This window comes from Panicum virgatum, chromosome 3K (genome assembly GCF_016808335.1).
Source record: "Panicum virgatum strain AP13 chromosome 3K, P.virgatum_v5, whole genome shotgun sequence".
Classification (NCBI taxonomy): domain Eukaryota; kingdom Viridiplantae; phylum Streptophyta; class Magnoliopsida; order Poales; family Poaceae; genus Panicum; species Panicum virgatum.
Window position 1 is genome coordinate 18214363 of NC_053138.1, and position 68248 is coordinate 18282610.

At 49.5% G+C, this 68248-nt stretch overlaps 7 protein-coding genes and 1 long non-coding RNA gene across 15 annotated transcripts; 5 read left to right on the forward strand and 3 right to left on the reverse strand.

Moving 5' to 3' along the window:
* Nucleotides 1-3843: 3843 nt before the first annotated feature.
* On the forward strand, nucleotides 3844-7749 carry LOC120698072 (phosphatidylglycerophosphate phosphatase PTPMT1-like). Of its 3 annotated transcripts, none has more exons than XM_039981548.1 (7): nucleotides 3844-4345; nucleotides 5050-5172; nucleotides 5597-5690; nucleotides 6564-6646; nucleotides 6728-6817; nucleotides 6929-6972; nucleotides 7076-7170. In XM_039981548.1, exons 1-7 carry the CDS (start codon nucleotides 4127-4129, stop codon nucleotides 7095-7097), a joined length of 675 nt encoding a protein of 224 aa, XP_039837482.1. In that variant the 5' UTR covers nucleotides 3844-4126; the 3' UTR covers nucleotides 7098-7170. The 3 variants fall into 3 exon arrangements, with proteins under 3 accessions (XP_039837482.1, XP_039837481.1, XP_039837479.1); XM_039981547.1 differs by having other exon boundaries at nucleotides 3846-4345; nucleotides 7060-7749; XM_039981545.1 differs by having other exon boundaries at nucleotides 3853-4345; nucleotides 6929-7749.
* A 288-nt stretch (nucleotides 7750-8037) lies between these two features.
* LOC120698073 lies at nucleotides 8038-9115 on the reverse strand. Its single transcript, XM_039981549.1, has 2 exons — nucleotides 8693-9115; nucleotides 8038-8604 (listed from the first exon to the last, which is right to left on the reverse strand). Exons 1-2 carry the CDS (start codon nucleotides 8917-8919, stop codon nucleotides 8361-8363), a joined length of 471 nt encoding a protein of 156 aa, XP_039837483.1. The 5' UTR covers nucleotides 8920-9115; the 3' UTR covers nucleotides 8038-8360.
* Nucleotides 9116-24560: 15445 nt separating this feature from the next.
* Nucleotides 24561-26864, forward strand: LOC120701282 (profilin-9-like). Its single transcript, XM_039985396.1, has 3 exons — nucleotides 24561-24996; nucleotides 25113-25250; nucleotides 26443-26864. The coding sequence occupies exons 1-3, from the start codon at nucleotides 24742-24744 to the stop codon at nucleotides 26575-26577; spliced, it is 528 nt and encodes a 175-aa protein (XP_039841330.1). The 5' UTR covers nucleotides 24561-24741; the 3' UTR covers nucleotides 26578-26864.
* Nucleotides 26865-27818: 954 nt separating this feature from the next.
* Nucleotides 27819-28710, reverse strand: LOC120700675 (60S ribosomal protein L8-2-like). The gene is made up of 2 exons (XM_039984921.1): nucleotides 28268-28710; nucleotides 27819-28161 (listed from the first exon to the last, which is right to left on the reverse strand). The coding sequence occupies exons 1-2, from the start codon at nucleotides 28708-28710 to the stop codon at nucleotides 27819-27821; spliced, it is 786 nt and encodes a 261-aa protein (XP_039840855.1).
* A 4148-nt stretch (nucleotides 28711-32858) lies between these two features.
* Nucleotides 32859-36011, forward strand: LOC120698074 (auxin-responsive protein IAA18-like). 3 transcript variants are annotated; one of them, XM_039981552.1, is made up of 8 exons: nucleotides 32860-33054; nucleotides 33120-33151; nucleotides 33721-34088; nucleotides 34190-34352; nucleotides 34688-34950; nucleotides 35083-35230; nucleotides 35473-35536; nucleotides 35687-36011. In XM_039981552.1, exons 3-8 carry the CDS (start codon nucleotides 33731-33733, stop codon nucleotides 35720-35722), a joined length of 1032 nt encoding a protein of 343 aa, XP_039837486.1. In that variant the 5' UTR covers nucleotides 32860-33054; nucleotides 33120-33151; nucleotides 33721-33730; the 3' UTR covers nucleotides 35723-36011. The 3 variants fall into 3 exon arrangements, with proteins under 3 accessions (XP_039837487.1, XP_039837484.1, XP_039837486.1); XM_039981553.1 differs by lacking the exon at nucleotides 33120-33151 and having other exon boundaries at nucleotides 32859-33049; XM_039981550.1 differs by having other exon boundaries at nucleotides 32859-34088.
* A 4068-nt stretch (nucleotides 36012-40079) lies between these two features.
* LOC120701283 lies at nucleotides 40080-40795 on the reverse strand. The gene is made up of 3 exons (XM_039985397.1): nucleotides 40608-40795; nucleotides 40477-40524; nucleotides 40080-40400 (listed from the first exon to the last, which is right to left on the reverse strand). Exons 1-3 carry the CDS (start codon nucleotides 40687-40689, stop codon nucleotides 40123-40125), a joined length of 408 nt encoding a protein of 135 aa, XP_039841331.1. The 5' UTR covers nucleotides 40690-40795; the 3' UTR covers nucleotides 40080-40122.
* Nucleotides 40796-50616: 9821 nt separating this feature from the next.
* LOC120698075 lies at nucleotides 50617-53343 on the forward strand. Of its 4 annotated transcripts, none has more exons than XR_005684710.1 (7): nucleotides 50617-51206; nucleotides 51323-51839; nucleotides 52112-52344; nucleotides 52410-52503; nucleotides 52643-52700; nucleotides 52786-52845; nucleotides 52956-53343. It is a non-coding gene; the product is annotated as an uncharacterized LOC120698075 (long non-coding RNA). The 4 variants fall into 4 exon arrangements; XR_005684709.1 differs by having other exon boundaries at nucleotides 50618-51206; nucleotides 51323-51798; nucleotides 52188-52344; nucleotides 52970-53343; XR_005684707.1 differs by having other exon boundaries at nucleotides 50620-51206; nucleotides 52970-53343.
* Nucleotides 53344-55739: 2396 nt separating this feature from the next.
* On the forward strand, nucleotides 55740-57330 carry LOC120700676 (LRR receptor-like serine/threonine-protein kinase GSO2). Its single transcript, XM_039984922.1, has 2 exons — nucleotides 55740-56648; nucleotides 56734-57330. Exons 1-2 carry the CDS (start codon nucleotides 55740-55742, stop codon nucleotides 57328-57330), a joined length of 1506 nt encoding a protein of 501 aa, XP_039840856.1.
* Nucleotides 57331-68248: the final 10918 nt, after the last annotated feature.

Genomic DNA, 68248 nt, shown 5'->3' on the forward strand with positions numbered 1-68248 from the left:
GTTTCCCCCTGGCGCAGGAAGGCGAGAGGCGTGTGGCGCGGATGACGCCACACCCTCCGTCATCTCCACGTCGTCGTCGTGGTGGGAGTGCTCAACCACCCGAGCCATGGAGATGGGCAAGAGATGAGCTAAAACTAGCTAAAGCTTCCCCTACCTGGCGCGCCAAATGTCGTGGTGCTGCAACCACAGCCGGGTGGCGGAAGGCACCCGCCCTAGCCCAGAGGGTGTGTACTCGAGGGTTAGCTAGTCCTAGTTCGATCTCTCTCAAGAACACGATGAACACAGCGGGATTAGAGTGGTTCGGGCCGCCGGAGCGTAATACCCTACGTCCACTGTGTGCTGTATTACTTGAGTCTGGGTGAGCTTGTGTGTATCCTCAGCTGAGTCTCGAGAGAGTCTCAGGATCTGTGTCCGTGTTCTAGCGGGCGTGCTCTCCCTTTTATATGTCCAAGAGGGGCACGTACACTGAGCGGGGCCCCGACATGTGGACCCGGCGATGTATTATAAACTACACTTTGGCCTTCAATGCCTCAGATCCGGAGATCTTGTCGTCGGCTTCCGTGCGTAGCTTCTGACCAGGGATGGTCTTGAGCTATCCTGTCAGAGTAGAGTCTAGCCTCTGCAGCCGCGCGTCGAGGTCATGATGAAGTGCCGAACTACTGACTCAGTCCACTGTAGTAGTGTGCACTGTTGCTCCAGTCAGTAGCTGGTCATCATGACTTGTCGCCCATGCGCACGGCGCTGAGTCTTTAATGCTTGTCTTGGTAACTGATGAGCCGCCTCGGTAACTGGCGATCCACAGTGTGGACTGACAAAAGCTGCCCCGTGCCCAGAGGCAGCAGATCCCGCCTCAACCACTCGCACTTAATGCGGGTGAGTGAGGGAGCTTCCAGCGGAAGTCTTGCGCCCGCGCCCGCGTCTGCGTGACACGTGGCGGCTCCAGACCCCTCCCGAGCAGCTAGCTGAGCCGAGAGCTCACGGGGGTCCGGATAGGCACGTGGTCCCGGACCCATCTGCGGAAGTCCGGATGGCACGTGTAGGTCCCGGGCCCACCTGCGGGGGTCCGGGTCCGCGGTCACCGGTGCTGAGCATTTCCACCTCTTGGACACGTGGTGACACCGGACCCGCTTCTCGAGCGGAAAGCGGGTCCGGGACCGTTGGTCCGGTGAGATGGAGTCGGACCCTAGGGGTCCGGTTGCTCAGCTCCTTAGGGCATAGTTACGGATAACTACGCGAGTCTTGGCACAGTAGGAGTGGGTACCCCAGTTGCAGGGTACCGACAATATGAGATGAATCTTTTAATTTTAATTAGTCCATGATTGAACATTAATTATCAAATAACAATGAAATGTGCTACAATAGCAAAACTAAATTTTTTCGCGAAATAAACACAGCCTTAGTGTGGTTATGTGGTAACCGGCATGCCATCAATGGGAACTGCCATATGGTCACATGTTCATGTGGTTTTACGTTTCCCGCGAGCCAGCCGCAGGTCCACGTCGTTGTTCTCGGTACTGAATGATCAAATGCCTTCATTGCACAAGCAAAGTAGCCAATATGTATACATAACTACATATATTGAGTCCTTGTTGTATTCTATCTATCAACAATTGTCAATGCTCCCACAGATTTCTTTTTTTTAGCGGAAATGCTCCCACAGATTTCAGTTGTCAAAGATAAAAAAAGGATTTTACAAACCAATACCGATTCCTCGTAAGTGGTCCATACCGCTTCAATGGCCCTCGTTGGCTAACTCTTGATGATGGAACCAGCATGAGGTCAGTAGGAATCTGATAGTACTATAGATTAGCTTGATTGGTTTTTCAAAAAAAAAAAGATTAGCTTGATTGGATGGCACATTGGCAGTGGGCCTACACCGCTACACGCATAGTTGATTTCTAACTTCTTCTCCGCTCTGGAAATTGCAGGCCAGACATTTCTTTTTTGGGGAAAAATAATCCACCATCATATTTAAGTGTGCATTGACCAGGGTTGCTAAATAACATGTATATTAGATTTTTTTTTCTCTACGCGTCATCGGATTAAGATATTTTTGGTTTAAGGAGTCTTAACACAAGTGGAAATGAAATGAAGTCATAGGGAATCAGATCTTATTTTTTATGTATTTCATGGAGCATGAGGGCTAATGATTATAGGAAAAAACAAAAGAGTACAGAACAAAAAGGAGGATTCTATTTAATACAATGGGAAAAAGTTCTCTTCGATCCTTGGATAACCAAGCTAACTCAAACTTGAAAGCTATCACTGCAGATATTAGAGGTGCAAATTGATGACCCCCTATGTGCACCTCCAACTCTTTTTATTTCAAATATTTACACTACTTATTGAAAATAGAATCATTTTAGAGAAGTAACACAAATATTTAAACTAAATAGGGTTGGAGGTGCACCTAAGGACCGTCCATTTGCATTCCTAGCAGATATCAAGTTTTTTTAGAGGTTCCTTGTAGATATCAAGTGACACTGATCTTTGCTTGAAAATTGCTCTATTTTCAGTTTTCTCAAGACAGTAGAATGATAACGGGCCGGTCTCTGCTTCACAAAGTTGCAGACCACGCCTCATGAAAGCAAGAAGGACTGCTACAGGGCCTATGCTTCTGAGTTCTGACAAAGTTGCAGACCACGCCCGGCGCATCTTGGGCCGACGCCTAGGTATCCAGAGGTTTGGCCCAGCTCAGCTCACAGCACGCGCCGAACGGACACGGACACGGACACGGGACACGAACTGGCGGGGAGCGGGGGCCGGCCGTGGCCCCGGCGGTGACACGAGGCCACGCCGCCGCGGCCCGCGGGTACGCGCGGTCACGACGGCGCGGTTTTTGAACGCCACAAGCGGTCTGGAGGGAGTCTCGGACGCGGCGGCGGTCCCTGCGGAGAGGTCCGCTCTTCGCTAAGAGTAAGTATTATAATCCTCTCCCAGCCGGCGGGAAGGAGCCATGTTATCGAAAAAACAACAACGTTAGGAGAGAGAAATGGCAGCGGACGGTAAACTCTTCGCCCGGCGTAGAGCAGCAAATCCAGGAATCTATCTCACCGTGAAAAGCGGATTGCATTCATGCAAATAGCCAGCGACCGGCTTTTTTTACTATACAAGCATTGATTGCAGTGGGCGTTGAGTGACCTGGCAATGCTCATGCGCCGGCAGCCGGCGTTCTTATAATCCTTGCTCTAACCGGAATATGCGGCGGGGGCTGGCATCTGGAGGTGTGATGATGACATGATGGTCTGTGGAAGCTGCGCCGCGGCGAAAGCGACCCGCACTCGCTGATTGATCCGGCCCGGCCGCCATCGGGGTGAGGTGACGCCCGCCTGAATTGAAAGGGAAAGAAAATCGTGGGTCCGTGCTCGGCTGGCTTGGCTCGGTCCTGCGTCGGTTTTGCGTTTGCACCCTCATCCATGAACGTTTTAATGTCGTTCTCTGTGAGCTCAACTTTTCCGGCCGTCTTGTTGAGGAATCACGCTGTAGCTGTCAACAATTTAGGCACAGGACCACAATGAATAGTATGAACACATGTGGTTGTGCGTTGTCCACTTGTAGGCGAGAAGAGATCACCTCCTATATCTCCATCTAAATTTGCTTAGCACTTCACGCGATTAAGCATTTCGTTTCTTCATGTGCCACGGGCACAGACCCATAATCCAATTTAAAACAGGTGCTCTTGAGTTTCAGTTGAGTGGAGGAAGTGCATTTTAGAGTAGATGCAAAAAAAAAAGTGCACTTATCTGCAAAAATACGAACCACTACAATTACCCAACCATCCGAGGACCAATCCGCAAAACACACCTCAGCCTGTCAGCCATGACTCATCCGCTTGATCAGCGCTAAACCTAGGGGAAAGCAGATTTGCCGCGACTTAATACGCCACCTGTGCCCGTCGCCGTCCTGGGTTTAGTTGAGCCGCCCCCGTTTCATTCCCATTCCGCCCTGGCGTCTCGAAGCCAGCAGAATAATCACCTCGCTCGATCCACAAATCCCTCCCTCCCTCTCCATTCCGCTCCCTGGAATCGAGGGGCGCGGGAGGACACCGCGAAGCGCGTCGGCTCCTAGGGTTTGCCGGCCGGGTGGGGTGGGGGGGGGGGGGGGGCTCCGATCCGGGCGGGCGGGCATGAGGATTCGGGAGCTCCGGGATGGGCTGGAGGTGGAGGAGGACGAGCGGGCGGAGGAGGCGACCGGCGGCGGCGAGGTGGTCGCGGTTGTGCGGTTGAAGGCGAAGCGCGCGCTCGTCGGCGCCGGCGCGAGGTTCCTGTTCTACCCGACCCTGCTCTACAACGTCGTCCGCAACCGGTTCGAGGCCGAGTTCCGCTGGTGGGATCGCGTCGACCAGGTAGGCGCTCATCTTCTGCCCGTCTCCACCCCCATCTTCTGGAAATTGCGCTAGTGTTCTCGTGTTCTGGAAATCGCGCTAGTGTTTTGTGGACGCGATTAGGAGCTAGATAAAAATTGGGGAGGGCTATATTGCTGTGATGTTAGTTCACTTGCTGCTGCTCCAGGGCGGGCTTCCAGGCCTTGATTTATCAAACATATGCAGAATCTGATTATTTATGAACACTTATATTCTAATAAGGATTGATACTGGAATCACACGAACATATATCTGAATTGTGCCAATATTCTCTCGCTGGGCAAGCCTCTCTGGTTTGTTCTGTTTCAGTGTTCGATCTGTGCAGTATGCCTTTGTTTTGTTGGTATTGCTTGGGACTATGTATGTGTTGCTGTTTCCGTAGAATGTGTGTAGGGATTGTCAGCTTAAATTCAAGTAGTCTGAACTCGAGTATTCCACCAATTGTAAATCAAGTTTCTTCTGAAACGAGTAATTTGAGGAGAACTACTAGCTATGGTACAATGATATTTCTCTGTTTTCTATCGCACATTAATGTTATGCTTTGTTGGGAAGTAATGATTAAATGAATCATATAGGTCTGGTCATTGGATCTGATCAGTTGAATTGCTGATGGAATAACAGTAGTCATTCCTTTTAAATTTGCAATAGATAGTGCAACCTGATTTTCTTACCACCTCTATCTTCAGTATGTTCTGCTAGGTGCTGTTCCGTTCCCTAGCGATGTTCCGCGCCTGAAGCAACTTGGAGTTAGAGGAGTTGTCACATTGAATGAACCCTATGAAACTCTGGTTCCAACATCCCTATACCAGGTAAATTTTCCTTTACCTCATTGTCTAGCTGCAGAAATAAATAAATTCTATCTGAATTTATAATTGTCGTCACTTGACTGTTAGGATATACTCTAACCTATCTGAACTTATAAATTTTATATCTTGAGTTTAATACCACTTTTAAGTTGGAAACATGTATCTCAAGCTTAACTCACTGTGGAAATGGCAGAAATCTCATTACTGTCTGTGTCTGTTAAATATAAAGTACCAAACTATCTGATCATGTCATTTTATTGCCTTGTTATGCATTCTGCAACCAGCAAATCACTTGGTCACATTGACACTGGTAGACATAAATTAGGGAGGTAGCAAGAATGCAATATATTGTTTTGTATTATCAGCTTATGTTTCAAGTTTGTTAAAAAATTCTTTTGTCTAAATAATTATATATTCTGTTTTTCAGTCTCATGGTATCAATCATCTTGAAATTCCCACAAGGGACTACCTGTTTGCCCCCTCCCTTGAGCATATTTGTCGGGCAGTGGATTTTATCCATTGTAAGTATTATGCCTTTTTCTGAACCATCATGTCAAACATGATTTCAATTTCTATTGGCCTTGTAGGTTTTTTAATTTCTAGACCTTTTATGTGAGGCATCGACAAGTACCTTGCCTTGCTAGATGTAAACTCAACTTTGGGATGCTAATTTAGTGGTGCCCAATTCAGACCAGGAAGTAGGTGGTAGGGGATCCCAGGCGGTAATTGTTAGCTTGGGTTTAGGGGATTCATACTTTGATATTCTTTGTCTGGTAATTTTACATTTTTTGTCATCTTGAAAGTATAGTGGTATATCTGTTAGCTTAAGATTATATTACCTCCGTTATTATATGTTTGATGTTGGTTAGATCAATTTTGAACTAACCAACGTCAAGCATTCAAGAATGTAGGGAGTATCCGCTGTCATGTATCATCATGTATGTCAGAGACATGGTGCAGTTAGAAAGCTTTAGTTCTTTAATGAGTCAAGGGGTAGGACGGATAGCTTATTAAATTGTGCTGACCGTTGTTATCATTGGTTTGGTTTTAAATATTTGTATTAATACATTCCTATCTGACTTATTTGTTATCAAGGAATTGTGTCTGGTGATAATCCTCAGAAGCAAATTCATTTGAATGGATCAAATAACAAGAAGTCAAAAAAACATTGATGATTCACAGTAGGAAATAGTAATGGACCTTTCAGATTCTGCCATTGAGCATGGCAGGGTCCAATATGAGTAGATACTTAGAAACATTACCGCAATGCTACTGCTCCATGGCCTTGTCAACAATTTAGTAGTAAATCTGTGTTACTGTGTCATGCTTCTTCTATGAAGGTTTGTGTGGAAATCAGGCAGCCAGGACTAATGTCTTGTACTCTCTTTTTCCAGGGAATGAAATGCAAGGTGGTGGCACCTATGTCCACTGTAAGGCGGGAAGGGGACGAAGCACCACTATAGTTTTGTGCTTTTTGGTAGGACAAGCTGATCTGCATAGGCTTTAGATGTCTTGTTTATGTTCTTTAATATGAACTTACTATATGTGTTACATGCAGATCAAGTACAGGAATATGACTCCTGGAGCAGCTTTGGATCATGCACGGTCAGTGAGGCCCAGAGTGCTTTTAGCGCCAGCACAGTGGGAGGCATGCAATCTGACCTTGGCTATTTTCTACTGCATCTATGCTAGTGTTACTCACTCTCCAGATTTTCCACCCCTTGATTGCTGAAATATCATACTTCTTTCTTTCATGCAGGCTGTTAAAACATTCAGCACACTCAATGCCACGCACAACGCCAGATACCTTTCAATTCAGAGCTCAAACCCAACCTGCTCAGCACTATCTTATGAAGAATCTAGTGAATACTCTAGTACGCTGACCAGCAGATGCCATTCCCTCAAGAGCTCAGATGAAGACTCGGTAACATCTGATGAAGAATCCAGTGAAGCATCTGTTGCAGACCCTGAAGTTGATGGCTATGCCACCACCGAGTTCGACAGTGAGCATTTTGTTTTACCTCGCTGCGGGAGTATGCTGTCCGGGCCGACAAGCCCCACTGGGTGCAGTGACTTAGTCTTCATAACTGAAGCAGACCTAGAGGGCTACGAGTCATTCACTGATGTTGGGGAGGATGATGTTGAAGACGAAGTGGGAGTAGTGGTCCGCCACAAGCCCATCATGAGGAAGCTCTCCTGCTTCCTAGGGTCCTTGAAGCTTACAAGCAACTGCGAACCACCACCGAGTCGTTTGACTGAGGTTCGAGCCTGCTAGGTAGATCTGCGATGGTTTCTGCGATCCTTTTTGTACGTTGTACATCGGCAGAGTGTAGTTAGCGGCACGAGTTCGCAAAGCCTGCGGAATTCCCTAGGGAGAGAACTGTATGTTGTTGAGAGAGCTTTGGGCTTCGGGAGATGAGTGTTTGTTCTGTAGGGAGCCAAAGATTTGGCCATCGGGAGAGAATTGTTTGTTATGTGGAGAGTCAGCAAGGAATACTGTGATACTTGCCTTCCTGCCTGATTGTAGGTTGTACCTAGTGTTTTCCTGGAATAAAATGGTGTGCATGTTTTGATCGAATATCTGGCGCCTGTTCGCCACTAAACTGCAAATCGAATTCAATTTGTTTCATGTTTTGCCGTTTTGTTCGATGAATCTAGCCGCAAGCTGCAAATCGAATTCAGTTTGATGTTTTGCCGTTTTGTTCGATGGATCCAGCCGCAGGGACTTTTGCTGCGGTACAGCCGAAAAGCCCGGCACAACCTCATCAAGAGGGCCTCCAAATGATTTTTTTTGAATAATTAGCAGGAGCACTGCCATATCAGGGCCTCCAAAAGATGCTAGATTGAAAGATCACCACACTACACACATGAACAAAGTAAATGGTCGATGATTTTCTGACTGGAACTGTTGTGCTCCGTATTTACAGTACACATAGAAGAGTTTTCCCCGCTTGCCGAATAGCAAACGTGTGAAATGGCCTAGGTTCCTCTAGTGATAGCGGAGCAAGAAACAGTTAAACACCTCTTAAAATTCTCACGGACTAATGCGCCCGTGAAGAAATTTCCCGCAGAAGAAGTGGGAAGAGAAGCGAAAAAGAAATGGAAAAAAAACAAAGTTCAGAGACCCTCCTCACTCAAGAACAAAAACATTCCTGCAGCGCCCTCCAGGTCCAAGCCAGCCGCCGGCCGGCCTACTGATGGTACCCGTTCTGAATCGGCGGCGTCCTGAAGCCGCTGGCGGCCTCGAGGCTCAGGTTCGCGCAGGAGCCCGAGGAGGGCTTCTTGGTCATCCCTCCCAGCGCGGCGTAGCTCTTGCACGACTTGACCTTCTGCTTGTAGGGGTTGTCCTTCTTGCGCAGGTCCTCCAGGCAGCGCACCTCCGACATGCACGCGAACGACTGGGACTTGCCCTCGTAGTACCGCGACAGGCCCTTCCTGCACCACGCACCAAGGCTCTCGCCCGGTCAGCCCAAAAAAAAAAATCCTTTCGCCGGCGAGGGGAGGGAAAGCTAGCGCTACTTACTTGGGCGGGAGCTGCGACATCATGGACGTCATGTCGTAGATGCTGTCCGAGTTCATCCTCCGCAGCGGCTGCGGCACGAACGCGCGCTGGCCGCGCCCGCCCGCGCCGCCGTCCGGGAAGTGGTCCTGGTCCCCCTCGTCGGCGTCGGAGTCGCCGCCGCCGGAGACGGCCGACGCCGTATCGAACAGCTCCTCGTCCCCCTCCTCGGCCCCGAGCCTGAAGCTCATGTCGGCTCGCTAGCTCGGCACCCCGCCCCTGCCCCTGACCCCGCTCTCGCTGGTCGCTAGCTAGCTGCCCACCCGGACACCCCGAGGGGGAAACGGCCCGGCAGGGGACGCCGCCTCCGTCTCTGCCGTAGTGCGTTTCGCTTACCTCTCCCACTCTGCTGTGCTGATCTCTGGCTGGGCTCGGGCTCGGGCATCCGCCTGCGAACCGCCGCTGCGGCGGCCCGTATATATACAGGCCCGGCACGGCCACGCGCCCGACGGCGTGACGCGCGCCCTGCCCGCTCCCCGCTCGCTGTCAACTGTCATCGAAGAATTCAATGCGGGCGGGGGTACGGGCGTTCTTTGACCAAGCGGCCACCATTTGCTGAGAGAGCGAGGGAACGGAAACGAAAAAGGGGGAAAAAAAACGCCCTGTTCGCAGCTGCACTGTTCGTTCGTGCGCCCTCGGGTGATCGCGGCCGGGCCGCCGCCGGCGGCTAGGCTACGCGGCACGAATCGGGTCGTCGTCCAACCTGCGACGGCGATGCGACGGACGACGCTGACCACGGGCCCGGTCCGGACGGGGGCCCCAAGATGGGGTGGTGGCCGGCCAGTCCATGGGTGTTTGCGCTATCCGGTTTGGCTGGCCACTCCGGCGCTGCCACACATGGCTTTTCGGCCCCGGAATCTGTTCCGCGCCCCGCCCTGTCGATCTTATCCTCATCTCCGTTCGAGGGGTCCGGGCCCCCGGGGCATGGGTCCCCGTCTGGTTCGAACGCCTGCTGCCTGCCTGGGGGTTGTGGGGTCAGAGAGGTGGCATCTGGGAGCTGGCGCGTGGGGCCGGCACGGTGACGGCGTGGTGGCCACGTCCCCGTCCAGAGAGCTCGCAGGGAATGTAACTTTGCACGCGGGCACTACCACGTGGCGTCCGAACTTGGGGTTGTTGTTGCGGCTGCGATTAATGATGGCGTGATGCCTAGATCCGGTAAGATACGGGTTTCCGTTGCGAGGAAAGATGTGCTCCTGCGGTATGGCCCGCTCACATGTCACCGTAAAGCAGCTGGGACTGGAAGAGAGAGCGGCCGCACCGCCAAGAAAATAGCCTGAACGCCTGACGTCAATTCGATCCGGGATGGAGCTGTGCATTTCCGGTGAGGGTCAAAGCAGGTGGGAACTCATGAGACGAGACCTCTCGATCCAGTGTTTAGGCGCGGCGTCATTTTCGTGTGATCCATCTCGTCCAGTGACCTTTTTATTTCGACCAAGGGAGCCGGGAACGCGCAAGAGTTTAGCATCCCAGGCAAGGCAACAGCACACCCCAAAGAAAAGAAAAAAACATGCTTGACGTCATAGCCTCATCAGAGCAAGTACAATAATGAGTTTAAACCATCTAGTTAGCAGTTTTGCTAATATAGAGGGGGAAGAGAGGAGAGAGATAAGAGAGTCTGACTCTTGTTGTAGCATTAAATTTGGCACGGAAGCATAAGCATTTACAATAATGTGCTAAAACGTCTAAACGTCTCAATTCGTGGGCGCAGGAGGTGTCCAGCCTAGAGCCCTAGAGCGTTGATTTTTGGTTATCTTGCGAAGACATGTATCGGTCCCACTCGCGGACCATACAGCAGTATCCTCGCGTGTTGTACACCTTTGACCTTTCCATGGCCCTGTTTGATTTTCTACATTTGGAAATATTTGAAAACTTTGACCGCTAATTACGGTATCAAACAAAGCCAATTTACAAAACCAACTCCAGAACCTCTGCAATAGGAACCCTGAAGAATCTAACGATGCTTTTAACCGCGTGATTAGAGAATAGTTACTGTAGCATCACTGTAGCCAATCATTGATTAATTATTATCATTAGATTCGTCGCGAAAAGTTATACTCATCCCTAAAAATATTTTACAAATAGATTTTATTTAATATACATGTGAGATTTTTTTTCAATTTGTGTGCGCTAACAACCAGCCGTGGGAACCAAACAAACAAGCAAGGCCCATTTCAATAACCGACGGAGGACCGAGGAGACACGTTGCCAAATACAAAAGCCCGACACGCGTCGCGGAGGGCGCTACGGGGCCAAGTGCGTGTCCCGGTGGGGAGCCCGGCGCGCCCGCCACGCCGCGGCGTGGCCGGACCGCCGGACACGTAGGGCAGCGCCGTTCCCGGGGACGCGGCCACGCGGGTCCGGCCAGCGAAGTCCCCGGACAGGCTTTCCCGTGCCTGGCCCCGCGGTGCGCGGTGGGCCGTCGCCAACGCCGAGAAAAGGTCATGTTTGGTTAAAACCACGAAAACTTTTGCACAAAAAGACGAATGCATGCATGAAGTATTAAACGAAGTTTATTTGCAATACCTTTTTAGGAATGAGTGTAATTTTTCGAGACGAATCTAATGAGCCAAGTTTCATCATGATTGGCTACAGTGATGCTACAGTAACCGCGCTCAATCATCCTCTAATCGTAGGGTCAAATGCCTCATTAGCTAGAGCAACTGCTACAGTACCGCAGTTGTGGAGGTAATTTTGTAATTAGATTTTATTTAATACCACTAATTAGTGGTCAAAGCTTCATTTCTCTCTCATCAAAACTTTTCTCCACTCTAACCAAACATGGCCAAAACGATGTCACGCTGTCCGAACGCGCCTGCTGTCGTCGACATACACTGACGGACGGTGGTGGTCGCTCGTCAGCCTTGTTCACGTCTTTTTTCCCCGCTCGTCCAGGCGACCGAAGTGCCCTAATCCTCTGCATTAATCGCCGCGCTTTTGCGCGTCCAATCCGGGTTATGGCAGGCATCATCAGGGACCTGTTTGTCCACGTCTTGGGTGCTCCAAGCCAAGCGTTGATTATCAGCACGAAAGCCATGTACGGTGCGCTTGCCGGCGTGCGTGATGGATGCGTTAGGATTTGGACCTGTGCTCGCCCGGTCCGGCCGGCCGGTTCCTAACTGTTTTGGGTCCCGTTGTTTCCACTAGAAGTTCAGGTTCAGCCGATGCGGTAAACGCCGCCATGCAAGCTGGGGCACCGGACGGCGTCGGCCAATCGGCTCGCCATGGAGGTCACGACGGATCGGCCGCCGCACGGCCGGTCGGCGGCGACGCATACCGTACGCAGTTAAAGACCGGAGGCCACCACACGGGCTCCACCCTGCTGACCGACGACGTCAGGTTCCATGAAACCGTCCAGGGGAAACGGATCTCGCGCCGCGGAGCGCGGACACCGCGGCCGCGTTTGCCGGCCTGGCCGGCATCGGGGAGTCGGGGTTCCGAGCTGCGGCGGCCGAGCCCATGAGAGAGCCAGCGGCGGCCGTCGAGCGACGCGGGATGGGGCTGGGTGGGAACGGCGGCCGAACGGGGATGCGGCAGCAGGCACCATGTGGGGGTGTCTCGCGCGTGCGTAAGTGGATCGCACCTGCCTAGTAGTTGCGGGGTGTAAAATTTTTAAATATAAACTAAATACGAAATTAATTATAAAACTCGTTTGCAAACTACAAGTTGAATTTAATGAGCCTAATTAATCAATTATTAGTGTATGGTTATGTATCAATTTAGTATCTAATTATAACCTAATTTTTAGTGTATGGATATGTAGCATAGCAGGCGCCGCTGCCGTGCGCCACCGCAACGAGGGCATTGCTGCCTCGGTATCAGGGCATGCGGCGTAGGTGACGCCGCGCTACCCTTCGTCTTCTCGTCGTCGTTGCAGAGGATAAGCTCAACCTCAGAAGCAGGAGATGAGCGAAGATCCGGCCAACGCTTGCGCGTTCCCCACGGACAGCGCCAAATGTCGTGGCTCTAGAAGGAGGGCACAACCGGGTGGCGTAGTGCACTCGCCTAACCCCGAAGGGTGGTTACCCGGGGAAGTGCAAGCTATTCCTCGGATTTACTCATGGAGCAAGAACACAAGAACACTCGAGAATTTAGAGTGGTTCGGGCCGCCGGAGCGTAATACCCTACGTCCACTTAGAGTTGTATTGCTCTTGGATCTGTGGATAAATCTATCCTCCCTCCCCGAGTCTCTCCTTGAACTTGAGTTCTTCTCTAACGGGCGTCTCCCTTTTATAGAGCAAGGAGGACGCGTACACAGGCGTTGGCCCCTGACAGGTGGGCCCAACAAGGATGTATACTATACTAAATAGACACTAATGGTGCTACAGTGATGGAAAATCTCTTGCCGGATACGCTTCACCGTCCTGTAGACTCTCTTACCGAGGGGGTCTTCTCCTTTCCCATCGGTGAGGCGGCCGTTGAGGCAGTGTAGGTTGCGGCGTAGACTGTTGGGTCTACCGCATAGCCGTTATGATACTCCGTCGCCGAGTTGTCGTGTCTAACTGGCGTAGCAGACTGACGCGCGTGGCGTAAGTGGCGCCGGCGGCTGTACTGTGCACCTTGGTAACGCACGACCAACAGTACAGCCTGGCAAAAGTCTCCTCGGGCTCTACTGCGGCAGAGCGCACTAAACGTCTCCCGCATTGAATGCGGTAGGTGGGCAAGTCTTCCAGAGGAAGCTTGGCAGCCGCGCGCATACCTGCGCCTACGGACACATGGCGGCTCCGGACCCCCCTAGGCGGGGTGTCTGTTCCCTCCCTGCTGAGGGGTTCGGATAGCATATGGGGTCCGGAGCCGGCAGGGGTCCGGGACTCCCTGGGAGGTCCGGGGGCCCCAGCTGTTTTGGCTGAGGGCTACCTCCTTCGGGATACGTGGCGTCACCGGACCCTCCCTAAGCGGGGAGTGGGTCCGGGGCCGTCCTGCTAGGAGAGCAGGGCTCAAGACCACAGGGGTCCGGCTGCTCGGCCGTCAGGGCGTAGTTTAGGATAACTACGAGGCTCTTGCCTAGACACAGCAAGAGGGGGTACCCCAGTCCTGGGGTACCGACAGTGGCCCCCGGGCCCACCTCGGGAGAGGTACGAACTCGTGGGTGGGGCCACCACCATGATGTGTTTCCACGCAACTTGGTTGTGTCGGTATGCTCATGTCGAGAGCGGGTGCTCCGAACCCCTTTAAGGCCGTAGCGCTTGTTGCCAGGTTCAGGTACTAGAGTGCACTCTCCGTAGAGCGGCGAAGGTGCAGGCTTAGGGTACGGAACCGGGCTAAGCGGCTGCACGGACCTTGAACTGCCCAGGGAGCAAGCACTACTTTCCCGGACCTGGCTCTAGTCGACCATGGCGAGCGGTCTCCGCCAGAGCGGGCCACCGGAGTGGACTTGGAGCGACTGTGGCGAGCGGTCTCCGCCGGAGCGGGCCACCGGAGTGGACTTGGAGCGACCGTGGCGAGTGGTCTCCGCCGGAGGGGGCTACCGGAGTGGACTTGGAGCGACCGTGGCGAACGGTCTCCGCCGGAGCGGGCCACCGGAGTGGACTTGGAGCGACCGTGGCGAGCGGTCTCCGCCGGAGCGGGCCACCGGAGTGGACTTGGAGCGTTGTTGACGATCCCATGAATTACGCCACCGGAGCTTGCAACAAGGTGTAGGAAACCAGGCCTTATACTAGAAGGGAGCCCGGGATCTCTTGGGACAGCAGTCTCGGATACTAGGGGACTCGTAACAGGGCAGTGAAGTACGTAGGCTTAGGGTACATTACCAGGCTAAGCTACACAGAGCTTCTCTACCCCAGGATACGGGCACCATTTCTCCTGAGCAGGTCCCTAGAGGTCTGAACTGCACTCCAGCTAGAAGGGGTGTCCCTACCTGACCACAAGCCAACAACTCAATTTGGATTGTTAGCGAGAAAAGAAAAGACTCCGTACGGAAGGAAGAAAAGCATGCACGCTGAACGGCAAGTGCTATCAGGTTAATGTAAAGATAGGACTGTGAAAGCAAATCTCCTTCATTGCTAAATTCGTGGTGTACATCAGAGGTCGGGATTACGAGGGAGGACCCCTACCGCTCTGGACCAATTGCTGGTTTCGCCTGTTTGTTCGATGAAGCCAGAGGTCGGGTTTACAAGGGCGGACCTTTACCGCTCTGGACCACACGTAGGCACCGAATCATTACAAAGGAGAAACACACTCAATCCTATCTAGCGATAACCTACAGTCGCTGCCATTCGTAAGGCATGCACTTCCCGGCCGAAGTGGAACAGCCACCTTGGGGGTTCTTCATGATCGTCGGAGGCGAAGGCGTCCTGGGTGTGCTTGTACAGCATCATCCAGCATCACCTCGGGAGCTTGCAGGGCTCTTCCCAGCACAAGAACTGTCCCATGTTCAGATAGCATAAGGACAAACTCTTTGGCTTTGAATGGGAGTGGCCCAGCCGTCCCCGTCTGTCGCCGGAAGCCAGCCCGATGACCGCTCGTCATGAGCTGGGTGCTTGTTTGGATGAGCACGAAGCGTGGAGAAGGGCGGCCGTTCGCCGGCTCGACCTTGGTGCTGGTTCAGGGCCCCCGTGCCTTGCGGTGGGGGCTGACGCCTGTCTGCAGCAGCTCCAAGGGGGGCTTGCGCCAGGCGAGTGAGAAGGCGACAGACATCCTTCCGGCTCCATCTTGAGAGGAAACCTCGAGCTGATGCCGTGCCACCTCAGGAGACCCCGGGTGGTTGCTTGAGAGAAAACCTTGAGCCGACGCTACGGTGTCGCAGGGTGACGTGAAGCAGGCGTCCCCCCCGCGCGCCACCGCGCCGGCTCTGAGGTGTCGCAGTGGTGACGCATAGCAGGCGCCGCTGCCGTGCGCCACCGCACCGAGGGCATCGCTGCCTCGGTGTCAGGGCATGTGGCGTATGTGACGCCGCGCTCCCCTTCATCTTCTCGTCGTCGTTGCGGAGGATAAGCTCAACTTCAGAAGCAGGAGATGAGCGAAGATCCGGCCAACACTTGCGCGTTCCCCACGGACGACGCCAAATGTCGTGGCTCTAGAAGGAGGGCCACAGCCGGGTGGCGTAGTGCACCCGCCTAACCCCGAAGGGTGGTTACCCGGGGAAGTGCAAGCTATTCCTCGGATCTACTCATGGAGCAAGAACACAAGAACACTCGAGAATTTAGAGTGGTTCGGGACGCCGGAGCGTAATACCCTACGTCCACTTAGAGTTGTATTGGTCTTGGATCTGTGGATGAATCTATCCTCCCTCCCTGAGTCTCTCCTTAGACTTGAGTTCTTCTCTAACGGGCGTCTCCCTTTTATAGAGCAAGGAGGACGCGTACACCGGCATTGGCCCCCGACAGGTGGGCCCAACAAGGATGTATACTATACTAAATAGACACTAATAGTGCTACAGTGATGGAGAATCTCTTGCCAGATACGCTTCACCGTCCTGTAGACTCTCCGACCGAGGGGGTCTTCTCCTTTCCCATCGGTGAGGCGCCCGTTGAGGCAGTGTAGGTTGCGGCGTAGACTGTTGGGTCTACCGCGTAGCCGTTATGATACTCCGTCGACGAGTTGTCGTGTCTAACTGGCGTAGCAGACTGATGCGCATGGCGTAAGTGGCGCCAGCGGCTGTACTGTGCACCTTGGTAACGCACGACCAACAGTACAGCCTGGCAAAAGTCTCCTCGGGCTCTGCTGCGGCAGAGCGCACTAAACGTCTCCCGCATGGAATGCGGTAGGTGGGCAAGTGTTCCAGAGGAAGCTTGGCAGCCGCGCGTGTACCTGCGCCTGCGGACACGTGGCGGCTCCGGACCCCCCCTAGGCGGGGTGTCTGTTCCCTCCCTGCTGAGGGGTCCGGATAGCATATGGGGTCCGGAGCCGGCAAGGGTCCGGGACTCCCTGGGAGGTCTGGGGGCCCAGCTATTTTGGCTGAGGGCTACCTCCTCCGGGATACGTGGAGTCACCGGACCCTCCCTAAGCGGGGAGCGGGTCCGGGGCCGCCCTGCCGGGAGAGCAGGGCTCAGGACCACAGGGGTCCGGCTGCTCGGCCGTCAGTGCGTAGTTAAGGATAACTACGAGGCTCTTGCCTAGACACAGCAAGAGGGGGTACCCCAGTCCTGGGGTACCGACAGATAGATTTGAAATTTTAAATTTTGCATCTAAACAAGCCACTAATCATAGCGGCGTGCGGATCTGGATGTCTGCTCGGTGAATCCAGTTAGTTATCCAGCTATCCCGAAATGGGGTGCGCGAGTATCATCACGCCCGGAGCAATGACAGATTCGGTAAGATTTGCTACGTGACGCACTCCGCGTCGTGCGGCAGCATGTTACTACTACTAGCAAAGACCAGATCGATAGTGAGCGGCACGTGGGCGGATCGGGCGATGGACCATCTGATCTCATCCGATCCGATCAGCGACGAGGCTGGTCCGCCGGGCAAGGTGCCACATTTCGGCGTGCCGGCCGCCGGGCGAGCGGAACGGGAAAGCACGGCCGAGCCCGAGCCCGACAGGGCCTTTTACCAGCCACAAAGTGCATGTACAGCTGGTGCAATGTGACAGGTTCCCCTCCAGCACCTGCACTCTGCTGGTCGGCTGCTACTTGTGCCGTAGCCATCAAGAGAAGGTTCCAAAGCCCCGGCGGCACAGCCTATCCTATCTACCCACATTTTTTTATAATTTAATCATTCTCGTAAAAGAATTTCACATATAACTCATTTTTGTAACTTTTTGTAAAAATGGACCCAGAGGTCGAAGCCGTGCTCCATGGCGCCGAGATAACACGTCTCGTCGCTGTGGTCCTCGGCGCCGAGGTGCCACGCACACACAAAGAACCGGATGAGATGTCGTCCAACGTGGCAAGGATCTTGGCGCTGTAGATCTTAGCGCCAAGCGCGTGAAGCTCCCCGACCCGAAGATCAAGGCTAAACCATGTATTAATTACCGAATAAGGTCTCCGGCATAATACATGTTACATCAAGTGGAGTCCAGAGTCATACAGAGCTTTATTCAACACGTACACGAGGGGTGAAGTGACAACACAACGCTACACCAAACAACCATAGGATAACGACTAGCATGACGGCATGGAGGACTAGCTCTTCATCCATCCCGGCTCCACTTGATCAGCTTGGGTGCGGACATGATCTACTCGTAGTCTCCTGGCACAAAGTCAGGATCCTCTGGAGAAAAATCAACAGGGGTGAGTACAAAAGTACTCAGTAAGCTCCACCTCGCCCTACGGGAGGGGAAATGACATGCACGACGCACATTGAGCACAATGCATTAGCAATGCAACTAATGGTATGCAACTCTCCCCGACACAATCCACAGTAGGTAGCTCACTAGTTGTCAGGACCACACCGTAGCCTGTCCATACCATGGACACGGACCATTCGAATGGATTATACACTATGCAGAGGTCGTACACTGTACCCACACGCTCGGCTGCACAAACGGACAACCACATAGCCGACACCCAGCCGTGGTCACGCCCTAGCCCGGCCACACAAACCCTCGGGCCCTGACCCCAATGGTCTATACTCGTAAACCATCCCCGCGACCGTTAGGCTAACCAGTGGGATTAGGCTAAGTCCGGCCCATACCAGAATGTGTGGTCGTACTAAAGTAAGCTAGGTGAGATGTCAAAACAACTCGGTCCTTATGGTTCACCACGGCAGCAACCATCCCTCAACATGTCTACTCGAGCCTACCACCACGGTAGCACTCACCTGCCAGTCTACCACCACGGTAGCGCCGGCTCCAGCATACCCAGCTGCCCTGGTCTCAGCCAGATCCCTTCGTATCCTATTATCAGCTCTGGATATGCATGACTACTCAGATGCATGCATGAACACACTCAAGTACTGGTATATGTAATCGATCCTAGACCCAGGCTATAGCTAAACGTCCTCACATGGATGCAACCACTCACATAGGGGTCGATGAAACTTGCCTTCGCTTGCGTACGCGTCGGCGGCGGCGGCTTCCTGCTCGTGGTACGGGTCTTCAGGCTCCTCCTCGGTCACTCCGTGATCTACGGGCGAAAATGGCACAACCGGCAAACAAACACAAGCAAGCAATAAAATAAGCTCAAATGAAGATGAAAATAGGAGGAATAGATAGTATATGATTTGAGGAGAGTTAAGGAAAAAGAGTTACGTGAAAAGGAGTTGATATGAAGGAGATATTGAGTTTACAGTATTGATTGGTAGAATGATTTGGATTAAGTGCTCACGGCCTGGTGGGTGTTTTGGGCCTTTATTAGTTTTGTGGAGTTAATGGTCAAGGGAGCTGCCTGCCATCTCACCTTGGCACGGAACAGCTCGAGGAAGAGGGCCAACTGTTGGAGCTTCGTCTCGTGAGTGAGCTGGCCTCGGGAGAAGTGGTTCAGCTAGCGGAGCGAAGCGGCTCGGAGTGCTTGGGCTGGTGACTAGACTCGTCACGGCCTCGCTCCTTTTATAGGCGAGGAGAGCAGCGGCGGCGGCGCGCAGGGACGGCGACGGCGTGGGCTGCGGTAGCTCGTCGTCAACGCGAATAGTGGCAGCACTGAAGGCGCGAGCGCCGAGGCAGCAAAGCCGGCGAGGATGCTGCAGCGGCGCGGTCGAGGTGGGGACGCGGAGGTGGGCGGCACGGCGTGGTGCCGGCGACAGTGCGCGGTCCCGTCGTGGGGCCGGCGTGTCGCGCGTACGCAAGCGAGAGCGAGCGGGTGAGGCGGTTCAGCGGAAAAAATCTCGGCCGGCACTGTGCGTGACGACCCCGATTTATAGCGAGGTGGGTGCTGCCTTGACGGGTCATTTCAAGGTCAATGGTGTTTGTACTCTGTGGCTTCCCGGGAATGATGAAGTTATGGCAAAGGAGGTAGGCACTGTCATGATTGTCTGGGAATTATGGTATAGTACGGTGACTCGAGAGGCTTTTATGGAAAGAGACGAGATGATTTTTGTCGTAGGTGCAAGCATGCGTATGCTGGTTACTGGAGGGAACGAATGTACTAACGCAAGGCAAGAGTATAAAATAGTTTGCCTAGTAATTATGTAATACCTCATATGACGTTAGTATTATTTTACGTTACTAGTTTAATTGCAACATAAGTTTTATTTTAGTGATTGTTGGAAATTGAGGTGGCCCTACTAAGTTGAGGATCTACACCAACTCACTTCAAAGTCGGTCAGCTTCTAGTTACTTAGTGTACCGGGTCCTTTTGACGGCAGAGCCGCCTTTTGCTTCCGGGAGGCAGAGCCTACCAACAGATGAAGCTGGCTTCCGGGTGGCAGAGCCAACCTTCGATGAAGCCCAGACCCTTTTGTGATCTTGGGTGACAGAGCCAACATTCGATGGCTCACAACTTATACACTAAGTGCTAAGCTTAACCGGGAGACTAACACTTATAAAGACGCTTACCTTATTGGAGCAACAAAGGAACACACACCTTGTGGTGGCTAACCTAGCACACTCTACTTATGCTCACTTCTACCATGCCCTTGGATGTGTGTGGGATGGAGTGGAGTAGTAAGGCATGACAAGGGATGGCACCCTCCTTATATAGGCACACATACCCTCTTGGATGAGTGACACATGTCACACTCTAGGAAGTTCCCTACAAATATCTATTTCTAGAAAATTCTAAATTTTACCATGACAAGAAAATATCCAAGCTTCATGTCTTCTTATGATTCTTGTGGAACATTCTAGAACCTTGTCATGCTGAACAAAATTATGCCATGGTTTATTCTTATTTTTATAGAACCATCTAGGAGTTTGCATTATATATTTCAACACTCCCCCTTAATCGTGATGGAAACTGGGATGTTACAGCGCGGCGGCTTGGATCTCAGCGCCGAGCTCGGTGTCAGGATCTGCGGCGCCGAGCCCTTTTTACCGTTTGGAGAAGGGATTGAATTTTTCTTTACCTTTACTTTATCCGGCCATTCTTTTACGGCGCTGCCGCCCAACCTCCTGTCGCCCTCCCCGTCGCTGCGGCGCCGCCGCCACTTCCACCGCCGACCGCGCCTGCCCGGTCCTTCCTCCGACACCCCTTGCCTCGTCCTCGTCTCCATCGCCCCCTAGGTCGCCTTGCCTCCCCTCCCTGGTACAGGCGGCACCTAGATCCCGACACGGTCACGCGGCCCGCGCGGGCGGCGGCTATTCGCGGGCCGAGCCGCAAAGGCTCCTCTAGGAGCCGACGCAGGAGAGGGAGAGGCGAGTTGCCGGCTGCTGCGGCCTCCTCTGAGGTACCGAGCGCTCCCATTTTTTTTCAAAATAGTTCGACTAAAATTTAATGTAATTAGTTTAGTTGATATAGTTATTTACTGCAATTAGTTTAGTTGATATTTAGTTAGAATCTTTTTGTAGAAATATACTTAGATATGTACTTCTGTAGTTTAGTTATCAATTTTATTCAGAAAATTAAGGTAGGAATGGAGGATATTTATTTTTCTTAGGAAATTAATATAGTTAGCTATCAAGTTTAGTAGATAATTTATTTACATATGTTTAGGGAGACAATTCCATTATTTTTAGTAGTTTAGGCAGACAATTCCATCATTGGTGGAAGTACTATAGCTAGCAATTTAATTTAGTGTCAAATTTATTTAGTTAAGAAATGTGTCAATCTAATTACAAGTTTTGTGTCGTGCACATCAACTAGATGGATAATATAGTGACCGTTTATCATGGAGGAATTGTGGAGACAGATCAGTTTTCGAATGTCACATTTGTTGGAATGGACAATGTTTCTTTGATGTTTGATACTCGACCGTTGTTCAGTGAGCTGATTGCTAGGGCTCGTGAGGAGTTAGAATGGAATTCAACAGATGATGATATTTCAGTTGTAGGGGTATTGCATTATGGTAAATCAGGGCGAGTTTTTAGCCGGCAAGTTCAAATTGCATTAGAGGTTGGATGGGATAGGTATGTCAATATTGTCATGAAGAATGAGATACAATGTCTTGATTTGGTTATGCGGAAGATTTCAAAAGATCCCACCCCCCTAGTGTGTCCACCTCGTAATGATCATCCAACGCCTCATGTGCTATCACCAGAAGGGGGTAATTCGGCACCCACAAATCTGTTTTTACCAAACATTCAGATCGATGATGATGGTGGGGTTCAGGGTCCCTGATGTTCAATCCGGTCCGAATCAACTGGGATTCTTCTTAATGTTGGTATATCTCCTCAAGAGTTACCTACTAGTTAGGATCCTCCAAGTAAGTCGCTTTGTTAAATATTTTCATTTTCAGTTCGATTTGACCCTTAATTTCATTTGTGGGTATCAATATATTTTTTCTATTTGTGGACGGAATGCAGGAGATGTCCCTAATAATATTGGTATTACTCCCGAGATAGCACCAGTCCATACAGTGCGGGGCTCTAATAATGTGGAATGGCCCATTCATGATCAAGAGGAGCCTTATGAGAATGAAAGAGCTGTAGATTCAGATGACGACCGTCCTATTCCCCCATTGAACGCAGAAGATAGAGAGCTCATCAGACACGTTTGTCCTGATATTGATCCAGAGGTGCCAGAATTCAGCGATGTCTGGAATCTTGAAAAGACATATGCAGAAGGAAGAGAAGCTGATCTCTTAGAGTGTCGTGAGCATGGTGATGATGAAGTACTTGAAATTAAGAAGGGTATTGTTTTTAGAAATTTGCCTACACTACGGAGGTGGTTGCAGGAGTACTCAGTGAAACGGAAAAGATCTTTCAGGGTGAAGCATTCTTATGTGCAGAGATATTACACAGTTGTGTGCGACCAGACAAATTGCAATTGGCGGGTATGTGCTCGGAAACAGAAGGTCACGGAAAAGTTCAAGATCACAAAGGTCGTAGGACCACACACTTGTGCTGAGGAAAAGCTAGAACAGAGACACCGACAGCTGACATCTACACTCATTGCAGCAAGATTGTGCTCCATATTGAAGGTACAACCCAATATAAAGGTTAACTCAATTATTGAAATAACAGAGAAACTATTCCATTAAACTCATTGCCGGGATTACATAATTCTACTCTACTGAGTGCACCGAGAATATTTGCCCTTGCTAATTGCTTCGGGCCCGGCTTCCTCCGCACAACGTGCCCTCCCTCGCTTTCTCTCCGTCAGCTTCACGTTCTGCCGCCGTCTTACGATCCACCTCCTCTATCCTCTTGCGGATTTCTTCTTGATCTTTCTTGCACTTCTCCTCTTTTTGTTCCTCTTGCTTCATTCAGTGCCAACGTTCTGCAGCCCACCTTGCTTCTTGTTCCACATAGTCCTTAGCCTGCTGCGACTGCTCGGTGTCGAACCACTGCACAAAATCACAAAGAGGTGGAGGAGACTTTGTCCAACTAAAATTAGAATCATAACACAATCTAAGAGTGACAAAGACAAATAGCGTATGTTCTTGTGCTACCTTAGCCCAGTCTTTGCCGTATCGCTTGGTGGATCATATTCGTAGTTCTCACACATAAAGAACATCATCCCGTAGTCATCGCCTAAAACATCTGATTTTATTAACTTGCACAACGAACCGCAGAAACATATTGGCACATCAATTCCTTCGGATATGGTTGTTTTATGCTTGCTCCGTGGAATGTAGGTTGATCCCGAGAAAGACATTGGCACTTTGATGTAGTGCGCCTAATGACGAATAATTATTTCAACAATGCACCTATTGCAAACAAAATCCATATGTGAAAAATTAAGAGGGCATAGAGGATACTTTTCTCTTGTATATCTGTGGTTTCAATCGGTCTTCCCAAGGTCAAATTTGTCATTTGGGCGAGTGGAGGTTCTGATAAAACCGAGAAGGGGTGGAACAAATGATACAAGCTAGAAAGAAGGGAAGAAGGAGGAGATATAGGCCAGTAGGCTCGGCGCCACAAATTAAGGCGCCGACTTGGTCACGTCGATTGCAATGGCCTGCGCGGCTCGGCGCCGTAGTCCGTGGCGCCGAGATGTGTTATCTCGGAGCCGTGAATTGCGGCGCCGACCAAGGGTTCATTTTTATAAAAAATTACAAAAAATCGTATATGTGAAATTTTTTCACGAAAAGAATTAAATTGCAAAAAGTACGGTCCTATCCACTGTGCGGCGCACGTACCCATCGCGGGATAGCGCCTTGCTTGTGCCTCCACAACTTTTGGCCTTCAGGTTTGGGGATGGGAACGGAAGCGGAAACGGAGGCGTCACGAAAAGGAGGAAGAGGCGGTGGTTTCACGGAATCACGGTTGAGATCAGATGTGCTTGAGCTCAGGATGGAATCGGATCGGGTTCGGAAATTTCGAAATTCATCTTCCTAGCCGTTTCCATTCCAATCCTCGTTTTTTTTTTGGCTGAGGGCAGAGGTGGAGCTACTCCATTTTGCTGAGGAATTGTTCGAGGTCCGATCGGATGGGGTGGAGATCAGGGCGACCCCATATCCGTATGTTTAGGTTGGACGCAGTCAGGTTGGTCCTCGGACCTTGGGTCCTTGGTGATGCGAGATGCTGAACGCTTTGCTCTTCGTGGGCTCGTGGCGTGGTGGGGGCTGCGCTTTGAGGCTAGACTTCACAAAGCTCAACTTCCGTGCCAAGGAACACGATTGTGCAGAGTATATAGTGGTCCAAAAAGGAGTAGCTTCTGTAATTTTTTTCTTCTTCCGTCCTTTTTCCTTTCAAAAAACAAGCTACCGTTCATATCAAAAAGAAAAAAAAGAGCTTAACACAGTTGTTGATCAGGCTGATGGGCTTAAATTGTCGGCCCTTTCAGCACAGAGATCTCGTTGGGCTTGTATCATACTAAAAGCAGGCCCACAGTGGTTCTTAAGAGGGCCGGGTTGTTCTTGCTCGTGTGCGTCGACCAAACCCAAGCCCCATTATGCTCGTTCTTTGCAGTGGCATGCAGGGCTCCGACACTTCAGCGCATCCATGGCTCGCCGAGGGCGCTTGGATATCCGAATCCTTCCTGCGGCGGAGTGAGCAAGCAGCCCCCTGAAAGACGGCGAGGTCGACGGGCGCGAGGAGACGAACGTGTGGCCGGAGCGAGCGCGGGGATCCGGTCCTCCTCCCACTCCCCGATCTATTTATGCCACCCGCGCCACACGCATCGCCACTAGAACTCGGCGGCCGGGGATCGGAGCACGCACGCAAACCCTCAGCAGATCGATCGATCTCCCCCTCCGATCGGGATCGTCAGGGAGCAAGGAGGAGGGCGAAGATGTCTTGGCAGACGTACGTGGACGAGCACCTTATGTGCGAGATCGAGGGCCACCACCTCACCTCGGCGGCGATCCTCGGCCACGACGGCGCCGTCTGGGCTCAGAGCGCCGCGTTCCCGCAGGTCATTGCAATTCTTCTTGATTTTTGCATGGTCGCGCTGACATTTCTTTTTCTTTTTTGAAGACTAATCGCGCTGACATTTCTGGGGTGATTTTGTTTGTGCGTGTGTGGTGGCAGTTCAAGACCGAGGAGACGGCCAACATCATGAAGGATTTCGATGAGCCGGGGCACCTCGCCCCGACCGGCCTGTTCCTTGGACCCACGAAATACATGGTCATCCAAGGCGAACCTGGCGCTGTCATCCGTGGCAAGAAGGTGATGCATGACTGCCCATCGCCGCTGCTGATCTCTGTTTCTGCATTTTTTTTGAATTAAACTTTCTGCCTTATTCTTGTAGTCATGTTTGTGTCAGTATAGAACGAGCAGGGTAATATCTTTTTTTAAAAAAAAACTTATTAGTAGCGTAATATCTCCGACGAGGAAAACTCACATATACCACATGTCCACATCAAAGTAGACAGACAGTAATGCGACCTTTTTTTTCCTTCAGGAACTCAGGGGCCCTTTGATTGTTCTGTTTTTTTGCTCATAACCCATATAATTCACTTTCCTTATTCATTCACATTCATATCATTTGTCAAAGATTTCCAAAACGTAATACATTTGCAATAGGATAACCCTATGTAGTCTTTACAAAGATTCAGTGTCGTTTTTCACCACATTTAAACTTTCAGGTTCCAAATCCATCAGTTGTAGTTAGTTCTTCCTAAATTGATATCTTTCATTGACATTATATGAGTGTTACGTAAAATTATGTTATATGGAGTAGTATATAGTTGGACATATCTTCATTATTCCCAACACTAAATTAAAGCTGCAGACACTTTTTTTTTTGAAGAGAACGGCAAGAGATTTGCCGTAATTTTTATTAGAAGTAGAAAAAAATAAAGATTGAGCCTATATGTGGGGGTGCCTTTACCATTGTGGTGATCTCAAAGAGAATTGACAAGTTACTGGCAATTTTCATTTGCACGTGTCTTTGATCTAGAACAGACAGACGTCCCTTGAGGTACCCACATGCGTTCTTGGGATATACCACGTCTGGCGTATAGTTTACAATAAAACCAACTTATTGCTTCTCTTAAGGTCCTCCGTGCTTTCTTGGACTGTACCATGTATGATGTACCTACTGAACTACTCTCCCCTCCCAAATTATTAGTCCTTTTGGATTCATTTTCTAGATTTATAGTTTTTGTTTGCATCTACAAATCTATTATATCTAGGTGTATAGCAAATCTTACGAATCTAGAAAAGCCAAACCAACCACTAATAATTTAGAACGGAGGAGAGTATTTTTTTTAACCTGCTTGTGATTTTTGTATATAATAAAAATTATAAGGCATTCAACCATATTATGTCACTCTTAAACGCTGAATAGTACAAGATTGGGCATATCTTTCCGTCAGTAGTATGAGTGCATTACAAATTTCTTGTTTTTGTTTCTCAGGGATCTGGCGGGATCACGGTGAAGAAGACTGGGCAGGCACTCATCATTGGCATCTACGACGAACCGATGACTCCCGGGCAGTGCAACCTGGTGGTGGAGAGGCTCGGCGACTACTTGATTGAGCAAGGCATGTAGCCGCCTATAGACGATATGGTTCCAAAATAATAAACACATTGCAACTGCATGTTGCCGCGTTTGCCTGGCCCTTCTTGTTACCACCCTGCCTATTGCTCCTCTGGACATTTTCAATTCTGACTTCGTCGCTTTGGTTCACAATTTTTCGATCATTTGGCTGTTTTGTGACTTGTGTGTAATGAACACTCTTTACGAGTGTCGTCTAGTTTACAATGCAGGCAACAGGCAGATATATTTTGTGCAATGCTAGTAATATTAGAGCAACTCCAATAGTTCCATATCTCTCTTCCCCATCCTTGTTTTTTTGGAAAAAAAAAACTCTCCAATAGTTTTCCATTATAATTCCCCATCTCCTAACAATTGGCATATTGCTCATCCTTGTGCTTAAAGATACGCACGACTCTATGACTCCCCATCGTCGGCACCTCTTCTCCCCGCGTCCTACTTCACGCCGCGCGTCGTCCTCCTTGGCTCGTCGTCGAGGAAGCAGGATTGAGCTTGCGCGCCATCGCCAAGTACAAGAGGACAAGCACGGCCCGTCACTGCCGACCAACTACAAGAAGATGCTCTTCATTCAGTAAGGAGAAGGTCGTGGCCGCCGCCACTTCTTCTCACAACGATTTCGGCCGTCACGGTGCATCACTGGCGCAAGTAATAGGTAAAATGGAACCCCCTCGTCGTCCTCTTTCTTTTTCCCAAATTTTAAGCCCTCTTGTGCTCTAAATCGTCAGCAATCTGATTTGTAAGAAGCTTCTGTCTGTCACCTATGGAAGTTTCTCGTGGAATTAATCTTGTGGGATCACAACTTTTTATTTTTGGGAGTAACAATAGGGAACTATTGGAGATTGATTTTTTTTATCTCCCTATACCTATTTGAGGAGTTGACAAACAACAAATTTTGGAAAGAAAATATTGGGAACTGTTGGAGATGCTCTTAGAAAGGAATAAGTAAAGGTAAGCTTGGTATAGTAGGTCACCACAATATAGCAACAAAAAAACACTCTTCACTCAAAATGTGATGTGCGAGGAGAGGGAGACATCAAATCTAATTAGATCTCAAACAGAAGAGTACTCTGCTGTATTTAAACGAACTAAAAGGAGAAGATCGATTAATAATTATACTCGACAGCGTACTTAGATCCAGCAAAACCCTAGCTAACAATAACTCTCTCCCTCTCAAACGACGTACAAGAACCAACGAGTAATAAGCAAAATATATCTGTGTGCAGGCGCGCGAGATCTCATAGCATAGATTTGCCGGCGGTCACGGCGGCTTGGCCCCTGCGCCCTCGACCGGTGCTCCGCGCGGCGATCTGGCCGGCCTTGGCACCGGGCGGAGCGTCGCGGCGGACGGTGGAGGCGTGGCCAATGTGCTGGTGGTTGCCTCCTCCGTGGGGGTGGTCCACGGGGTTCATGGCCACGCCGCGCACCCTGGGCCAGCAGTTCCTCTTGACGCGGAACTTGTGGTAGGCGTTGCCGGCCTTGAGCAGTGGCTTCTCCGTCCTGCCGCCGCCGGCGACCTGCCCGACCATGGCGCGGCAGTTGCTCTGCAGCAGCTTCTTGGCGCCGGACGGGAGCTTCACCCTGCATCCACGATCATATCGTTTATTTATTACATCAATTAGAATGATCGCACATCAATTCGAATGCTGCATCATGCATGCATGGTGGTAGATATATATATAATAACCTGGTGGTGCCGTTGTCTGTGTTGTGGCTGATGACGATGGCGTAGTCGCCGGAGCAGCGCGCGAGGGCGCCGCGGTCGCCGACGTGCCCCTCGACGTTGCAGACGACGGTCCCCTCGGGGAGCGTCCCGATCGGGAGGACGTTGCCGATGCTGAGGTCGGCGCGGCGGCCGCAGTAGATGGGCTGGCCGGTGTACATGCCCTCGGCGGCGATGAAGAGCTCCTTCTGCTGCCCGTAGCGGAAGGGGTGGCGGAAGGTGACGCGGGCGAGCGGGGCGCCGCGGCCGGGGTCGTGCACGATGTCGGTGACGAGGCCCTTGAGGTAGCCGCTGCGCTCGCCGACGTCAAGCGCGCGGAACCGGGCGGGGCCCTTGCGTTGGTGGGTGTGGGACTTGAACACCGACCCCGCCGCGCCCTTGCGCTGCGCGCGGATGACACGGCCCATGGAGGAGGCGGCGGCGGCGGCGGCGGCTTGTCGATGATGGATCGGAGGACGCGGCCGGGGTTTTGGTGCACGAGTTTATACAGGTCAAATTTACACGGGCGGTTTCGTACGAGGCACGGAAGGGTTACGTTACCTGGCTGGGCCTGGCTGGCTGTCTCATTGGCGGCGTAGATCCGCCGCTGGGTAGTGGGTTTTGGGCTGTGAGCCGTCCGATCAGACGTGAGGATTGTTTATTATTAGAAACGGGGAGGCGCAAAGCGTGAGCACAACGTACGGTCTCGTGATGGAAATACGGGACGAGAGATAGGCACTAGGCAGTTGCTATCTTCAAATCTGAGGATTTTCCGATGCAAAACTGGTGTCATAAGATTTGCCGTCCAAATACTCTAAGGGTGGTGATTCCTTTTGCTTTCCTTTCCTTTTTGGTTGAAGAGGAGATCTGTTGCTGGCTACTGGGACCAACGGCCCACCTCGGGGAGCCGAGATATAACTGGGCTGGACGTGAAAAGGTCGAAAGGGCTATCTACGATGGGCCTTCTTACCTTCGTCATATGAGTAAGTACGGGCCTTTTTCACATTTTCACCTACTACAGCAATCATTCAGCAATTCTCAGACCGACCAGTCAGAACACTCGACTAGCTGACTCTGCCGGCAGTCGCTACTCGCTACGCTCCGCCGCTGCTGACCAGTGTTCACCACCCAACCGGCACGAGGCGGGAGGACCAGGCGACCAGCAACGGCAGCGCGGCGCCCGCGCCGTCCCTGCGAAAGGCGCCGGCGCAGCCTTGCTGCCCAGCCGCGGCGGCCGGCGCCGTCTGCAAAGCCCAAGATCGAAGCCGCTAACCACCCCCGTCGCCCACGAGATGCGCGCGCGCACCGGCCGCCCACCCTCTCTCGGCGCCCCCGCCGCAACGCGCTCTCCGGGTCGGTGCCGGCCGGCCGCACGCCGCAGCAGGACCGCGCCGCACGTTACGTATCCGACGGTGTGCCTCCCAGCTGCACGCCACTCCTCCCTCGTCCTCGCCCGCGAGGCCGGCGTCGCGCGCGCACGGCGCCCGCACGCGTATCTCCGCCTGGCCGCACGGTGTGGACGTGTACTTCAACTCGCTCGCCAGGCATGGCAGGTGGCGCTGGACCACCCACCCAGCGCCGCGCCGTACCATACCGTGTCCGTCCGCGGATCGGACCTTATCCGCGCGGCCGCACGCACGCACGCCTCCGCCCGCCGCCGGTGACCAAGCCCGGCCACTTGTCCGCGCCGAAGTCCACGCTCCTCTCGCACGCCGGCGGGTCCACGCTCCTCTGACACGCCGGCGGGCGCCGAATCGCCGGCGCGGGGCGGGAAGTCCACTACTGGCCTTCAATTCTCCGCCTCGCGCTGCTGCTAGATAATTTCGCGCGCGCGTGCCCGTCGTGTTCACACCACCCCGCCGTGCTTTCGCACGTTGCCGGAGTTCTTCCGTGCTGGGCTACGCGTCGCGTCGCACGCTTTACTCCGTCCGTCGTTGTTCTGCTTTGCATTGGCTTCGTCTCTTCGCCAAGTAGGGGTGCCAATTTGAGGTGTGTGAGAGGTGGCTGCACTGCTCCCTTTCCCGTCTCCTTTTCGAGTTCGGTCGTGCGCGTGGGCACGGAAAGTGCGTGCGCGCCCCCCAGTTGCGGCCGCATGTAGCTAGCCCGGCACTACCTGCACCGGGCCGCAGAGCACACTTGCATTGCATGGTGTGACAAAGATCAGGAATTTTTATTTTTTTAATACAAAATTATACTGTAATTATGAAATAATATCCTGAAATTTCAAAACTATACCCCCTTTCGTCTGTCCAGCAGACAAAATCTAAATTTCGTCTACCCAGAGGACGAAAATACAGTATGTTCGTCCTATCGTCAGATGAAATCTAATTTCGTCGAACCAGTAGACGAAAATGCATGAAAAAGATAATTTTTGTGGGGCCTGCTAATTTTTGTCTACCCGTTGTTGGACGAAATCTATAAATTTTGTCCAACGGGTAGACAAAATCTAATTTTTGTCTACCCATTGGACGAAATTTAGTTTTCATCAGCAGCTCTGAGTTCTTGTTTTTGAATAGATATTTGAACACCTTTCTAATGTTTTGCACAAAAATAAATCATACATTTTTGTAGTCCAATGTTCCCTGTACTCAGTGGTAAAATTTTTTCCAAAGGTTTTATGTAAAGTAATTTTTATATACGTCCAAAATGTGGTTCATTTTGGACGTATATAAAAATTACTTTACATAAAACCTTTGGAAAAAATTTTACCACTGAGTACAGGGAACATTGGACTACAAAAATGTATGATTTAATTTTCTGCAAAACATCAGAAAGATGTTCAAATATTTATTCAAAAACAGGAACTCAGAGTTGCCAATGACAACTAAATTTTGTCCAACGGGTAGACGAAAATTAGCAGGCCCCACGAAAAATGTCATTTTCATGCATTTTTGTCTACTGGTTCGACGAAATTAGATTTCGTTTGACGATAGGACGAAAATATAGTATTTTTTTCGTCCTTTGGGTAGACGAAATTTAGATTTCGTCTGCTGGACAGATGAAAGGGTATAATTTTGAAATTCCACATATTCAGGATATTATTCCGTAATTACAGTATAATTTTGTATTAAAAAAATTAAAAGTTTCAAAGATCAGATGCTTGCTTGCATTGGGAGCCCATGAGCAGTAAGCAAAAGCGCCGCCATGCTAGTAGTATCTTCGTTCATTACAAGTAGTAGTAGTATAATATAATAATGACGGCCGTTTTAAAAGACCATTTGATCAGAAAACGACACAAAAGTCAGAAGGACGAATCATTTTCGCCCAACAAAAACCACTGTTCCGACGAAATGAAAAAAAAAAGTGTTCGCAGATCTGGTCTGTTCTACTAGTGTTCTGCATGCCGCATGGGCGCATGGCCCTTCCTTGCATAATTGAAGGACCCGTGTATAGCCCAGCACGAACATATTCTTCAGCAGCATGGGTCACCAACCACTGGCACGCAAGTTGCGCAGCCCAACAGCAACGGCAGCAGTGGTCCAGTCCCCCCGCGGCTGCCGGTTGCGGAAGCCGGCCAGCAGCGCCAACCATCGCATCACACCCAACCCCACACCAAGTCTGTGTTTAGATTTGCACAGATGAGTTGTAAATCGCGAGATAAATTTAATAATGCTAATTAATTTATAATTAATCTATAATTAACGGTTGGTTACTGTAGCATCACTGTTGCAAATCATGGATTAAGTAGGCTCATTAGATTCGTCTCGTGATTTACAGCTCATCCATGCAAAAAAATTTATAAATAGACTTCATTTAGTACTTCATGCATGTGTCAAAACATTCGATGTGAGATTTTTTTCGGGGTTTACCGTTAAAGATTGTTTACAGCGCCCAAATCGCAAAGTCCATGGCCCGACACCAACTACACGTCTACACCGCAGGCAGCATCCATCCCATCGATCGCATCGCATCACCTCTCCCGCGCTCGCCCGGATAAGCGTCGCTCCCTCTCCGGCGCGGCGCGGCGCGGCCCCCTTGGCGTCGCCCCCGAACACCAATCATCCACCCCCACGCGCGCACGCAACGCCGAAAGAGGACGACGCCGCGGCCGTCGCCGTCGACTCTGAACCTGTCACAGAACACCAGCAAGGCAGCAGCGAACGTGTGGGCGATGAGTGTTTGGATAGGGCTGAAAAAAAATTCGCAAATTTTTTTTTGCATCTTTGACTACTAATTTAGAGTATCAAATAAAGTCTAATTATAAAATCACCTCCATAATCACCCGTGTAAATCGCAAGACGAATCTAATGAGGCATTTGACCGCGTGATTAGAGAATGGTTACTGTAGTCTCACTGTAGCAAATCATTAATTAATTATCGTCATTAGATTCGTCTCGAAAAGTTACATCAGTCCTTGAAAAGTTTTTGTAAATAGACTTTATTAAGTACTCTATGCAGACATTCATCCTTTTGTGTAATTTTGATTTGACATTTAACCAAACACACCCTTGCCGAGAACAGATGGGCGCAAAAGTGCAGGGCTGAAAGGAGAGACCGAAGAGATACATGCTACAGGGATGTAGTGTAGCTAGGGGGGCTATAGAAACGTAGGCCATGGGAAAAAAAGAAAGAAAGAACGGCGCCAGCTCGGGGCAGGCACCATGCTGGTGGTCTGGTACAAAAGAGAGGCCAGGCTCAGGGTGCAGCTCCGCCACAGATAACAGCCTACTTGCTTGCTTCAGGCCTTCAGCTGGCTAGCCGGCAGCGCCTCTCACGGCCTCGCTCCACGTCTCCACCTCACCTCATCTGGGTTCTCGAGTTCTTCGGGTCTGGTCTTTTTCTTTTTTTCGCGACCGTGCGTGAGCACGTTTTTCACGAAGAGGTTACTTCGGGTCTGGTCGGGTCTGGTCAGGTGACTGCAGCTGGTCGGTGAGTTCTTCTTGGCTCCTTGGTCTCTGCTGAATTGAATTTTCTTGCCGTACGATTCAGTTCGAGAAGGCCTGTGAAGAACTAGAGAAACCTCCCTCGTCTGGATCGACTCGAGAACTGACGTTAGAGTCTCGATTGGTGTCTGAACTCTCAAGTGACCTTTTGCTGATCCTTTCCTCTGCTAGCTTGAGCACCTACTCCAAGAACACGCTTTCGTTGCTTGACGCCAGCTCGAGAGGGTTTTGCTGTCTCCTCGCCGGATAGGATGAGCTCCCGGGAATGCCTTTGACGTGATTTGATTTGGTGACAGCACGAGTCATGTGTCTTTTCCCAGCTTTTCTCTTCCCGGCTCGCGTTCACTTTGACCTTGGAATTGCATAAATCGCACGTTTGTTTCACACTTTCTCCGTCCCAAGTAGAGTGCGAGACTCAGCTTTTCAAGTAGCAGCTTACTTGTACTCCTCCCAACTCCCCCGTCAAATGTTATCTAAAGCCCTGGCTACACACTACCACCATCCACATATTTATATGCAAATTGAAGGTCTGTTTTCCTCCTGTGCCTCTCCTAGATCAAGTGCCATGGAGGAAGACTCCAGAGGGAGAGCTCCTTCCACTCCTCAACTGCTAAACCTCATCCGAGGCGAGGGAGAATGGAAGGTGGTTAGGGAGGCAGCAGATGGAGGGAGATCGTCAAGAACCACAAGCTCTGAAGCCGAGGAGGACACGAAGCTGGAGCTGAAGCTCGGCCTCCCTGGTGTCCAGGAGGAAGAGAGACCAGCCGGCCCCAGAGAGAAGATGCAGCAAGAACAGGAGAGCTGCACGGCACTCTCCCTTGGTTGCTTCCGATCACATTCGAGACTCGCCACTAGCACTGCCACTGCCACTGCCACAGGGGCAAAGAGAGGATTCTTGGCCACCGTTGGTGCCAAGGCAGAAGGTAAGTGTACAAAGGAAATTAAAAACATGCAGCCGTTTATTAGTTCAGAAAGCTGCAATCTCGTTTTGTTTCTGACAGCTTTTTTCCTGTGATTTTTGAAGTTTGTAATCAGAGGCACCAGGACAGGCAAGGGTGTGGGAATGGGTTAACATTGGGAGATGAAAACATGGCAGGTGAAAGGAAGAAAGGGTGCTGTCCCCCGTCGTCGTCGCGTGACTCGGCTGCTGCGCCTGTGCACAGCAGCAGCAGCCCCCAACAGGGGAGGTGAGGACACATCCTTGTTTTACTGGCTTTCCCGTCTTTTTGTGCCCTCAGATATGGAAGCTATCAGCTATGCTTGTTTGTTTTTGTCACGGCGTATGCGTGATCTTGGGAATGGATTACGTAGTTTAACGTTCCTGTCTGTTTCAGCTTTACTTGCTGATCCTGACTTTCTGGATCAATTGTGAAAGCAAATCAGTTCAGGAAATTAACGGTGCAATAATTAGGGATGCAGCTACATAGTTCAAATATTTAATTAGTTTGTTGAAAACTTCGCTGTGTTTTAAAAGAGGAATTTGAGACTTACTGAAACTCACTGGTGCTCTGATTCAATGTAGAGGTGCTGTTCTTCCAGTGGTCGGTTGGCCTCCGGTCCGGGCCATCAGGAGAAACCTCTCAAATGGTAGTTCATCTAAGCAATCGCCTGACCGACAAAACGATGAAGCTGGTGACAAGGCGAAGCTAACCTGCAAGAGGAGCCCGCTTGTCAAAATAAACATGGACGGCATCCCCATTGGAAGGAAAATAGACCTCGCAGCATACGACAACTTTCAGAAGCTGTCATCTGCCGTCCAAGAGTTGTTTTCTGGCTTTCTTGAAGGTACAAATTAAACACCAGACCACAGAAAATAATACTCGGTCAATTTTTTTATAAAGACGAATGCTTGAGTATCTAAATAGAACCAATCAGAGTCTTCTTCTATTTCTGAAGATTATGATTTTGGTCCTGCAGCTCAGAAGGACTTAGACTGTACTAAAAGTGGAGAACAAGGAACGGAAGAGAAACTATTTTCTGGGTTATTGGATGGAAATGGCGAATACACTTTGGTTTACGAAGACGATGGAGGGAGCAGGACACCAGTTGGGGACCTACCATGGAAGTAAGCCTTCCCTGTTCCTTTCTCTTTATATGCATATCACAATCCACACACCTACTGGCTTTCTGTAAGTTTCTTAAGCATAAGAACACTATAATGCACAATTTTTATCACCTTCAGTGACAATCAGATTTTCTGGATTACTGTACAATTCTAATAATTTAGAATTTGTCAAATTTTGATAAGGCCAATTCAGAAACATGCCTGTGTACTATCTTAATTAAATTGTTTATTAATTCCTGCAGTGTATTTGTTTCTACTGCTAAGAGGCTGAGGGTTATGAAAAGTTCAGAGCTTCCCCATGGCATGGTAATTACAGTGCAGATTCAAGCTGTCTTTGCTTCCCTGTTATGGAGATTCAAAAACTTCATCTCTGGTTAAATTTGTATAAACTGAATTATTTTATGTGGCATAAATCCCCAAGTTTCCCACTCATTTATGTTTTTACCTTTTTTGCAGATTAAAACTACCTCTGGGAGGGCAGCAGATCATTAATATGAGGCCAGTAGTCCAGCCATTGGATCATGCAAACTGTTTTAATCACCGGCTTCCTTCATGTGACTCCTTTTCGCTTGTAGAGATAAATCTGATAAGATAAATGCTAGCATATTGCAGATGCCTAAATGCACTGCATATTTTGTAATTTTCCTTGCTATTTCAGATATAGCTATGCAACATGATCTAGTAGGATTACTAAACCTGAAAAATGTATTTTTATTTTTTACTGTGATGCAATAAGTTTCAACTAACTAGGCTGAGATGAAAAAGGCATATGTAATGTTCAGATCACAATGGTGAGCATGCTAACCAAGAAAACAAGCATATACAACCTTGGGAGGCTGATAGCTCATCAACAATGGAGGAGCAAACATTGTGTTGAGTTTAGAAATGCTAGGGGTGGAGTCACCAACTCTCGTCATACCAATTCAGCATTAGAAAATTCAACGCAATGTTTTCAGGTCAAAGTATTTGTCACAAGCACCATGAGGAATGCTTTGACCTGATTCAAATTTTTTTTACTGTAAAGATCTGCGAGAAGTATGAGGTATACCTGTAATTTGTACTATAAAAAAGCAGAAAAAAACCATACATCCATGCAGCAACTCTGCAACTCTATTTCACTGTTGAAACACCACTATTCATAAACGGCTAGCTGGTTTATAATCAGAAGCTCCATCTGCAGATAATCAAGAGTAGTTAGTGTTCTTAAGACAGAGGTTAGAGCTGTAATCAGTTATACATACATAAAAGCATAGGACAGCAGGCCAAAAAACAACCATTTCTTTTCCTGGCGCAGATAGAAATATTCACTGCCATGCTTCCAGCCTTGGAATTGGGGACAAAGGAAAGGTCCCTGTCATTGGACCACTATACCGAATGGCCGAAAAGAGGAAGAGACGGGGTGGATTACGAAAGAATCTTTAGCTCCTTTTGTTGTGTCCTTCCCAAACATCCGTACCCCCCCGTGTTGTGTGCTAATATGTCACCGGTGCGTATTTTAGTTGCTAGGCTAAAAGCTATATTGCCTTTGCAAGAACATTGCATTGGAGCAGGTGAAAGCAGCATGAGTACTTACAAAATTTAAGCATGCTAGTTGCCCAATGATTGGCTTTTCGATATAGATATACTACTATAAGTATTAGTACCAGTCCGTTGTCTTGCCTGCACTATCGTGTTCCAGTGTTCTGCTCTTGAAAACAACTTGTCAGACAAATAGATGTGTACTGTGATGCATTGAGATGCTAGGTGAACATGCTACTGGAGACTGCAACTGCAACAACCTAAATAAAAAGGTATTTTAAATGACGCCGTAAATGGAAAAGACGAGCACTTAATCGAGATCCTCACATCAGCATATATAAAGGATATGATCAAATGGACAATTCAGCTTCGTCAGACAGTTCTTTGTTTTTTCTAAAAAGAAAGGTTGAACAGACCTAATCTAATCATAGGAGCCATACAAGCATGCATAGTTCTTCATCATCAATGTCCAATCATAGGATCCATATCCATACCAGCATATATTGTTTATTCATCACCACTGTCCTAGCATATATGCCTCAAAAGACTGTAGTAAGACTCCAAGGATGGCATAGAGGTTATACATGAAAGTGAAGAAAAAATAAGAGCACTCTGCATATCCAGTATCCAGTAAAATACATGGTCATATGCAAATTGAGGACTATGCGAAACACTTCATATCTTAGCTAGTAGTATACTCCTATCTATCATGCACTAATCCTCATGTGGTACTTACATAGTGTAATTCATCAGAAGAAATGACTGTGGGGAGTGTGTATTAAAACCACCCTAGACATTGATTTAAGATCACAACCAGGAACCTTTACAAGATAGATAACTATATGAATGGCAAAAATAGAGAGCATCTCTTTTCCAGAAAGAGAGTAGATAGCATTTGAACTCACTGAAAATAACTGTTCAATGACAGCCATCAAGTTGGCGCATTGCGAACGGATAAAATAAAAGCATGGACGGTTCAGGTAAGTGCAACCGCACAAAAAAAAAAAACTTTACAGCACGATAAGCAAATATGTGGTGCTAAGCAGCTCTGCTCTCTGAGAGGCACGAATGCTAGAAACATGCAAAGTTGACAAATCTGATAAGTTAGGCATTTGCACCAAAGAATAGCCTCGCTAGGTCCAGATTGTGCCCCCTATTTCGCCAGGTGTCCCAGTTAAAATAAGTCATAGACCACACAAAACAATGGACAAGGATTTCTTAATCCTTATCTCTGTTTGTTCGATACCGGGCAGAGAGAGATGAAGAGATCCACGTTTTATACGTGCACCAACCAAAATGTGGAATATTTTCATTTGATAGTTTTAATTATTTTTCGGAAGAACAAATAAAATGTCTGTTACTAGCTTGTGCTGGCGGCTTATCCTCATTTCCTGAACTCTCTAGTCAAGTGGAACCTGTCTTTCAGCACTATAACAATGATCAGCTAATGGTCTATAAAATCGTGCAGGTAATGGAAATTGACAACTCAACTGACTTCCTTGTCTCAACATTTTAGTTTCAAATTATCCACTGGGACAGATTTCGACGCATGAAAGCATCATGCAGCTGGAGGGTACACCTGTAAAATTATAGGTCCGCATCTGAAGGAAGAGACTTAACCAGAACAAAACAACTGTTAATCTATCATGGGATACAATCCGCAGATGGAATGGGACCACTCTTGCTTCTACTGTTAATCTAATTCACCCTTTGCTACATCTTCCTAGCCTGCAAACAGAATGCGTCAAGGGTATTGATGTACAGTACTATACTACTACGTGTGGTCTGCAACTCAGCTAGGCAGTAAGATGGTTCAGTGTCACTTCTCTGACGCTACTCGATTGCCAGAAATGCAGGTCCCAGGCCATTCACTTTTTTCACGTCGTTCTCTTAGCGGTGAGCGCGCAAGGAAAGGAGGAACACCAAACTGTTCGTACCTCTCGGTGCCAAACGCAACCCAATGCTGCGTGGTTCGGTCCAATCGGCCTCACGTGCTGTGCCAGGAGTCTGCTGTCTTCCTGCACGAGCGGCAACCGCGGCGGTTGTTCTCGTTCCCTTCCCCGTTCCGGCCGATCGGTGGCCGGGGCCGGCTGGCCTCCCCACCCCACGCCGCAACGGCCACACTAGTAAGACTAAGAGTAGCGCTAGCCTCGGATCGTCCCGGCCGTGGGGGCGGGGAGAGATCGGCGGCGCACGAACCCTGTGTGAGATGAGATCGCCCGAGGCATGTCTGGTCCTGTGGGAGACGCGATGGCCGGGATTCCAAGGACCTGTGAAAGCCCGCGGGTAACAACAGGCGACGGTGTGAGAGGGCGCAACCGGCCGCCCTCGACGGCGCCGAGTGGCGAGGCCGGCGCGGCGGGCGCTGGCCGAGTTCAGAGCCATGCGGGCGAGGTGACACTTGTGGGCCGTTGCCGCGGCCGTGTGCCCGTGTCTGCTTTTTTTTTATTGGAGTGAAACGGGCCGTGTAGAGCAGGAGACGCAAGATGTGAAGGGACACCAGCTAGAACGCCGTAAGATATACATGAGGGTATGTGAACTTGCAAATCATCCTAATGTTATCGGGTTCATACAAAGTGATTCGAAGATATTGATGCAGTCCAAGGTGTATGATATGCACATCAAGGTAACTCTCATTCATGTCTAATCTTTATAGTTATTTGGAAAATATATATAGCAAACTCTCAAATTGTTGTGTAATTATATGCAAGGATTACCCCGACGATACGGAAGTGATTAACAAATCAATACCAAATTTCTATAAATTGGTATGTATCTTCGGTGGAGTTATGCCGCAAACTAGATGATGGAGGTCGAGAAGATCTTTGGGTTATAGTACTTGGCGTCCGCATGAACAGAGAACCGAAGGTTCGTCGAGTCATTCAGCACTACCTCCAGCACCTACTTCTGTTAACTGGGATGACGACCTAGATGATTTCATGCCCCCAAACCATGGCCGCCAATATTTGATGTACCTCCCTCTGTACATGAACCTAGAACCCAAAAAGAGAGGAAGGGAAAGTCGCGAGGTTCTTCAAGGCATACTACACCACCTGCTGCACCAGCATCTGTCGACTGGGATGACGACCTAAATGATTTCATGCCATGATCTATAGCATATTCGCTAGAAGATTCTCTGTATTGTCCATAGAAGATTATCTAAGATGTATTTGCATTTAGTATTGTTAATGTTATACTATTTGTTCGTATAACTAACTGTAAATTCGGGCATTCAATGTCGGTAATTCATACGTAATAGAAAATACAAAAGAGAATAGATGCGTAAGCATGAAAAGTAATTGATAACAATAAGAAGTCAACATAGGTGCAATCTCGGTACAAATAAACATCAGAAATACAAATATCGGATACATCTAACCACCCTTACGCTGTCGGACCCTCTTCACCCTCTGCTGGGCATGGACATGGTCCTGAGAGTAGGTGTGACGATCCGGAGACCTCACGTGTCGCTCAGGACGCAAAGAGGGTTGTGGTGTCTGGTGCTGGGAGTACCCAAGTGGTGCTGATCCTAGCTGTGAAGGCCCCAAGATATCGGGATCACCTAGCTCGCTAGGTGATTCTGAAGTCAAGTTGTTGAGTTCCTCTAAGGTCACGCCAGCGTTATCTGGAACGAACGTGTCCGAGACGAACCCTGCGTAACATATAAAAGTAAACCAACATATGTTTTGTTAAAAATATAGTGAGTGTATTGAGAGATTGTTTTGTACCAGGTCGTAAGGAGGAGGAAGGTCCGACACCCGCATCTGGATAGAATCCTACGATTGAAATTAGGATATTAGCGTATACTCCTGTCACTCGTCATAACATGTAGAAAGTAAAATATGAAATATAAACTAACCTGTGTAGGGTGGTGTGTGTGTCGGTGGTCCCATCCCTGAGTACGGTCCCCCAACTGGTGGTAGCCCTCCAAACATTCCCATCCCCTGCTGTGGAACGAACTGGGATCCTTGCTGGCCCAAATGGCCAGTATGGCCGAACGCAGAAGAGGGACCATATCCTGTTTGTGATATTAGTAAATGTATAGCATCAATTCACTTGATTGAAAAGAGGTATATACGTTACCTCTAGTACTGAAGTACTGGTATGGCAGATCTGGCTGAAAGGTCATCTCGTGCGTGGAAGTTGGACACTGGAACAACGACGAGGCCTGGGACGATCCATGACTATCTTCATACTACACATGGCTCCCCAAGTTGTGCAGTACTGAACGCAGATGGTCTCAAGTCCTCGACCATGCATCTGACTACTCAGTCCGGGTCATAGCGGATCCGTGACGTACCCTCGTCAGGTAACTCGTGCAGTCCGCCTCCATAATGTTGCAAAGACGAAACTGCGAACGATATAGTAAAGGAACATTTAGTGCCACATGAATTATCTTATGAATTATGTATAAGGAAACATGACGAATAAACTCACCGCGCCTGCTAGTGTCTCCACGTGGTGATTGGCATAGCCATCCTGAGGACTCGCCTCGTGTGCCTGCGGGTTAGTGTCAACATAAACCATACGAGCCCAAGTTCGCGGTAAGTACCAAGTCAGGTATGCCCTAAAGGAGTTGTCGATGTGTGGTCCTGTCGGATCGACCAAGTGCTCATCTACATGCGCCCATTCGTCCACCCACGACTCCATCATGGTGAGCCAAATGGCTGAGCACGGCATGCCACTTCTTGACAACCTGCAAATGTTGATGACGAAGAAATGTTAGATTCGATGCGAATGTATGATCCAAGTACGTTCAAAAATACATGTGGTCGTGGCGACTAACACGCTCCAACGCGGTGGGCACCGGAAACTCCTGGCGCTGCCCAAACTGTCTCATGACTCTCTGGGGGCAATACGCCTCAACCGCGATGTCGTATACCAGGACGGCTGTAGTAAGCCACATGCCCGCATTTGCGGAGCAGTGCGAAGACAGGCCTCCTGGTGCATGGGTGGCCACAGCGTCTGGTGAAAGGATCGATGGACCGAGAGGGGGGGTGAATTGGGCCTTTTTCAAATTCTAAAACACAATAAAGCAACCTTAACCTATGCAATGCTAGTGATGCACCAATTCACCAACCGGATAACTAAGCTACCTACACAAGCTATGAGAGATAAAACGAGAAGTAAAGCCTAGCAAGGTAGAGCTAAGTTATGATCTCTAAGTCAAGCACATGAATAAATTGCATAAAAGAAAATGCTTGAATAAAGAGAGTGGACAAGAGACGACCGGATTTTTTCCCGTGGTATCGATGTGTTGGCACACACCCCTAATCCACGTTGTGACACTCACAAAGAGTTTTGTCACCTCCCATGTCACCGAGACGTGGTTGCTCACTAAGAGTCTCCGTTCACCATCCCGGCGTGGTGGAGATCAAGCCATGTACAATCTTCTTCTCCGGGCTCCCACAATCCTTGGCAAGCTCCGCGAGAAACACTTCGATCACCAAGATCGCCTAGGTGATGCCAATCATCAAGAGTAACAAGCTAGGGCCTTCACTTGAGCAAGAACCGATCACCAAGAACGGATGCACACAAGCTTCTCTCTACTCAAGTCCTTAGTCTTACTTCTTGATTGATTGAATGAACAAGTATGTCAAAGATGAAGCTCAAGGTGGCTCTCAACAATGTATGAGTGTATGAATGTATCCCGGTGTTAAGAGTATGCAAAATGACCCATTGGAGGGGTATATATAGGCAGCTCATACGAATAGAGCCGTTGGGGAAAAGCTGCCAGAAAACTGCGTAGCGCCGGTTAATCCGACGATCCTCCAATAGCCAGCGTCGGTTTAACCGATGAATGTAAACTGCCCCTTCTGAAAACTAGCCGTTACAACTTGGGCAGATTAACCGACGTATCATCGGTTTAACCGGTGAGTGTAGTTGTCCACTGATCAGCTGAAATACTAAGTCTCTGGACAACTGCACCGATGTTAACTCAAACCTATCGTCGGTTTAACCGGCGAGTACAATTTCTGAAATCCTTGGAAAAACCATCTCACTGGTCAATTGCACCGACGTCTTGATTCAAACAGCGTCGGTTTAACCGGTGTATAGAACCTTGAAACACCCTGGAAAAACCAACTCTGGACTAATGCACCGACGTTAAATTCAAACACGTCGGTTTAACCGGTGTATTGACTTGTCCAGACTCTGCTGACTTCGTTTAACCGACGTATAGAAAAAAGAAAGCGTCGGTTAAACCGGTGTATAGACTTTTTCCTGACTTTGCCTTTTCTGATTTGAGTCTTGAATGAAATCCAAATATTCTTGAGATATAAGTTGAAAACCACTTATTTGAACTTCTAGGAACCTGAGTGACCATAGTGTGCATCCATTTTTTATTGACCATGTCCATGCTCAAGTTACTTGGCCTTAACCCCTCTTAATAGTGCGATCACTACAAAACTATAAAACATATACTAACCTAAGTGTCCTTCTCATCTTTATGACACTTAGGACTAGAAAGATCCTTAGTCTTGACATATAATTGAGTTGAATACCGAGATCGCCTTTTTGAATAATGAAATTGAGGGGCCTCTTTTGACATATGACCAAATGAGCGATAATGATCTATTAAGCTGCACAAACTCATTAGTCACAATAATGGTTGTCATTAATCACCGAAACATACCTTGAGGGCCTAGATGCTTACATCTGGGCTGTACGGCTCCCAGACAACGTCCTCTGGCGTCAGCATGTCGAGCTCCTGAACAAACTCAGGATATGCGCATCTAACCTGCGCATGCGCCCATGACCTCTGCACAACCAAAAGGTAACAGTAAGGTATGCTTAATGTATGGTGTACCAATGCATAAGAAAAGAAGAATTTTGACGAACGTACCTAACGCCAGAGCCAAAGAGTCCCCATCGTGGGTCTGTCGTCCTCGAGATCGCCGTATAGAGCCTCGTGATAAGGCGCGTGGCCGACGATGGGACGACCAACCGCTAGCCTCTCGTAGGACCAAAGCTGAAGCAGTAGTGGGCACCCCGTCAGGATAGCTTCCCCACGTGTCTTAGTACAGCTGTCGCAGAGTCCACAGTTCGTGGCGGCAAGTACCGCCGAACCCCAGCTGTAGGGCGGTACGTCCTCATCCGCATCCGCAATCTCCCGTGCATACGGGATGAGAATCCTGTCCACCGAGTAGCCATGTGTGTTGTTGAACATGATGTAACCGAACAACCAAAGCAGGTAGCCCTCCAAGGATCTGGTCACACTATTCTCGTCGGCATCCGGATCCAACTGGGTGGGCTGCGTAAACAAATAAGATGGAGGGTTCCAGTTGATAAAGAATCGTATAAATTGAAAAAAAATTAAATGTAAATATGAATAGAATACGTACCCCGAACTGTAGCAACCAGGTCTTGGAAGGGCCTGCTGCTCGCGGGTGCGGCATGATCGGCCCCGCTTCTTCCACGTGCTGTACCAGGGCAAAATGGTCCTCCAGATCATTCTTCCACGAAGAAGCAAGGGCGGAGACAGGGGGCGGACAGGGGCCTGCCCCCCGTGGTCCCCAAATTTACATTAGAAATTTAAATTTTGATTAAATTTTTATATAAATTTGTATGGTTGGCCCCCCTGATAATGAAAAAAATCAACTTCCTGGCTCTGCCCCTGCGAAGAAGGCACCACACGCGGACCTACCGCCTCCCCCCATGATAGGGAGACCGAGCAGGTAGGCCACGTCCTGCAGCGTCAGAGCCATCTCTCCGCACGGAAGGTGGAACGTGTGTGTCTCCGGCCTCCATCTGTCGACGAGCGCCGTCAGGAGGGATCGGTCGAGCTTAAAAAGGCCACCCTCCACAAGACGGCCCAGAGTCAGTAGACCTGCCTCGTGTAACCTAAAATATTTTACCAAAAAAAAGAAAAGTTAGTATGGAAATAGGAGTAAAGAAATGAAATGAACTATAATATTTCAGTACATACCTGTCAACCCAATCCGGGTGTACAGAGACAATCTCCGCCGGTGGACGAGGACGTAGCACGTGGAGTGCTCTGTGCTCAACTGTTGCGAAGAAAGACCGGTGGCTCGTGTCGATAACTGGATCTAGCAACGACTCCATACCTACATTAATAAATAGAAAAAAGTTCGATACAAGATAAGACAAAGATTTCGTACAAAAGCCAACGCATGATTACTACATAGGTACACAGAGAGTTAATACATTCTGTTGAATACATCAAAGCTCTGTTCTCTTATTACTTAGGTACACATATCATCAATACAGGAATACATAGCTACAGAAGGATGGATAAACAATGTTGGATCATGACACCGAGTGCCTTCCACGAGCAATTCTCGCTGATGGTGGTCTGAACGTAGGAGGTGCTCCATCTGTGGGATTTCTGGAACGACCCGCTTCAGCGTCATCGTGAAGTGCATTCTGAGGACACTTCTTGTTGTTGTGACCTAAAGCTCCGCATTGGCTGCAACGCTTTTGAGCCTTGCTTGCCTCTGACTTGTCCATGCCATTCCGAATACGACGTGTCTGGTGGCGGCCTTTACCTTTCTTAGCGTCTGGATTAGGAACATAAGTCTTAGGCTCGTTGTCCACAATGAAAGATCCTACTATGCCAATCCCATATATCTCATGTCCCCAGGTGCTTGTAGCTGCCTCCTTGCTAAAGTACGGTGAAACAAATATTCCTGGCTGCAACCCCGACTCTGCACAGGCCGCAATGACGTGCGAGCATTGCAAATGCAATAACCTAGGCTTCATGCAGGAGCAGGAGATACTGCCATCGAGTCTAATCAAAGTCTCTTGGACCACCCTGTGTCGACGGATGCCACGGCCTGTTCTATCCTTGCACAGAACCTCAAATCTATGCTCCATTGTACCTGTTGAGATGACGAGGTGTTGTTTGGCCTTTGCTATCTTATCTTTCATGTATTCTGTTACTCTTCTACATAATTGAATTTGAGGGTTGTTTATATTTATGCTAGCAGCCATATACCGCTCTCTAAAATACTTCATACATCCATACATGATGAACTCAACTATTCCTACAAGAGGGAAGGCATGACAACACCGCATGACCATATTGAAACACTCTGTATGGTTCGTTGTCTGAATACCGTACCACATTCTGTTGGTATCATAAAGGAATGACCATTTCTCCTTCGGTGCACCTCGAATCCAGTGTGAAAATGGCTTCTCAATTGAAGCCCTTTCCTCTGCAGACTGACGGCTGCTACTCCCAGCAACCCTAGCCTTCACTTGCTCTACAGTCAACTCATCAAGCATCTGCCATAGAGCATTAAACTTCCTCTGTTGATTCTGGATGCACAACCTCTTAAACATGTTCATAAGGTCCTTGTTCTTGAAGTGGTCATAGAAGTCTGCACCCATATGCCTAACACACCACCTATTTCGAACATCGGGCCAAATAGGAGGCGTTGTCCCGGTTCCGCCTTGTAATTTCAGTATTACTTGTAGCAGACCGGTGTGCCTATTGCTTATGAGGCAAACATCTTGACGTGCAGCAACAACGTGAACCTTCACTCGTTCAAGGAACCAATACTAACTGTCTAAGTTCTCATTTTCAACAAAAGCAAATGCAATCGGAAGTATTTGTTTGTTGCAATCTATTCCGATTGCGGTGAGTATCTGACCTTTATATTTTCCAGTCAAAAATGGGCCATCAATGCATATCACCGGAAGACAGTACTGAAATGCTCTTACACAAGCACCAAGGCAAAAGAAAGCTCGTTGCAGAATGCTTTGTCCCCTAGTCATAGTTGGTATGAGACTTGTGTCATAAAAGCTCCCAGGATTCCTAGCTGCAACTTGGGACAACATGCGAGGCAGGTTATCGTAGGATGCCTCATATGTGCCAAACCTCATCTCGAACACCTTTTGTTTAGCCCGCCATGCCTTCAAATAACTGATGATGTATTGGTAAGTTTGCTCAATATGTCGAACAATCATTTTTGGCTCATAATTTAGGTTATCCATAATCAGCCCATACATTTGTTTTGCCACAAAGTCGGATGAAATGTTGCGATGCGATTGTTGAACTTCTGAATTCAAATATGTATGCTCTGTCACAATAGAATATTTCCAGTTCGACTTCCATTTCCCCTTGAATGCATGTACTCGCCATGGGCAGCCATCGTTGACACACTTGACCTCATATTCTTTACGGCCTGACTTCACGACTCTAAATTCTCTATTCAAAGATACGGCCCATAGTTTCACAGCATCTTTAACAGCTTCAATATTAGGATAGGTAGCACCTTACACTATCTCATTGTTTCTGTACTCCCACTCCTGATGTCGTACATCTTCTACAACAGGCACGCCAAAACCATGCTCCTTCCACTGTTTTGGTAGTAAGTACTACTCGTCATCGGATGAGCAATCATATTCTTTCATCTCCATTGCGGCCTGGTCTTCTGCCTCCATCTCATCAACGATGCTATGTATCCGCTCTCCCTCATCAGCGAGGCCCTGTGGTCTGATGTTATGGTTCACTAAGTCTTCTGACGTATGTTCGTCAACATAAACTGCCTCTCGTTGTGTACTCGGACTTGCTTCATCTTCACCATGTTGGGTTTGATGTTGTGCTTTCTCTCGAGTCTGAACCAAAAGGGTCAGAGGCCACCCACGCTCTAAAGCTGCTTCCATATACTTCCGCCACTCATGTGTGCTATTTATCATCATCAATTCCCATAATTCACCTTCAACCTCCCAGTTCACAGGAGCCTGGACGGTCATCACATGTGACTCTAGATCAACACGGAAACCATGCTGCAGCCACTTATATATAGAACCAAAACTCCTCTCTAGAGGTTTATCTATGCCGCTAGATGTGGACTTAAAGGCAGAACGATCTACTCCATTTCGTCCATACAAAACATTGTAGTCACCAAAAAATACTTGAAACTGCATCTTGCTCGACATATCTGTACATCACCGAATACTTATCGAGTCATATTCTTTATTTTACTACATTGTCCACTAATCTGTACAAACTAAGTACGGATTTTAGCTACAACATATAAATATTCATAACTAAGTGATGACACTCAAATTCGTCGAAACCAAGATTCAATTTATGCACCGCTTCGTATAGAAAAATATACGAGGTATGCGATCCTAAAATACTTCTATTCTAATTCATAACTACTTTACAAATACGTCTCGAATAGTACTTAAATTATAATAATAAACGTGTACAATTAGATTCAAAATCTAATTCGGCGAAACTAAGATTCAATTTATCGACCGCTCCGTATAGAAAAATATACGAGGTATGCGATCTAAAAATATTTCTACTCTAATTCATAACTACTTTAGAAATACTTTGCTAATAGTACTTAAATTATAATAATAAACATGTGCAATTAGATTTCAAATCTAATTCATCTCTAATAGTTTTTAAATTATATTTCATAATTAAATGGTTCTAGTATAGCACTAATTAAATCATATTACTCTATAATAGCAATGAAAAAATACATAAGCTAAATCGAACAAAACATAACTCAAATTTACTCACCGGAAGATGAAAAGGCCGCAATCCGACAGGGCTTCGCCGCTTCACTTCTCCTCACCCCTCTCTTTTTTTTGGATTTCTGGTGGATTTTTTGGGCTCAAATGAGGGGAGAAGGGGGCCTCATGGCTTATATAGAGGAGGGGGAGGCGGTCGCCCAGTGGGGGGGGGAGGGGCGATCGGCCTCCCTGTCGCCCGGGGGGGCGACCGGTCCCCCCATAGCGCAACATTTCTGCACAGGGACCTATCTGTAATTTTTTTTATAGATAGGTCCTGTCGCCTACTACCCGGGCGACAGGGGGCCTGTCGCCCCCTACCCGGCGACAGGCCCCCATATTTGAAATTTTACAAAAACAACATATATTTTTTTATTTTTTATTTTTTAATATAGAAATGAAAAAAACACGAAAACTGTTGGGGGCGGAGTCAGGCTATTGGCACTTGCGTCCACAAAAGCATCCTAGAGGACGCCTAGACCGGAAAATGGGCTGCAGCGGGGTCCAGGACGAGCGCGGATCTCCCATTGCTGAGGAAGTCCCCTACGCCCGCATCGGCCCCACCGAGCCTCTGCTTGCGCCGCACCCCAACCGCTCTGCCCCGCCGCTCCGCTCCGCTCCGCTCGGCCCCGCCATGGCCACCGCAGACCGGCTTCCACGCCTGCGCGCCGCTGTGCGCCGCTGCCGCCGGAGGGGAGGGAGGAGGAAGGGGCGGCCCTGCTCGCTGCGAAGGGAAGAGGTGGAGGGGGGCGAGGGCTGAGCTCGAGGCCGCCGGCTCACCACGCGCCCGCCGCCGCGGCCACGCCCCGCCACGTGCGTCCCCCCGCCGCCGCGGCCGCGCCCGGAGCGTTGCCGCCCCGGCCACGCGTGGCTCCGCCTCGCCGTAGCCGCCTCCTCCTCGCCGCGGCCGGCGTGCTCGAGCAGGGGCCCCAGCGCGCGCCCTCGCCTGCGGCCGCTGCTCCAGCCCCCGCTGTGGCCCGACCGCCGGAGGGAGCGGGGGTGGGGTGCCACCGCGCGCCGTTCCTCGCCCCGGATCCGGTGAGGGAGGGAGGGCGGAGGGCCACCGAGGGAGGGGGAGGGAGGGAGGCGCTGGGCAGGGGGAGGGAGGAGCACCGGTGGCATTGCGCCCACGCCGCCACGGCTCGCCGGCGGAGGGACCAGCGGAGGGGCGGCGCAGCTCCGCGGCTCACCGGCGGAGGGAGCTCAAGAGGGGCCATAGCCGCCGCCATGGATCCGCCATGGCCGCGGGTCAGGGAGGGAGAAGGATGGCCGCCATGGAAGCTGGGGAGTAGGGAAGGAGAGGAGGCGGTGGGGAGGGAGGTGTGGCATCGTCGAGGCAGGCCCGCCATTGTCGAGGAAGGGCGCCGAGGGCGGAAGGGGGCGGAGGGAAGGAGGGAGAGAGAGTGGAGGGGCCGCCGGTTGGTGGGGGTGGTGGGGGGATTTAATAAATCTGACATATGGGTCTCTCTTCTGTTAGTTGGTGTAGAGTAGAAGTATAGAGAATGGATGAGTGCAGAAGAATGTTGTATAGAGGAGATAATCTCGATGATCAGATTAGAATTTTTTTTTGAAGAAGGAAAATAGAGGAGAATAAGTGCGAATAGCCTCAGTCCCCAACGTCTCGACGAAAGGCCCCTTGGAGTCTCTGTCTGTCTGCGAGGCCTGCCGCTGTGCTTTTTATTTCTATAGATGAAAGCCCGTTCCCACGGCGCACAGGCAGGCGGTCCACGTCGGTAAAAATAATTTTCACCGTCAGATGGTAAATCAAGTGCCCGTATTCATTCCACCCGCAATGCAACTGTAGCATATATATCTCTACTTCTGGAGCTTTCTTCTCGCCTCGCGAAGACAGCCTCGTCTCTGCTCGGATCCAGCCGTCTTCATCGGGGAAAGCTATTCATCGCGCGCGCGGGTGGGAGCGGAGCTATCGCAGAAGCCCGACGGCGGCCCTGTTCATCTTCCCCGGCGAGCTCCGCCAGGGTTCGGGCCCTTCGGGGTTCCGGGTTGCCGGGTCCTGTGGCCTCCGGCGGCCTTAGAAGAGGGGGGAGGGGGGGTAGGGAAGCCCGGCGGCGGAGGCGGGTTGTGGGCGGCGGCGGTCGGCGGCGGGGATGCCGCCGGCCGTGGGCGGCGGGGAGACATGCGGTGGGCCAGGCACCGGGCGGGGGAGCGCGGGTCCGAGCAGATTAGTGTCGGCGGCGGCGGAGGGCAGCGGCGGAGGCGCCGGCGGCGGCGCCGGAGCCGTGGGAGGCGGGGGAAGGCGGGGGCGCGGCACCGGAAGCTTCTGCGATGGATCGACGGCAAATCGCACAAAGTGATGAATAGACACCCCCTCTTCATCTCCACTCCCACGCGGCCACGCCTGTCGCGGCAGGCGATGCGCGGGGTGACGCGGCGGCGGCCGCGGACGTGCCAGGGTGCTGCGGGCTGCATGCCTCGCCGGCGCGCTCGTAGTCCCGCTCGCCCGCCGCCACCACTCCTCCTCGCCGCGTGCCGCCGCCGCCACCGCTCCTCCTCCCCCACCGCCGCCGTTCCTCCTCCCCGCCGCGGATCTGCGCCACCGTCGCCACCACCTCCTCCTCCTACTCCCCGCCGCCTCCACCTCCTCCTCCTCCACCACCTCCTCTCCTCCTGTGTCCCTTAGGATCGCGAGGCATGCAGCCCGTGATGGTGCGGCGGACTATGGCGTCACGGTTCGGCGAGAGGCCGCGTCGCCGGAGAGCTAGCTCGACGTGCAGTGCCGGTGGAGCTCGGCCGGGCTGCAGCTGCCGGACGGGACCATCCTGGTGGAGCAGGTGGCCGCCGCCATCAGGATTGGATGATGCGTCAAGTTTGCCGGCAAGAACGAGGAAGAGAAGCATGAGTATTGGCGGCGGCGCGAGCTCCACCCCCCTGCGGCCAAAATTGCTCCTGAAGCCCGAGGACGCGCTGCTGCTGGGCCAGGTCCACCGCCTCGTCACGTCGCAAGGTGCGTGCCTGCCCTCCGCTCGTAGATCCCTCTTCGTCGTGGCCCAATTCCTCCGCTCCGGATGAGACGAGCTAATCCGTTCCCCATTCCCACCACTGATGCTGTCGCGTGCGCAGAGGTGACGAAGGCGATCCAGGCCTAGCGGCAGGACAAGGCGCGGCGGTGCAAGGAGGCGGCGCCCGACGACCGGCGGCCGCCGCCGCAGCCCGGGCCCGCCGTCGCCGCCGGCCAGGCGAGCGCTCGCGTGCGGCTCGCTCGCTCGCTCGTCCCCTGTCCGGCGTTCGCGTTCTGAGTGAACGAACTGCGAGTTCCGGCCTCCGATGATGAATCGCTGACTCGCCGCGGTGTTCGTGCAGGAGTGTCAGCGGGCGGATAAGTCGGACCAGCAGCACCGCGGCGGCGGCGGGTCCCGTGGCGTCGGGGCGAGGGGGCGGCACTGGCGGCCGTCGCTGCAGAGTATCTCCGAGTCGGCGAGCTGACGCGGCGTGCGCCGAGGCCGGCTGCTACCCGGCCGCGGCGAGCGGCTCCGGAGCGACAGACCGAGCGCGACGGCATTTTCAACAAGAAGCGCTTGCATTTTCAACGAATGATGGTTACTCACTCGACGTCTTTGTTGTTGGTTGGCATGACGAGGTAACACTATCTTAAGTTCTTCTGATTTCCATTTGGCAATGACCTGCAACTGCAAGAGTCTTGTTTTGCTTTTTAATATATATACATAGCGTCAGTATATGTCTATCTTTCAAAGATACAGTCAGAGAGCACGAAACCTCAGAATGCTTCTTGTGAAGTTAAAATAATTAGATGGCAGGTTGATTATTTGTGCCCAACAGGAAATATTCTGTTTGCAATGTTCCTGGGTTTAATTACATTGACTTGGTGAATAAAAGATACTCAAACGACAGTTGCAGGAAGCCTAAAATTGAAACAGTGTATGAATGCAAGACACCTTGCTCATGCTGCCTGCTCTTTTATTCAAAGATCGTACCATGCCAGCTGCATCTTCATTATGAAGCCGAAGAAACAAGACACTCTCCAAGTTCATACAAGCAGTCTCCTTTCAGCTATGGCCTATGTTCCCATTTGTCCCCTCTGCAATGGAATCCGGAACTATCCTCTCCTAAAAGAAGCTACAAAGGTGTATTTCCTACTTTTTCTAAAATTTAACTTTAGCTGAGTAACTCAACCTGCTAATTTCCCCAGGATCAAGTGCAGATATTTGAACGATTGTTTTCCACTGACCTGTTTCTGACAACCAACGAAAAATGTTAAATGTTCTTCTCCAATGAATGCAAAGGTATGCATCCATAATATTCAGTTGTCACCATTTCATGTTCAAAGACACAAGAATGGAGAGCTTCTACAAAAGGAGTCGTCCATTCCTGACAATACTTCAGAGAGAGGCACTGCCTTCATACAAGTCTCACTGTTTTCAGGATGGAGAACCTGGTGCTTAAGCTCCTTCTCCTCGTCCTCCTATTACAACTCTCGCTGGTATGTGCTTTGCATAATTTTTTTCCATGCTAAACTTGCCACATTGTATGTTTTATAAACCCTTGCAATTTACGATTTGTGACAGCTGCTATCCTGACCATTCGGCGTCGCATGTCCAGCATCCGCCTTCACAATGCCCATTCAGGTATTTTTTAACTTTAAAGTGTTTGCTACCCTGCCACAGATAATTTGTATATTCCAACCATATAGGATATCCCGTATATTTTGCTAATTATGATTCCATTGTAACATCAGTCATTCTTATGCAGCCTCCGCCCCGAGATGAAAGCTTCGACTTCATCACGCGGATATAATCTGAACCTCAGGAGCCAGCATATTCCCTAATCTTTCATCGTGCGGCAACAACGATAACCAAAGTTGCCGGTATTTTGTGCCATCAGCAACGTCGGGCCTTTTCAAGTTAACGTGTACAAATTAAACTAATTACAAAGCTCCACCATCATATTGTTATGCAGACCCATTCTCATCTGATCATTGTAATATGATATTTCAAGACTTAATTCTTGTACTATAGTATAGCCATATCTGACTCTGTTTTCTATCGGTACCTAAGTCCTTGATCGCTTCAGCCTGCGTAGCATTCCGTCAAATGAACGATGTCTGCTAAAACCGTTCTGCATCATCCAGCGCTTCAAATAATAAACATTATGCCTCCATCTTTACGTAAACTAATACCCAGATTGATGCCTACTTTGTTCCACAAAACAGATGGCCGTTTTGCAGGTCCCCGCGCGCAAGCGCGCGTCATGCACTAGTTTTTTTTGACTACCTGCCGCTGTGTTGTGCTGCGTTCTGAGCAGCTGCCCCGTTCTCTGGCCTTTCGCCCTCTCTGCTCTGCTGGACGGCGACGCCGCTGCAGCGGCGGCAGGTCGGACTGCTCGTCCGTCGTCAGTCATCAGAAGAGGATTTCGCTGTCTGATCCTGCGTCGAGCCACCTGGGTGGTCCTGTTTGTTCTTTATAGCACAAGTTGTACAAAATTTTTGACCAATAATTAGAGTTATTAAATAAAGATAATTTACAAAACTAACTCCATAGTCCTGCGCTACTTCGCGAGACGAATCTAACGAGGCATCACTGTAGCCAATTATCGATTAATTAATGTCATTAGATTCGTCGTGAAAATATTTTACAAATAAACTTTGTTTATTACTCCATGTATATGAGATTATTTTATCGGGAATTGTGTGTGCTACTCGTGCTACGGAAACAAAGGGCCGGTATATCCCGATCGTGTCAGCAGCTTTCGTAGAAGATCTCCATTCTACGAGGTGTCTGCCTGACTGCCATTCCGTATCTTCGCATCCATGGCTGTGTTTAGATGGGAAAAAGTGGGAGAAAAAGTCACATCGGTCACTGTAGTACACTGTAGTATTTTTTGTTTGTTTGTGGTAAATATTGTCCTACCATGACCTAACTAGGCTCAAAAGATTCGTCTCGCAACGTACATCAAAACTATGCAATTAGTTTTTTTATTTAACTACATTTAATACTCCATGCATGAGTCATTTACTATATTTAATATTTCGATGTGATAGGGTTGTGATGGAAAGTTTGAAAATTTTGTGGTATCTAAACACACCCCATCAATGGTCGCAGACTGACGAGTGGCTCCGCCTCGTCACCGCGCCTCGTTGTCCGTCTCCCCCTTTCTCATGCGAAGTCCCAACTCCCAAGAGTGGGCCTGTTTGGCTCCAGGACTTTTTCCAAAAGTCCCTATCACATTAAAAGGAATCTTACTATTTTATATTATTAAATAAAATCTGTTTATAAATGTTTTTTGACAGCTGAGTGCTTTTTCGCGAGACGAATCTAATGAGCCTAATTAATCGATGATTGGCTACAGTGATACTACAGTAACCATTCGCTAATCATAGATTAAGATACATCATTAGATTCGTCTCGCAGTTTAGCCCCAGGGTTCTGCAGTTAGTTTTATAATTAATATTTATTTAATACTTCTAAATACTAAAAAGTCCCTAGGACTTTTTTGAAGTCCCTCAATCTAAACACCCCTAAGAAACCAGAGGCCGGCGGTTGACGCCAGACATCCCCATCCGTCGAGCAGTTGCAATTTGTGTCCACCCCTCGTGCTCGTGCAGGTCGCGATCTGTACAGCCTGGGGAGAAGTTTCTTCTCTCTCGCGAGGCAGATTATTCAGTCTCCCAGTGCACTGCATAGCTCGACTGCTAGTATTCTACTTAAGGCTCCGTTTGGCACTGCTTCGGATGCTTGACCTTTATTTACTGTAGCAGTACTGTAGCGAGGCCAAGCGGAAACTAGCGAGACCCGGTTTTGCTGGCTTCTCCGGCTTCACCACTGTGCTAGTTCATTTTGCTCCATCGGTTACTATTTCGGCTTCGCGCTACAGTACCGCACAGTGCTGAACAGTGACGCGGCAACGTAGCACGAAGCTGAGCGGTGCCAAAAGGGGCCTAAGAGCATACTATTGGGCAAAATTAGCGGCAAAAAGTCATCAATTGCTGCAGTGGTGACGACCTCTTCAAGTCCTGAATGAAAATCACACAACGATAAAAAAAAATCAAGATTTGGTGACTCTCTTCGCTGTTCTAGCTTTTATCCTGCAGTTAGGATAATCATCGGGGACAACGCAAAAGGGATCGGCGTCGTGCGCGCCCCGTTCCCACTGCTACATAACAACGCTACAGTACCGCACAGTGCTGAACACTGAGCAAATAGGACTAGAACACCTAGTTTTTTATCATATTTTTTCCTAATTTTTTACAAATATTTTTGAATTTTTAAATTTGAAAACGAAAAATGGCGAAAAATACCGGAATTCCATTTCCCGGCTACTAGCGGAAACGGAAAATTTTCCGGTTTTCCGGCGGTTTTCCGCCGGAAAGTTGAACCCTGGCCAACGCACGCTCCAGGGTTCACACTTCACACGCAGGGTCCTCGCCACGATGGCTAGCCGCCGCCGCCGCCGCGGCGGCGCCCGCCGGGCAAACTGAACGCACGCGCGGAAACCAGAGCCCCCGAAAAGCCACGCCGAGGCCATGGCACCCGCGCCACTCCCGCGCGGCCACGCCTGCCTCCGCGCCCTGCCGCTGGTGGTCGCCTTGGCGCTGGCGCGCCTCCTCCCGGGCCACGCCGCGGCGCAGCAGGCCGACGAGGCGCGGCTGCTGCTCCGGATCAAGCGGGCGTGGGGCGACCCGCCGGCGCTCGCGTCGTGGGGCGCCGCGGCCTCGCACTGCAACTGGACCTACGTGGCCTTCGACGCGGCGGGTCGGGTCTCGTCGCTGGCGCTGGCGCTCCCCAACGTGACGCTGGCGGGCGCCATGCTGCCCGACGACATCGGAGGGCTCGCGGGCCTCGCGGTGCTCGACCTCTTCAACACCAGCGTCGGCGGCGGCTTCCCGGCGTTCCTCTACAACTGCACCGGCATCGCGCGCGTCGACCTCTCCAACAACCGGCTCGCCGGGGAGCTGCCGGCCGACATCGGCCGGCTCGGAGGCAGCCTCACCTACCTCGCCCTGGGCTACAATAACTTCAACGGCGCGATACCGGCGGCGCTGTCCAAGCTCACGAACCTGATCTACCTCGCCCTCAACGGAAACCAGCTCACAGGCACGATCCCGCCGGAGCTCGGTTTGCTGGTTAACCTCGAGACGATCAAGCTCGAGAATAATCTGTTCGGCGCCGGCACGCTGCCGGAGTCGTTCAAGAACCTGACGAAGCTGACGACCGTCTGGCTGGCCAACTGCAACCTCGGCGGCGAATTCCCGAGTTACGTCACGCGGATGACGGAGATGGTGTGGCTCGACTTGTCGATGAACGGATTCACAGGAAGCATTCCAACTGAGATCTGGAACCTCCAAAAGTTGCAGTACTTGTATTTGTACATCAACAACCTCTCCGGCGAGATCGCCATCAACGGCCCGATCGGAGCCGCAAGTTTGCTAGAGGTTGACCTGTCGGACAACCAGCTGAGCGGACCCATCCCAGAAAGTTTCGGAAGCTTGCTGCAACTGGTTCCTGAGCTTGCGCCAGAACAATCTCGCCGGCGGGATACCGCCGAGCATTGCCCGACTGCCGTCCTTAAAATTCCTGTGGCTGTGGAGCAATAACCTCACTGGAGTGCTTCCGGCCGAGCTCGGGAAGCGGACGCCGTTGCTGAGGGATATTCAGGTCGACGATAACAAATTGTCCGGTCCGATACCTGCGGGGATCTGCGACCATCACCAGCTGTGGGTGTTCACCGCCTCGGGCAACCGCTTGAATGGTTCGATCCCAGAGAGTCTTGCCGCCTGCCGAACTCTCATGTGGCTTGAGGTCGCCGACAACGAGCTGTCCGGCGAGGTGCCGGCCGCGCTGTGGACAGAGACGAAGCTCATTTCCCTGATCCTGCAGAACAATGGACAACTTACGGGAACGCTGCCGAAGGAGCTGTACTGGAATCTGACGAGGCTATACTTGGATAACAACCGGTTCGGTGGTCCCATTCCTGGAGCAGCCGCTCGGCTCCGGAAGTTCCACATCGCGAACAACTTGATCTCCGGCAGAATACCGGCAGAGCTTGTCACTGGGATGCCACAGCTGAAGGAGCTGAACCTGGCGGGGAACATGTTGTCCGGGGGAATCCCTTGACTGTTCTGGTTAAATCTTAGTATTGTACATCGTGCGTGTATAACACAAGCTGTGTGTTCTGTTTTTCCAAAGCCATTTTACGACTCCCATACTTTAGATGGTAGATACCTTGCCTAACAGTTGAAATTTAGATATTTGGCTAGCTGGTTGTGCATAAAGTGAACTTCCAAAAAGAAGGTTTAATTACTAGGAAAAAGTCCAATTTTCACCCTCGAACTATAGCAAAAATCTGATTTTCAACCTTCAACTACAAAACCGGACAACATAGGTCATCCAACTGTCAAAACCGGACAAATTTGGCCCTTAAGGTGGTTTTGCATTTTCTACAAAAATTAAATAAATCTAATTAGATCTAAAAAAACCAAAACTAATTCATTTTAAATCAGAAAAATATGAAACTAGTACTAAAATTTTTCTAAAAATGCAACCTATCTATTATTGCTCCATTTGAATCTTAGTTATTAAAAATAATAGTCATAACTGCAAGCAACTAAATATTATGAACATAAAAAAATTAGATCTGAATTGCTCACAAGTCATTTGACAATAGATATGTTACATTTTTAGAAAACTTTTGATAACTATTTCATAAATTTTTGACTTCAAATGAATTACTTATAAATTTTTTAGTATAAATTAAATATTTTTAATTATCACAAAATGGAAAACCACCTTCAAAACCAGGGGCTAAATTAGCCCGGTTTTGACAGTTGGATGGGCTATATTGTCCGGTTTCGTAGTTGAAGGTTGAAAATCAGACTTTTGCGATAGTTGGAGGGTGTAAACCAGACTTTTCCCTAATTACTAGCATTTTTTTTCTTTCAGGTAAAAGAGAGCATAGTGTTAAAAGAAATCACCACATTCATCCAGAGAATTTAGAAATTCTTACATTAATCTAGAAAAGGAATGATTTGCATCATTGAAATGAAGATCTAGCGGTCTAGACTAACCCTAATAGTCCATGTTGAATATGAAAAATGTCGTGGTGTGCAAACCTACAGCCGGGTGGCATAGTGCACCCGCCTAAACCCAGAGGGTGAGTACTCGGGGGTTAGCTAGGATTAGCCCAATCTCAGAGGTAGAACACGATGAACACAGCTGGTTTAGAGTGGTTCGGGCCGCCGGAGCGTAATACTCTACGTCCACTGTGTGTTGTATTGCTTGCGCTCTCCAGCTGAGTCTTGAGAGAGTCTGAGGATCTATGTGTATATGTGTTAAAGCAGGCGTGCTCTCCCTTTTATATGTCCAAGGGGAGCACGTACACTGAGCGGAGCCCCGACATGTGGACCCGGCGATGTATTATAAACTACACTTTGGCTTTCAATGCCTCAGATCCGGAGATCTTGTCGTCGGCTTCCGTGCGTAGCTTCTGACCAGGGATGGTCTTGAGCTGTCCTGTCGGAGTAGAGTCTAGCCTCTGCAGCCGCGCGTCGAGGTCATGACGAAGCGCCGAACTACTGACTCAGTCCACTGTAGCAGCGTGCACTGTTGCTCCAGTCAGTAGCTGGTCATCATGACTCGTCGCCCATGCGCACAGCGCTGAGTCTTTAATGCTTGTCTTGGTAACTGACGAGCTGCCTCGGTAACTGGCGATCCACAGTGTAGACTGACAAAAGCTGCCCCGTACCCAGAGGCAGCAGAGCCCGCCTCAACCACTCGCACTTAATGCGGGTGGGTGAGGGAGCTTTCAGCGGAAGGCTTCCGCCCGCGCCCGCGTCTGCGTGACACGTGCGGCTCCGGACCTCTCCTGAGCAGCTAGCTGAGCCGAGAACTCACGGGGTCCGGATAGTCACGTGGAGGTCCCGGACCCATCTGCGGGAGTCCGGATGGCACGTGGAGGTCCCGGACCCACCTGCGAGGGTCCGGGTCCGCGGTCACAGGTGCTGAGCATTTCCACCTCTGGGACACGTGGTGACACCAGACCCGTCCCCGAGCGGGAAGCGGGTCCGGGACCGTTGGTCCGATGAGATGGAGTCGGACCCCAGGGGTCCGGCTGCTCAGCTCCTTAGGGCGTAGTTACGGATAACTACACAAGTCTTGGCATAGTATGAGTGGGTACCCCAGCTGTAGGGTACCGACAAAAAAAATAGTGATTTACGCCGTTGAATTTATAAAGAAGGGTAGTGAAAAAGGATTCCAAAAGAATCGAATTCCATCTGCGCTTTAATGATTTTGAGCCCATATTTGATTAATTTCAATGGAGAATATTGGATTAAATACATTAGTGAATATTTGATTAAATACATTCAAAATCAATTACCATCATAGTACGCCATGAGTCGCGCTTGGATCATGTAGCTTACAATTGCCGTGGCAGTAGATTTGACTTAGTATGCTATAAAAATTAGAAATATAAAAATTATATGTCAATTTATGATTTTCATATTTGTTTAGAATAAAAATTTTACGATGATAAAAAAATATCTGAAGGAGTCTAGCTGCGCTATTAGCGTGGACCAACATACTAGTTTTTTTTTTTAAATTATTGGAGTGGAACGGGCCGTGTCTCTATGTAAGAGCAGGAGAGTGGGCCGTGCTTATGTATTGGGCCAATGGATGGAAACTGTTGGGGCGCAGTCATTGTTGGCGGTTTTTTTATTTTTTTTATTTTTATTTTTTACAAAAATATATTTTCGATTTAGAAATTTACAGGAATATACCCCAGCTGCCCTGTTGCCGGGCGGCCAGGACCTGGCCGCCCGGCAGCGGGGCGGCAGGGGCATTTCTGAAAAAAAATTGCGGAGAAAATTGCGCGCAGGTCCCTGGGGGCCGGTCGCCCGGCAGTGGGGCGGCCAGCCCTGACCGCCCGGCTGCAGGGCGACCGGCTCTCCCATCCTTATATAAGGGTTGGCTGGCCCCCACCCCTCATTTGCATCACTAAAATTCCAGAAATCAAGAAAAAAGAAGGAGGGAGGGAGGGAGAGAGAGAGGCGAAGCCCTACCGGATTTTCGAGCCGGCGACTACAGGTAACCAAAATTCTTCTATGTTTTACAAATAGATTATGTTGTAATTATTTTTGTTGAAACAGTAGATTAACAATCAATTTAATTATTGTTAGGAGTGATTAGTGGTACATTTAGGTGCAGTTACTTGTAATGATTAGCGTTGATACAGTACATTTAGTGTTAGATTAAGTATTAGAAAGTACTAGAAAATTGTTAGAGAAGTATTAGAAAGTCTTAAAAATTGGAAGATAATATTAAAAAAATTTAGATAATGTTAGAAAATTATAGAAAGTATTTTGTTGAAACAGTAGTTTAGCAATCAGTTTAATTATTATTAGGAGTGATTAGTGGTATATTTAGGTGTAGTTATTGATAATGATTAGCATTGATATAGTATATTAGCAATCTGATTACTCACTTGTGATTGCCAGGGCTCAACACCATGGCATCCTCAGGATCCACCTCCATTCCATGGAGTAAGTTGACGGAAACAGTGCTAATCTACTGTTTCAATAAAAATAATTACAACATAATCTATTTGTAAAGCGTAGAAGAATTTTGGTTACCTGCAGTCGCCGGCTCGAAAATCCGGCAGGGCTTTGCCTCTCTCCCTCCCTCCCTCCCTCTTTTTTCTTGGTTTCTGGAATTTTAGTGATGCAAATGAGGGGTGGGGGACCAGCCAACCCTTATATAAGGGTGGGAGAGCCGATCGCCCCGCTGCCGGGCGGCCTGGGGGCCGGCCGCCCCGCTGCCGGACGACCGGCCCCAGGGATCTGCTCGCAATTTTCTCCGCGAATTTTTTTTTAGAAATGCCCCTGCCGCCCCGCTGCCGGGAGGCCAGGCCGCCCGGCAGCGGGGCAGTCGGGGTATATTCCTGTAAATTTCCAAATCAAAAATATTTTTTTATAAAAAACGAAAATAAAAAATAAAAAAATAAAAAAACCGCGTCAGTGTTGCTCGTCTGTCGTCAGTCGTCAGAAGTGGATTTCGCAATCTGATCCTGCGTCGAGCTTTGCCTAGAGGCCGGGGCATAGCTCGAATTCCCGATCGTGTCTGCAGCTTTCGGACAAGATCTCCATCCCACAAGGTGTACGCCACTCTGTATCGTCGTATCCATCCATGGTCACCACGTCTCGTTGTTCGTCTCCCCCCTTTCTCATACGAAGTCCGAAGACTGGAAAAACCAGACGCCGCCGCCGGCGACGCCGGACATCCACGTGCGGGTCGCGATCTGTGCAGCCCAGCCCAGGGGAGAAGTTTCTTCTCTCTCTCTCTCTCGAGGCAGATTACTCATTCAGTCTCCCGGTAGACCAGCAAAGCTCGACTGCTACTGCTACTCACGACTCTCTTTTTTACTAAAGAGTGTATTGGGTAAAATTAGCGGCAAAAAGTCATCAATTGCTGCGGTGGCGACGACCTCTAGATGTCCTGAATGAAAAGCACCCAATGATACACATAACAAAATTTGATGACTCTCTTCGCTGTTCTTGTTTTTCTCCTTTTGCAGTTAGTGTGCTATACTGCAAAGCTTCTAGATGACGGCAATGTTTAATTCATAGACCTTTCGACTAACACCAGAGACTAAGCACAGGCTTAAAAGCTCAGTTTGCGCGGAAATCAGTTCATTACAGAATTACAGTACACTTGAGATTTAACATAGACTTGCATTCTAGAAGCTGTCTGTTTTTTTTTCAGCTATGGTCTCTTTATCCGGCGAGTGGCCCATCTCGACACCCTGTCCGCTACCCTTCTAGACATTTTGGACTCCGAAAAGTTGAAAACTACTAGACGCCAGATGATACGGCGGCTTGACGCTTGAGGTGTGGACAGATCGATTCGTGGACGAACCTCTCCTCTGTCTAGCCACGCGCCGTCGAGCGGGCGGGCGGGTGGCTATCTTTCACTTCCTCTGCAACTGCAATCTAACAAGAGAGAGAGGCTACTCTTCTTCTTCGTCTCTCGAAGCAAATTATCTTTTCAGTCCACGGATGGACAGTGTGGACTTTGCAGTGGCACCATGTTTCCATACCGCTTTGTCACTTTCCAAAAGGATAAAACAAAAAAAAAATGTTCAGGAATTCAGGAATGTGGGATTCGCTGTGAAACCGCATTTACTTGCTCGGCTGTGCCGAAATCTAGTGTGAAACAGGGGTATTCAGACTTAACAGACGATTAAACGGCTGAAATCGCGATTCGAGTAGCGAGCAACTTACTTGAATACCAGTGATGACCATTGCTGCATAATAAAGTGCTATCAGAGAAACAGATGCATGTTTCGAAGACTGCTCCATGCTGGAAATTTTAGACCCCAGATACAGTAGCTCACAGACCAAGAAGGTGTGGCGGCCCGTACAGTTCAGTTCAGTTGCGATCGAGAACAAGAGAGAGGTGCAGAGTTGGTAGGTTTGCCGAGAACAGCCGACAGCGGGCGCTAGTGATGTTCCCGTGGAAAGGCAGTACAGCTTTGAGAAGCTGGTCCACGCACGGCGAGTTCGTGAGGATGGTCAGCAAAGGCGAGCCGCCCTTGGAAATTTTGTTCCGCAACCTGACGTTGGGCGGCGACGCTTCCCACTCCTTTCCTTCCCTGCACCGCACCACCAGCTCACATCTGGATCACGCACACGACGGGACGTCTGGTTGGATCGGCACTTGGCCATCTCTGTGGGAGGGAGACCAGTCAATGGGCCGGCGATCAACCAATCATTTGGTAGCAGCGTTCTAGAAGCGGCAGTGTTTTTTTATGAGAGTAGAAGCGGCAGTTCATGGCGTGGAAAACTATTTATGCTACAAACTTTCTAGATAATATTCATGATAGTACTTCCGTTATTGTATTTTGTAGATGTATAATTTTTGTTATTCACTTTTTTAGATAAAGGAAAATTCCGGCCTTGAACATTCATAAACAAAAGCCTACAGCATGAAGTTACAAGAGTTTTTAGACTCTAAACCTCAAAAGAAGATCTAAAAATACAAGAAACAAAACTCTAAAACAAAAAAAGAAATAAAAAAGACTAAGCTTCAATTCTTCTCTTGGTCCACGTTCAATCTTTGCAAAATCTTTAAGCAACACCAAACCATCACATTATTTGTCTTCTTAAAAACTCGATGTCTGTTGATGCCGCCAAGGTATTAAAGTTGATCGAAAGATCTCCAAGACGACGCTCCAAAAAGAAAACAACATCAAAGGCGTCGTCGGCGCCTCATCCAGCAAGCTAGAGTTGGATTTTCACCCGAAGATTCATTAAAATTTGTGAAGATAGCGCATCGGCAATGTCTCCAACAAAAAAATCGGTGCAAGAAGTGACGCCATTGCCGGCCGGCGTGAGGCCGGACTAGGATTTCTCCCTGTTCTCCCCACCTTTGCACGCCTGCGACCACAGGAGGACCTGCTGATGGTCGGCCAGCTTCCAAGGCCGAGTCCCCACCAGCGAGCCGTAGAAGCCATTGCCGTCTCCCAATCTTGCTGTCGCGCCGACATCATGGCCGAGCCTCCCCCGAACAGGGCTGGTAGGCATGCCGCCGCCTCGTAGCGGTTGCCCGGCAGAGCGCTGTGTGAAGATGCCAACGCCGCCGCCGAGGGGGCCCCCGCTGCGTCAAACCACAGCCTGCCGTTACCGTTGGAGTAGCCCATGGATCCGGACGCTCGGCCCCCGTATCCGCACCCAGACCACAGCTATCACCGTCGAAGCTGCCATGACCGACGGCACCGTCACGAAGGATGGGACTGCCACGCCCGCCGAATCCTTTCCCCACTCGTCAGATCCGGCAAAAGGTAACCCGGATCTGATCTCAACGGCATCGGAGACGCCGCTCCTGTGCTGCCGATGCTGACCTTCTCGGCAGGTTTCCCCAATGGGAGAGATAAGGAGGGAGGAGGAAGAACCTAGCCGTCGCTGTCCTTGCTCTCCACCGGACTTCCGGCCTTGAGCTTCGATCCGGCGGCAGACAGGGCGCCGCCTGTGTCGCCCCGAGGAGAGAGCGACGCGGGAGCCTCTTTCTTTTTTTTTCTTTCAACTTAATAAACATTAAGTTGTTATGCACTTAGATATATGCTATGTTTAAATACATAATGCCCTTATTTATTTTCCTTCGACTCTAGATTTGGGGAGATGTTAGCATGCTGCGTCAACTTTTAGAAGATGAGAAGAGAGGTGCAGTGAAACTAGAAGCAAATCTCAATGCGTACTCAGGCTGCCCGCAGTTCCTTGTTCTAAAATTCTTGGATCAGAATTGTTTGATCCGCCAGGACGGCCAGTCCGCCACGGTGAGCATCGACCTGAACCTAGGAGCACAATTGTCTCGTGTCCACCCAGGAAGGAAAGGTGCCCGGCCGATAAAATAAAATAAACCGGAGAAAGTGGCCGACCGTGATGCGGCCCACATGAATAAGAGTAGTATGTATTTGTCATGGAGCACGTGTGGTATATGTGCCGTCCGTTCGATCTTCGCTTTCTGTTTGAAGACGACCGACCATATATTATGCCCAATCAAAGAGTCAAACAACCAAACAGTGGGGGCCCCGCGATCTTATCTTGGACTTTTCCGTTTGGCTCCCTCGCTTGGGCCGGAGAGACCAGGGGGAACCCTATCTATATTCCATATTTGAGAAGATGAATAAGATATCCATCATCCGGCCCACTTAGATCCATCTGGCCATCTTCTTTCTCGGCTCGACCACCGCCACGCCTCCGCTGTTCGCCCCCGCCACCGCCGCCGCCCTGCCCGTCTCCGGCGGCGGTCTGCCGGAGACTACTCCGCCGTCTCGACCGCGCCCCCCATCCACCCGCCACCGCCGCATCCCCACCCTCCCCTAATTTGTCCCGGCATCACGCCTGTGGCAGAACCGCCTAAATTATCCCGGCTCAAGTGCGCAGGCCGTCACCATAAAGGCGACATTAGCTTAAACGCACTTCAAACGGAACAATTTTTGGTCTGTCGGGTAACGTCCCGATACAACCACCGATTCTCGGATCGAACAAGCATACCCCGCACGAAGGCGAGTTCAGAGATATTACAACCACAATTTTACAACACAGACATAGTAAAGATTACAAACTAGTTCAAACGATTATTACAAAACCAACTTAACTAAAACAGTTATACAAGCCATGATTATAAGCTCAGAGTCTAAACAGCGGAAGATGAAATACGACGACTACAACACGTCGCAAAAGTATACCAAGCTAGCCCAAGCATGGTATCACTCGTCATAGTCATTGCCGGTCGCAGACGTATCCCACCCTACGGACCAGCCAGGAGGCAACGAGCAAGGATAGGTCAAGCTAGCGATCTGATCCTCAAAACTCAGCCCTGAAAAAGAGTTTCAACAGCAAGGCTGAGCATTCTAATACTCAGCAAGACTTAACCGCCAACGGGTAAGTAGCCCACTTTAACTAGACTATGCAAGGCTTTGTGAGGCTCTGGTTTTCCTTTTTGCTGAAAAGCAATAAAGAGTATGTCCTTACTTTCAAGTTTTAGCTTCAAGATTCTAGTTGATTAACCATTCTATGTAAGCAACTACTACCCAATCATGGTGGAACTTCTAAGCAAACATCAAGATTGATCAGAATATTGTTGCTCTTATTACTCTGTGTGGCAGATCAATCAAGCAGTCTCATTTCATCGTGAGAGGCGGACGATTCTGAATCGAAATTCAACCTTGCAAGGATAACCTAGCACACACGTCTGGAATACCGTCGGGTCATTCCCAAACAACCGTTGACCTTTCTTTCCGGCTTGTGGATAGGGTCACTCTCCCCGACTACAGGGCTCCAAGGCCGAACCATGTCCCTTGAAGTCGTAGTGTTGCGCAACATAAAATTAAAACCTATTCCTACTGAGAGAGTGAAAGATATATCCACTCCCCGGTCCAATCGGCTACTAGGCTTGCCGCGTACCATATTTACGGCATGTGGCTAGTACTTTCAAAAACTTAACCGGCACTACCACACACCGCGACCTTAGCAAGTTTATCAACACAGACGAGGTCTCACATAAGGTCATGATATCGAACACAACCCCGTCCGTCGTCCTTATATTGATAACCGAAAGTAAACAGGCAATTCCTATAAAGCTCGCGAGTGACAGGCAATCACTCGACTTTTACCGGTCCTATAAGCTTAGCAGGTAGTCGAACTTAGGTCTAGTGTTCAGTACATAGGTTCCTAGGATCATGCATCTAGGGTTCCAATTCAACTCCTAAGAACTGTAAATGCACAAGTAAATAATAGTAGTGATAATACTTTGAAGTATAGGTTATGTCCGGGGCTTGCCTTCTCGGTAGTTGCTAACTATTTCAGCTCTAGGCTCTTCCGAACTTTGGTCCGGGGCTTCAGTTAGTTCAGCAGTGTTCACTTGAGCTTCGAGATCACCTCCGTCAGACTCCGGGATCAGCTCGTACGTCCCGTCCGATAAGGCAGTCGTGTCTATATGTAATGCAAGAACAACACTATAAGCACACATGGGCAATCGTTTATAGAGTATTTAAATACCAAATTTAACTACACAAGGCATCATGATCAACAGCACAAAAGAAGTTGATTAACTTCCTAAACAAGTGGGGTGATTTCCTATACAATTAAGTCATGATTTGTACATAAATCAACAACTCAGAGTACAAATAGTAATAAATTCTACCAAAATTACACTAAACAGAACATGAACAAATAAATCAATCCTGCAAAAAATCATGCCAAGACATGTAGCCATTTAATCACAACAAATCATTCATGCAGGCAACACCTAGCACAAGCTTGAATTATACAGGTCAAACTAGAGTAAAACAGAAGCTCAAAATTTAACAGGAGATCTATAAAGGTATGACCTAGCTACTGTGAATTTTTCATGATTTTATCTACAAGGAATTAATTCTGAGAAAATAAACAAAACAGACATCAGTTTAGCAAGATTCAATTTTAACTCCTGTTCTAGCCATGAACTGAGGCTCAAACTTCCTAGACAAGCTAAGTTACTCCATATGAACACTCAGGAATATTTGCAGGATTTAACAAGAACAGAAACTATTTACCATAATTAAAGTCTACTAAACAAGGATTAAATCAAATAAAAAGCTACACAAGAGAACTGATCATGAAATTTTTATAGAAAAGCTAGTGTAACAAGAGTAAACTACCACCAAAATTTCATAGCAATACCAGCTTTCAAGCATCAGATAAGAAAAAGATTAAATAACTAGTATTTATAAACCTAGTAACACAAATCAAAATCTATAGCAAAAACTTGCAACTAAAGCCTAATATATTATGGTTCTACTGCATAGAGCTCTTCAAGAGGATTCCAAAACATCAAGATTTGCTATTTTACGAATTTTCTATGAATTGATATTGAATTTCAAAGATCACTGAAAACCATCACAAAGAAGTCCCTAAGGCACTATTCATCTGAGTCTAGGCCTACTCAAATAACCCCCCGGGTTCTCTGGAATTTCAAACCCGAGGTCCTCGGTTCAGGTCAGAGGGGGAGCGCGGGTTTGACCGGCGGTTTCCCGGCGAGGGGCTCACCGGCGGCGAGGGTGGAGGGGTGCGTGAGCTTCACGGGTCCACGGCGCACCTCTAGGTGGTCTAGGGTTGCGGGGAGAGGCTCGGAGGCGGCGGCTTGGCGGAGCAGGGCGGCTTGGCGGCGGAGGCAAGCGACGGCGAGGTAGCTCCGGCGAGGATTGGGCGAGGGGAAGCGGCCTGAGAGTTGCGCGAGGACGAGGCGCAGCTAATGGTGGGGGCTATTGGGGTGGAGCGGGTCTGGGGTGGCGGCTCCGCGGCGGGGTGAGCTCGCCGGCGTTCAAGCGGGGCGGCGGCTGTGTTCTGCGGTGTGGGAGCGAGGAGGAAGAAAAAGGGCGGTAGGAATTGGTTTTTGGGGTATTTGTAGGGCTCGGGCGCTCTCTAGACGAGGACGGCGGCCACTGCAGCGGGCTCTCCACCGCGACGGCGAGGTGGCGGCGGCGCGGGCGCTTCTGGAC

Bases quoted from the DNA above. Each gene is read 5' to 3' on its own strand.
- LOC120698073 (XM_039981549.1), bottom strand. From the start codon at position 8,919: ATGAGCTTCAGGCTCGGGGCCGAGGAGGGGGACGAGGAGCTGTTCGAT. The intron at 8,605-8,692 runs GTAAGTAGCGCT...TGCGTGGTGCAG, and splicing joins ATGTCGCAGCTCCCGCCCAA to GAAGGGCCTGTCGCGGTACT.
- LOC120700675 (XM_039984921.1), bottom strand. From the start codon at position 28,710: ATGGGCCGTGTCATCCGCGCGCAGCGCAAGGGCGCGGCGGGGTCGGTG. The intron at 28,162-28,267 runs GTTATTATATAT...TCGTGGATGCAG, and splicing joins ACAGACAACGGCACCACCAG to GGTGAAGCTCCCGTCCGGCG.
- LOC120701282 (XM_039985396.1), top strand. From the start codon at position 24,742: ATGCCACCCGCGCCACACGCATCGCCACTAGAACTCGGCGGCCGGGGA. The intron at 24,997-25,112 runs GTCATTGCAATT...GTGTGGTGGCAG, and splicing joins AGAGCGCCGCGTTCCCGCAG to TTCAAGACCGAGGAGACGGC. The intron at 25,251-26,442 runs GTGATGCATGAC...TTTGTTTCTCAG, and splicing joins CTGTCATCCGTGGCAAGAAG to GGATCTGGCGGGATCACGGT.
- LOC120698072 (XM_039981545.1), top strand. From the start codon at position 4,127: ATGAGGATTCGGGAGCTCCGGGATGGGCTGGAGGTGGAGGAGGACGAG. The intron at 5,691-6,563 runs GTAAGTATTATG...CTCTTTTTCCAG, and splicing joins GGCAGTGGATTTTATCCATT to GGAATGAAATGCAAGGTGGT. The intron at 6,647-6,727 runs GTAGGACAAGCT...TGTTACATGCAG, and splicing joins CTATAGTTTTGTGCTTTTTG to ATCAAGTACAGGAATATGAC.
- LOC120700676 (XM_039984922.1), top strand. From the start codon at position 55,740: ATGGCACCCGCGCCACTCCCGCGCGGCCACGCCTGCCTCCGCGCCCTG. The intron at 56,649-56,733 runs GTTGACCTGTCG...AGCTTGCGCCAG, and splicing joins GAGCCGCAAGTTTGCTAGAG to AACAATCTCGCCGGCGGGAT.
- LOC120698074 (XM_039981550.1), top strand. From the start codon at position 33,632: ATGTTATCTAAAGCCCTGGCTACACACTACCACCATCCACATATTTAT. The intron at 35,231-35,472 runs GTAAGCCTTCCC...TAATTCCTGCAG, and splicing joins GTTGGGGACCTACCATGGAA to TGTATTTGTTTCTACTGCTA. The intron at 35,537-35,686 runs GTAATTACAGTG...CCTTTTTTGCAG, and splicing joins CAGAGCTTCCCCATGGCATG to ATTAAAACTACCTCTGGGAG.
- LOC120701283 (XM_039985397.1), bottom strand. From the start codon at position 40,689: ATGGGAATGTTTGGAGGGCTACCACCAGTTGGGGGACCGTACTCAGGG. The intron at 40,525-40,607 runs GTTAGTTTATAT...TTTCAATCGTAG, and splicing joins ACACACACCACCCTACACAG to GATTCTATCCAGATGCGGGT. The intron at 40,401-40,476 runs GTACAAAACAAT...TATGTTACGCAG, and splicing joins TTCCTCCTCCTTACGACCTG to GGTTCGTCTCGGACACGTTC.